The sequence below is a fragment of the Nicotiana attenuata genome, unplaced genomic scaffold (genome assembly GCF_001879085.1).
Source record: "Nicotiana attenuata strain UT unplaced genomic scaffold, NIATTr2, whole genome shotgun sequence".
Classification (NCBI taxonomy): domain Eukaryota; kingdom Viridiplantae; phylum Streptophyta; class Magnoliopsida; order Solanales; family Solanaceae; genus Nicotiana; species Nicotiana attenuata.
This window is the reverse complement of record NW_017670588.1, coordinates 484,773-550,909: the sequence shown is the minus strand read 5'-3', so window position 1 is coordinate 550,909 and position 66,137 is coordinate 484,773. Positions and strand designations below refer to the sequence as shown.

The 66,137-nt window shown below is 37.1% G+C and overlaps 5 protein-coding genes across 7 annotated transcripts; 3 read left to right on the top strand and 2 right to left on the bottom strand.

Annotated features, from left to right (window-relative positions):
* Positions 1 to 14,674: 14,674 nt before the first annotated feature.
* Positions 14,675 to 16,276, bottom strand: LOC109241301 (pentatricopeptide repeat-containing protein At2g22410, mitochondrial-like). Its single transcript, XM_019408025.1, has one exon. It carries the CDS (start codon positions 16,274 to 16,276, stop codon positions 14,675 to 14,677), a length of 1,602 nt encoding a protein of 533 aa, XP_019263570.1.
* Positions 16,277 to 26,886: 10,610 nt separating this feature from the next.
* Positions 26,887 to 41,214, top strand: LOC109241305 (DNA (cytosine-5)-methyltransferase CMT2). The gene is made up of 21 exons (XM_019408031.1): positions 26,887 to 27,519; positions 31,965 to 31,999; positions 32,115 to 32,217; positions 32,671 to 32,775; positions 32,888 to 33,007; positions 33,185 to 33,278; positions 34,099 to 34,289; positions 34,364 to 34,429; positions 34,514 to 34,762; positions 35,026 to 35,084; positions 35,432 to 35,498; positions 35,599 to 35,928; positions 36,167 to 36,235; positions 36,356 to 36,445; positions 36,545 to 36,632; positions 38,478 to 38,599; positions 38,672 to 38,773; positions 38,891 to 38,934; positions 39,040 to 39,109; positions 40,135 to 40,238; positions 40,822 to 41,214. The coding sequence occupies exons 1-21, from the start codon at positions 26,953 to 26,955 to the stop codon at positions 40,988 to 40,990; spliced, it is 2,844 nt and encodes a 947-aa protein (XP_019263576.1). The 5' UTR covers positions 26,887 to 26,952; the 3' UTR covers positions 40,991 to 41,214.
* Positions 41,215 to 42,199: 985 nt separating this feature from the next.
* LOC109241304 (protein ENHANCED DISEASE RESISTANCE 2-like) lies at positions 42,200 to 50,411 on the bottom strand. Of its 2 annotated transcripts, none has more exons than XM_019408029.1 (23): positions 50,281 to 50,411; positions 49,393 to 49,582; positions 48,667 to 48,741; positions 48,485 to 48,538; positions 48,203 to 48,268; positions 47,980 to 48,074; positions 47,657 to 47,724; positions 47,493 to 47,588; positions 47,343 to 47,383; positions 47,135 to 47,235; positions 46,790 to 46,885; positions 46,623 to 46,687; positions 46,448 to 46,519; positions 46,183 to 46,338; positions 45,036 to 45,256; positions 44,923 to 44,962; positions 44,690 to 44,844; positions 44,493 to 44,594; positions 44,155 to 44,199; positions 43,924 to 44,064; positions 42,997 to 43,092; positions 42,676 to 42,777; positions 42,200 to 42,536 (listed from the first exon to the last, which is right to left on the bottom strand). In XM_019408029.1, exons 2-23 carry the CDS (start codon positions 49,528 to 49,530, stop codon positions 42,423 to 42,425), a joined length of 2,139 nt encoding a protein of 712 aa, XP_019263574.1. In that variant the 5' UTR covers positions 49,531 to 49,582; positions 50,281 to 50,411; the 3' UTR covers positions 42,200 to 42,422. The 2 variants fall into 2 exon arrangements, with proteins under 2 accessions (XP_019263574.1, XP_019263575.1); XM_019408030.1 differs by having other exon boundaries at positions 47,493 to 47,582.
* Positions 50,412 to 55,319: 4,908 nt separating this feature from the next.
* Positions 55,320 to 62,892, top strand: LOC109241303 (receptor kinase-like protein Xa21). Of its 2 annotated transcripts, XM_019408028.1 has the most exons (7): positions 55,320 to 55,362; positions 55,468 to 55,527; positions 58,009 to 58,190; positions 59,361 to 59,576; positions 59,864 to 61,849; positions 61,938 to 62,307; positions 62,397 to 62,892. In XM_019408028.1, the coding sequence occupies exons 3-6, from the start codon at positions 58,037 to 58,039 to the stop codon at positions 62,282 to 62,284; spliced, it is 2,703 nt and encodes a 900-aa protein (XP_019263573.1). In that variant the 5' UTR covers positions 55,320 to 55,362; positions 55,468 to 55,527; positions 58,009 to 58,036; the 3' UTR covers positions 62,285 to 62,307; positions 62,397 to 62,892. The 2 variants fall into 2 exon arrangements, with proteins under 2 accessions (XP_019263573.1, XP_019263572.1); XM_019408027.1 differs by lacking the exon at positions 55,320 to 55,362 and having other exon boundaries at positions 55,369 to 55,527.
* Positions 57,350 to 58,029, top strand: LOC109241300 (probable LRR receptor-like serine/threonine-protein kinase At3g47570). Its single transcript, XM_019408024.1, has 2 exons — positions 57,350 to 57,904; positions 58,009 to 58,029. The coding sequence occupies exons 1-2, from the start codon at positions 57,350 to 57,352 to the stop codon at positions 58,027 to 58,029; spliced, it is 576 nt and encodes a 191-aa protein (XP_019263569.1).
* Positions 62,893 to 66,137: the final 3,245 nt, after the last annotated feature.

Sequence of the window (66,137 nt, the reverse complement as noted above, 5' to 3'; positions counted from 1 at the left end):
GTCCTTACTTACTTTTTACTTTTAACTAACTAGTAGTAGTTAGTTTACTTACTTAAATTAAATTAGGTCGTTTATTTTTTACTTTAGAAGAAAGTTCTCTATCCCAAAACGTGGAGTGGCGTGGGTCTTAAAGTCACTAGGAAAAAAATAGAAAGATTACAAGTGCAGTTTGAAGGGTGAGTATGCGCAAAAATATAAGACTAAAGACGCTTTACTAAAAAATAGACCAAGTCGTATACCGAGGGATCAATGGAGTGGTCTTGTCTCGTATTGGCTTTCTGATAAAGCTAAGGTATCAACCTTGAAAATTCTCCTAGTCTGCCCATTTTCATAGCGTTTTGATTTTAGGTATGCTCAATTTTTGATTAAAGTTTATAAGATATCATTTTAATATTTCAATGACAGAGACGTACCCTAGCAAATAGAAATAATAGGGCCAAGCAAACGATGCCTCACATAGGAGGATCAAAAAGTATTGCCACCTTGATGAATGAGCAGGTAAACCTTTTGATACTACAAACTATAATATTTTAAACGTTTTTTCTCATGCATACAACATATATGATATCATTTTTGTTGTATTAGGCTATAAACGAGATAGAGCCTACACGAGCAGAAATTCTCCTATTAACTCATAAAAAACGTAAGGATGGTAAGCCACTGGATGATGATTCTGTCAAGACAATCGTAAGATTTATTCTTTCTTTTATTTTATTTTTTGGTTTGATGACTCCGTCAAACAATATGCATTTTTTCCTATTCGTAAATTCCAAAGTGGATTTATTGCTTATTATATGGTCAGGAAATGATAAATGAAAGAATGAGCAATAGTGAGAGATCTACTGAGCAACCTCCTCGTAGTGTTGCTTGGGAAGGAGATGTGTATTCCCAGGTGTTGGGAAATGAAAAAAGTGGGTATGTTCGTGGTTTAGGACTTGGTCCAACTGCTTCTGTTCTATAGAGTAGTAGGTCTTCCTTAGGAAATATTGCTGCAGATGATTCTTCTAATGAGGTTATACAAAGGTTAGAACAGCAGATAATCGAGTTAAAGGAGAAACAAAATGAAGAAATGAATATTATGAAACAAAATCAGGAAAATATGCAATCAGAATTACTCCAAATGAGACAATTAATGCGCAAATATGCTCCTAATGCATCTATGCCTCAAAGTAGCAATGGCACCTTAGGTGAACGGGTAACTCCATTTCATAAACTTTAGATATTTTAAATGAAATGCTAATCATATCAAAGTATTATTATTTAACATGTTAATATTTATTAGATCCCCGACGCCAATAGTGGACATAAACGAGTACCACAAACATCAAGAATGCCTAGTGTTGCTGAAAATGCTCAACTTTCTCGTGGTACTACTCATCTTTGTCCTTCGTCGCTAAAGTTTGAGTTTTCCTCCTTCGATTTTTATTAATTTGTTATTGTATTTGGGCTTACCTTGGATTCTTCTTGCTTTTATATATTTACTTTTCTCACTGATGTTGATGTCGCAAAGGTTGTGATAATTTTTGATAGTTCTCTTTGCTCTCTTCCTGTCATTTTCCTCACATAAGCCTTTGATCATGAGTAGTGTTCTATCATTTGGGAAACTAATGATAAGAAGAGTCAGTGATTGGAGTCTAAATAGACCCTTATGGTTAGTCTTGTGATATTATAGCTGCTTCTCCCTATTTAAGTTGGTAGAGCATGCACTAGAACCTTAGTAGATCTGAGTGTTCGGAGTTTTGGAAGCTGGACCATGAAAAATGGATTCTGGAAGTGGCCAAAGTGTCGAGTGTCTAGTATCTGCAGGATGGTAAGTTCATATATTTGTATGTCAAGGGGGAAGAATCAGGGCTGTAGGAATGGATGGATGTTGAACCATTGAGAAATATGAAAAAGAGATTTCTGAAATAGTAGCATAGACAGTAACAGTAAGGCATCAAACAACAACGCTTTACTGTAGCAGAGTCACAAACCTTAGTGAACTAGAAGCTGGCTTTACATTTTCTACCAGTTTCTGTCGCTGAACTATCTGCGTTAAAGATTCCCCAAATCTAGCTTGTATGTGAAGTTCTAAAAGAGAGTGTCTGTTGATGGAAGTATGAGGTCTATTAATCTGACTGGATTTACACCAGTGATTATGTTGCCCATACTTAGCATCAATGATGTTCTTCCATAGTCTAGATTGCCTAGTTTTTTAACTTTCTTGGCTTTCCATCAGTGATTTTATAACTTTCTTGGACTGTTGCTACTGATCGCGCACTAGGATTATTGGACTTTTGCTACTGTTTTACACTGCCTGAAGATTGCCTAGTTTTATAACTTTCATCACGATCAATCTTTTGCCCTTTCTTCATAATATCCTCCAGAACTTGTTCATTCATCAAAGTCTCAAACGAGTTAGAGACAGTGACATTCTTTTCTGCACTAAGTTCCCTTTCTTTTTGTATCTCCCCTGCACTATTTGTTCCTCCGGCATCATTTTCATTGTTGTTATCATTTTCACTGAACTTCTCCCTTGTACCTTTAGGCTCCAGTAGGTCGATCACCAGTTGCCTTCATAGTAGCAGCAACTGGTTCTTCTCCTGCTTTGTCCAGTCCTAGCACTGCTACTGCTGATTTATCAGCTGGTTCAACAGCAGCTCGATCACCAGCTGTCTCCACACCCCTACCATCCTTAGTATTAGTTTGTAAAGGTGTATTCACATCCATATGAAGCCTTGCCAAAGCTGTAGCAGCAGGGACATCAGCTGCGCGTTTTACATCAGCATCAATAACACCAGGCTTTTTCTGAGGGACATCAGCTGCGCGTTTTACAGCATCAATTGACAGCCTAATTACCTCAATTTTGAGGAGTGTTTGAGCAGCAAAACCTGCACAGTTTGGACTGTGAATTCAGCATTGTTTCTACATCTATGAGCTGCTGAAACTGAAGCTTTGGACTAGCATTAGAGCAAATAAAATCGGTATTATTCCTGTTACTGATATCTGCACTATTTCAGCAATTTCTGCAGTTTTTGGTGACTGTTTTCAGCTGAAATTTTCTGCACTTTGTGGTTATTCTGCTTGATGGTGGTTGTTCTGTTAATAGCAATGTTTTTTCTGTTTATGAATCGTGACAGTGATGGAATTTTGAAGATGTTTTTTCCGCATTGTATTTTATCTTATGATACAATTATTTTATAATATCAGGTCATACAGTTTGATTCTCAAGAATTCAACTGGTGGAATATTTCATAATGATGAAAAGTTGCGAAAATCGTTTGAAGACCATCATTCGTCTGGATTAGTTATATAATGACATTAGCTATTTAGTTCAAACAATATAAGTTTAGTTATTGTGACATCAATTATTTTGATTGATGCTTCCTTTAATTTGTTAAGATTTAATGAGATATATTATATTTTTTTTTAAATTAATATTAATATATTTTCTTATTTGGGTCATATTTTGGATAAATGTAGTAACTATTATTAATGGTGGCTACAATATTGCTATTAGCGCTTGTGACTTTTAGCGCTAATTTAGTTGGATATACCAGCTATATAAATGGAAAATAAATGGGCAAATTAAGATGTTTTACAAGTGATATTGCAGCTGTTATAATTGCTGTAAAACAATTGTCGTTAAAGATATTGACTTTTAGCGGCAATTTAGTTAAACATATTAGCCACTAAAATGGCAAACTAATATGTTTTCAGAAGGGATACTATGGCCATTTTAATTGCCACAAAATAATTGCCGTTAAAGATGTGAACATTTAGCGGCAATTATTTTGAATTTAACGGCTATAAAATGGATGCTAAAGGAGAATAATTAGCCATTATGGATTGGATTTAGTAGCCATAATAATTGCCGTTAATGATGTGAACTTTTAGCGGCAAATATTTTGAATTTAGCAGCTATAAAAAATGATTGCTAAAGCAGTATAATTAGCCGTTATGAATTAGATTTAGCAGCCATTATAATTGCCGCAAACAATTGCCGTTAAAGATAATAATCTTTAGCGGCAATAAATAATACATTTTACCAGCTTTTATGACAATAGCCGCTAAAGGCTTTAGCGACCCCAACATCAGCGGCTAAACACCAATGGCCGGTAAAGATATAGCGGATATTGTTATTGCCGCTAAAACCGTTTTGTATTGCCGCTAAACACTCTTTTTGTTGTAGTGACAATGTCGATGAGTCTGGAGATGACACACCCTTCCCTGATGAGGGTGATGACGAGGAGGAAGTGGATACCGAACCTGAGCTGACGAGGGAGCATGCTCCTCCACCTCCCGTTAGACCAAGAGTGTACGAGTCCCACGTGCTGTTTCATGAGCGGAATATTCCCTACCTTGATAATTTGCCAAGTGTGCCGGACGTGGATGCCCTCACAAGGGATGATGACGAAATTCGGTCAGCAATGTGGGATGAGTCTAGACCAGCGGTGCTGGCAAAGGGCATGTATTTCTCCGATAAAGCTCGCCTAATCAGGGTTGTAAAAATCTACAGCGTAAGAGGGTGCCGTGAGATGACGATAAGGGAGTCAACTACGGAGGTGTACAAGAGACTCTACAGATATAGAGTTTGTAGTTAGTACATACTTAAACTACAGAGACTCTACGCTAAAAGGCTCTATATTTACTACGCTAAATGGCTCTATATTTTACTACGCTAAAAGGCTCTATATTTTACTACGCTATAAGGCTCTATATTTTACTATGCTAAAAGGCTTTATATTTTACTACGCTAAAAGGCCACTATTCTTTAAGCAAATAAATAATCTAAACTAAATAAAAACAACAAACATATGAACATAACATTCACGAAATTACATATAAAACAGTAAAAGATATTTGTGAACAATTTCATTGACAATAAAAATTATATCTCAACTTTTAACTATTTTTTTAAACACTAATAATTTAATCCGGGTAAAAATAACATACAAATTTAATCGCAAACATAACACAAATCAATGTGGAAACACATTCAAGAAAACAAATATGCATATGCTCTACGAGTTTCGACATAAACTAAATCGGAATACCTCGATTTATATTTTTTGAAATATCGGAAATTTCAAATTTTGAGCCCAAAAGAAGGAATCCACAACAATCGAAGGCTTGGGTTGTATGCGGGACCTACGCTCTTCACTTTTTGTGTGACGGGTGGGGCCCAAGGAATTCTTTTTTTTAATCGAAGGGGGGGACCGCTGCTGGAAGGTGGGGCTTTTTTTTAATTAGAACCAGTGGGTTCCGTCGGGGGAAGAAGATGAAGTTTATAATTTAATAGGAAAACGCAGTATATTTTCATTAACACTAAAAATTATTTCTCAACTTTTAACTATTTTTTTAAAACACTAATAATTTAATCCGGGTAAAAATAACATGCAAATTTAATCGCAAACATAACACAAATCAACGTGGAAACACATTCAAAAAAACAAATATGCATATGCTCTACGAGTTTCGACATAAACTAAATCGGAATACCTCGATTTATTTTTTTTGAAATATCGAAAATTTGAAATTTTGAGCCCGAAAGAAGGAATCCACAACAATCGAAGGCTTGGGTTGTATGCGGGACCTATGCTCTTCACTTTTTGTGTGACGGGGGGCCCAAGGAATTTATTTTTTTTAATCGGAGGGGGGGACCGCTGCTGGAAAATGGGGTTTTTTTTTAATTAGAACCAGTGGGTTCTGTCGTGGGGAAGAAGATGAAGTTTATAATTTAATAGAAAAACACAGTATAATACTACGTTTTCCTAAAACGTAGTACTATACTGCGTTTTCCTATAAAAAAAACAAATTATTAAATAAAACGTAGTATAATACTGCGTTTTATGTAGAAATATAACTTCTGCTTTTTTAACTGTATAAACGTATTTTATGTCCAAAAATCCATTATTTCAGTTTCGGACTCCCAAATATATATATGGGAGCTAGAACAAAGAATACTTTCATTAATTTTAGTAGTTGTCAATCTTTCAAGTCATCATTCTTAAAAATGCACAATTTGTTGTCTATACATAGTTGTGACGACCCAAAGGGTCATCACCTGTATTCCTACTCACTCTGTATTTCTGAGGCCGTGAAAACCTCACTTGGGGGTTGCCTCGAGTTTGTGTGCACAGTCCGGGCGCGTAGGCGGAACGTTTAAATATGAATTTGTGAGGAAAATAATAAAATTTTGATGTTTTAATTAATTAAGTTTGACTTTGGTCAACGTTTTGGGCAAACGGACCCGGACTCGTGATTCGACAGTCCCGGAGGGTCCGTAGGAAAATATGAGACTTGGGGGTGTGCCCGGAATCAAATTCCGAGGTTCCGAGTCCGAGGAATGAATTTTTACGTGAAATTGTTTTCTGAAAATAATTAAAGAATTGGAAAGTGTTATTTGTTTAGAAGACTGTGCTGTTGGGCTCGTATTTTGGTTCCGACGCCCGGCACAAGTCTTAAATATGAGTTAAGCAATTGCTGTGAAGTTTGGTTAGATTTGGACGTCATTTGACGTGTTTTGAGCTAGAAGCAGTAAAATTTGATGTTTCATGGAAATTGGAAGGAAATCATGGGTCTTGAGGCCTAATTCGATGTAGTTTTGGCAATTTGATCGCACGGATGAGTCCGTAGGATATTTTTGGAGTTATGTGCATGTTTGGGTTGGAGCCCCAAGGGCTCGGGTGAGTTTTGAGTGGGTCCCGGGAGGGTCTTAGACTTAAAAGTATCAGAAAATTTGCAGGTCCGGGTGTTGCAGGCCCCTAGCGCGGCCGCAGTCATTTCCGCGCGGTCCGCCCTGGAAGCCGCGCGGCCGCGGTGCATTTCTGCGCAGTCCGCGTGGCTAGGTTCAGAGGGCCAGTGAATTATAGGTCGACCAGCGCGGCCGCGCACCAAATCAGTGCGGTCCGCGCTGGGTAGGTTCAGAGAGTCATTTTTTCTTCCCTTCCTCGGCGCGGCCGCGGTGCATTTTTGTGCGGTCCGCGCCACCCTTCAGTAAAGTATATAAAGTCGGGATTTTCAATTTTTTTTCACTTTTTCAAAACCCAAAACATAAGTGGCAATTTTCCAAACGATTCTTCTTCTTCAAAACGATTGGTAAGTGATTTCTAACTGATTTTCTATACTCCTTAACATCCTTAAACATAATTTCAACTTCAAACCAAGGATTTTAATGGGGGAATTTGGGAATTTAGGGTAGAACTAGGGTTCCTAAATTTGGGGATTTTGGACCTCAATTTGAGGTCCGATTCTAAAATAACTTACATATTTGAGTTCATGGGGGAATAGGTAATCGGGTTTTGACCACGTGGGCCCGGGGGCATTTTGGGAAATTTTGAGTAAAACTTTGGGAAATTCACTTTTCATGCATCCAAGCTTATTAGATTAGCCTTTGTTGATACACTCAAGTAATCTGTGACTAGATTCGAGCGGTTTGGTGGTGAATTCGAAGGGTAAAGCTATACTAGAGGATTGAGTTGAGTTTGGAGCATTTGAGGTAAGTGTTTGATCTAACTTTGCATTGAAGGATTAGGAGTAGAGTGTTATTATTTGCTAATTGCTAAATGATCGAGTACGGTGTATAGGCATGGTGACGAGTATCTATACGCCGGTGTCTAGCATGACCGTGGGTCCTTGTTTGTACTTATCCTGATATTGTTATGACTCTTCCATGTTAATTGACAAATTCTATGCAATGTGAAGAGTATGAGGACTAGATATGAATTGTAAATTCTTTGGAGCGTTGGCTCGAACGATAATAAGATTATTGAGTAAGAAATGAAAGAAAGAGAAAGTGATATGATTAATCCCTGGCCGGGATGGTTTGAGTATATTCCCCCTTGCCGAGATGTGAAAGTGTTGTTGTTGCTCCCTTGTCGGGATTTAGCTTTTAATTGTGTAATTCCCTTGCCGGGACATTTCTTATTATTTGTTTATCCCCTCGCCCCGTTTGGTTGTGATTAGCGTTTGGGTGAGGAAGAGTGATAATGCACGAAGGGTCATTCCGTGCCATGCTTGATTATATTTGCACGAAGGGTCATTCCGTGCCATGTTCTGATTATATTTGCACGAAGGGTCATTCTGTGCCATGCTTGATTATATTTGCACGAAGGGTCATTCCGTGCCATGCTTTAATTATTTATGCACGGAGGGACATTCCGTGCTCTGATTTGATTATAATTGCACGAAGGATCATTCCGTGCCATGATATGAGAGTTATGTGAGGGAAAGCACGAAGGGTGATGCCGTGCACTTTATTTGATTGCTTTTGGTGAGAATGAGAGTAAAAGCACGAAGGTTGATGCCGTGCAACTGTTGATTTTCCTGCTCTCATTAACTATTGTTATTGCCCTGTTTCTTACTTAAATTGTCAATTTTATATCCGGACTGTACTCCCCCCATAGTATGCTCCCCTCCCTCTTAACTGTTTAACTTCTGTATTCTTTCCTTGTATTGCTTATATATATACATTGAACTGTACAGGTTGATTCGGTAGTCCTGTCTAGCCTCGTCACTACTTCGTCGGGGTTAGGCCAGGCACTTACCAGCACATGGGGTCGGTTGTGCTGATGCTACACTTCTGTGCTCTTTTGCACAGATCGCGGTACCGGAGCAGCTTTTGGACCACAGCAGTAGGATATTGATCGGGATCTGACTTCCGTCCAGGGACTTACGAGGTAGCCTAGCTGGCGTTCGCAGGCCGGAGTCCCTTTCTATGTTTTCAGTTTGTCTTCATTGTACCGAGACAGACATTTAGGCATTTTCTATTCAGACTTGTTTGTAGCACTCTTTAGTAGTTCGTGAGATAGCGACTCCAGTCTTAGGTAGAGAAATATTAAACTTCCGCATTTTGGGTTTTCAGTTATTATATTTTTTTTTTTAAAGACTTCCGCATTTATTTAAAGACTCGTTGTTTTATTATTGTTGTGTTGTCATCCGAAAATGTTTAAAATGTTTGGCTTGTCTAGCTCCGTTAGTAGGCGCCATCACGACTCCCGATGGTGGAAAATCCGGGTCGTGACAATAGTTAAATGTGAAAGAAAGAAAAATCCAACTGACACAGTGAATCATGTCTGTCAACGGTGCCAGATAGCCCTAAAGTGAGGGCTCTGATTCAGAAATAGATTTTTCTGAACTTTCAATCGATGACAATCATGATGTCTTCTTGACCAAGTCTTGGCACTACCAATTTGAGATCTCCAAGCGAAAAATATAAAAGAGAACTTTCACGAGAGCAGAAGGAATATTGGCTCTTATGTCCTTCTTTCATGTTCGCTTGAAACATACTCGTTGTTGCTTTCGTACTTGATGGCTTCTGAATATTATTGAAGTCATTTTTAAAAAGTGCAAAAATAGAATATGTTGTGGGAGACTACGTGGGAGTTCGGAAATAAGAATTGTCAATTTTCCAAAAAAATGTGAAAGAAAAATTTATGTAAAAATGCTATTTGAAAATTAGAGTTGTGTTTGGATATAAATATAATTTTGGGTTGTTTTTGAATTTTTGTGAGTGATCTGAGTGGAAATATTGAAAAACAACCTTTTGGAGTTTTTCAAATTTTCAAAAAATTCCAAAATTCATTTTCCAGTGAAAATTGAAAAAAATTTGGCCAAATACTGATTTCGAAAAAAAAAGTAAAAAAATTCTTATGTCCAAACGGGCTCTAATTTTAATCGTTTTCCACTTCTAGTGATCTTGACTTTGAACTCGTAATACTCTGATTCAGGTGGTGGGTTAACACCCCTAGTGGCAGTGGTGGATTCATAGTGTCAATTACGAATTCACATGAATTCAGTAGTTTTTTGCTCATATCCTATGTATTGTTATGGGTTGCTTTCCAGCCATGCCCCATGACTCCTTGGATGTGTCCCGTGGCGTCCTAGTAAGCCTCCCAACGCCTAGCGACACGGACCGCCCCGTAGCACTTGGCTGCGCCAAGTGACAAGCGCGCATGTGCCTCTGTCGCCCCACCGATATCCCTCGCCAGCGCCCAGCCGCAGGCAGATGCCAACAGTGCCACGCGCGCAGACAACTCCGCGTGCGCATACCATGATGCCAAAGACAAGGTTGCTGACAACGGACTTGTTTCTACCTTGTAGAAAACTAAGTCCTTTTTATTGTAAATATAGAGTAGTTTTATTTCATGTACTTCCATTATGTTCCTCTAGCTTAGTTAGGTCTACTCTTGTAACTCTGGTTTATTTTTTTTAAGCACTATTAGGGGGGATCAAGCAAACAATTCTCTGTACTGGTGTCTCACCCCCTCGACACCGTGTTGCTTTTTTGTAATAGCTTTCATTAATGCAATCAAGCTTTCTTTCATTCTCAATTCTCATTTCTGTTCTCTCAATTGCTCTTGACATTGGTTTTCCCGTATGGCACTAACAATCTCGTCTAGCGTACGAAGGGGACCTCAGTTGGCGGACAGTAACTGCACTGACATCAGTCGATTAGCCTTACGTCGCCCTTCTAAGGAATCTCAGGAAGGCGCCGCATAACAGTTGGTATCAGAGCCTAGGCTAGACATCGGACGAGGGAACACATTGCCATTACCACCATTTCTGACCATGGTGAATCACGTGGACCGCATTGCGTCCCTTGAAGAGACGGTTGACGTATTACGGCCCATCATGGATACGGTACTTGAACTAAGAACCAGCCTAGTGCAAAGGTAGGACGACCTGGACCACAGAATGCTCCAGGCCAAAGTTGACATAGAAAACATCAGTCACGACTCTGAGGGAGACCGGCAAACGGCAGCCACAGAGGCAGCCGAAATTTTTGGCAAATTCGAGGGCCTCTAACAGGAGCGTGCCGAGGATTTAGCCTACAGGGTACAAGAGGCAAACAGGGTGACTACCATGCAACAAACTATAGACAACTTGACAGGTCAACTCAATGTTGTCAATGTTGTTTTACAAGGCCTGCTTCAAGGAGGCGGAAACCAAATTGGGGGTGCTGTGAACCTCGCCCCCGTGACACAAAAACTGAAAATTCCTGAGCCAAAGCCATACAATGGAGCTAGGAGTGCCAAGGAAGTGGAAAACTTCATCTTTAACATCGAACAGTACTTCGATGTCGTTGGGGGCCTAGAAGAAGCTAAGAAGGTAGCAATTGCTGCCATGTATCTTCAGGGTGATGCTAAACTCTGGTGGCGGGTGAAGTACGAATCCATCAGGGCCGGTGAAGATGTTCTCGAGACATGGGCAGAACTGAAGGCGGTCATATGCCTATAGTTTTTCCCCGAAAATGTTGAATACAACGCAAGGAGAAAGCTATAGGAGCTCCGCCAGACCAAATCAGTGCGGGACTACGTGCGGGAATTCTCCACGCTCATGCTAAACATACGTGACATGGGGGACAAAGACAAACTCTTCACCTTCCTGGAAGGGTTGAAACCTTATGCCCGTATGGAGCTGCAAAGACAAAGGGTAGATATTTCTTTCATTCTCAATTCTCATTTATGTTCTCTCAATTGCTCTTGACATTGGTTTTCCCGTAAGGCGCTGACAATCTCGTCTAGCATACGGAGGGGACCTCAGTTGGCGGACAGTAACTACACTGACATCAGTTGCTTAGCCTTACGTCGCCCTTCCAAGGAATCTCAGGAATGCGCCGTGTAACCGTATATATGAAGAAATAAACTAAATATTTATATATATTTGATTATGAACTCAGTTATTAATATAGTATTATTAACTTGAGATCGTTGTAAGAACTCATAAATTCAAATTCTAAATTCAGCTTTGCCTCTGAATATTCTTCTATAATCGCTAGGATTATGGCGGTATATTTTTTTTTCAACAAAAGAGGAATCACAAGTTTTTGGTATTTAAGATTCTAAATTGAGATATTCTTTCGAAGGCTCAAAATAGTAAAAGCTTTAAAATAGGTATAAGATTTAGGATCTACTACAAGAACTCTATCCCTCTTGTTTAATTTTATAAATTATAAATATAAAGCAGTAATGGAAAGATTTAATCAACAAAAAAGAAATTAAAAAAATATCTCTCTTTCTCTTTCCTATTTCAAGATTTCTTTCCAAACCCCATTTCACTGGCAAACATCATTAAAACCTTGAACCTTTGTCTCACCACCAAATTAGGAAACTCAGCTTTAAGGACTTGATTCAGAACTAGATTTCCAATAAATATAAGGTATGTATCTTCTCTTTAATATGCAGGTGTGCAATGAAATTTAATTTCAATCAAACACTTTCGACGAAACTTTCTTAGCTTGTTAAATTTTCTCTCCTTCACCATGAAAGTTATTCACTAAGCAAAATCTTTAATTGATATGTCTAAATAAGGTTTATCAATGGTCATTCAATAATCTGTATAAATTTTGTTGAACAACTTTTAGAAATGTATCTTAATTACTAACCTCTAATTAACATGAGGAATTGATAACAAAAGGCAAGACTAACTACATATCTACATCATTTATTTGAATTACCTGAAAAGATCAGGAGAACCTTAGCGTAACGGTAAGAATTATCGCGTATGACAAAGTCACAGTTCGAACTATAGACTACTTACAATAGAATCTATATGGTCCGTCCCTTATCAAAATTCACCTCCAGTGATAATGGTACTAGTTCACACGTTACGGGTAGATTCCTCTTACTTAAGAAATGGAAGGGGACACTTCACCAATCACCACATGATGGATCAAGTATGAGAAAAATGGCGGAGGTAGAAGCCCCATGCCAGTACAGCCGAACCTAGATACTTTTGCTCAAATAATGTATTTGTGTTAAGAAATTCATTAACAAATATTAAATTTAGAACTCAGTTATCATATTGAAATCTTGAGTCCGCCTCTGGTGAGAGCCTATGACTTATAGGAGTTGTATAAGCAATCCGACAAATATAAGACTTGTATGCATCATGTTCATAGGAGTTGGCCTTTATTTTAATTTTTTGTGCAGGATAATTCATGCACTGATTTGATATAATGCATGCAATGCACAATTCCCATTGATTTGATATATGAAAACAAGGAACCCGAACATTTATTTATGCAAATGAATTCAGTATTTTTTTTCCTCCTAAAATATTTTTCTTTTACATTTTGATATTTCAGGAGGAAAACAGGAAAAGGAAAAGGAATATATACCATGAAAGGAGCAGCAGTTATAGTTACTATCACCTCAACAACAACAATCATGACAATGTTGTTGTTCTTCTTGATCGATGTCTCAACTGTAGCAGCAGGATTCCCAGACACAAAGACTGTTGTAGTAACCAACAACCACACAAATTACCTAAGCATCCGATGCTTCTCCTTCGACGACGATGGTGAAGTTAGGCATCTGAATAAAATGGGAAGTTTCAACATCAGTGTAGAAATCAGGAAATTCTTCCCTTCTTCCACCATGTACAATTGCTCCACAAACATGGGAACTTTCGTCGCTTTTCGATCCGACTACGAATGCATTAGTCATTCAACACCTTGTGAATGGAGGTTTGATGAGGAGTTCACATATCTCTACAATCCCAAGGATGAAGAGTGGGTTATTCATGAATATAATCCCAATTATGAGTCCCTTAAAAGAGGAGGAGTCATCAAAGGGTATTACGTTAACTAACATTACAGAAACATACAAGCTTAAATGGAACAACATAGACAGTGAAGATTCAGATAGTCGACTCCAACTTGCTTCGACCATCAGAATCCACGACTAAAGAATGTACCTAGAGAATGTCTTATAGATAGGGTAGGGAGAAAAATAAAGTTGGTTATGACATGTAAGATAACTAGAATATTTAGTGAAAGATTGTAGACAATTGTAGCTAAAGCTGAGGAAGGGGAGCTTTGGCGTAACTGGTAAAGTTGTTGCGATGTGACCAGGAGGTCACAGGTTCGAGCCGTGGAAATAGCTTCTTGCAGAAATGCAGGGTAAGGCTGCGTACGATAGACTCTTGTGGTCCGGCCCTTCTCCGGACCCCGCGCATAGCGGGAGCTTAGTGCACCGGGCTGCCCTTTTTTGTAGCTGAAGCTGAGGTCCCTTTAGGAATTCAACTTGGGACACTGCAAAGCTTCATGGATAGCTTCGCTTCCTCGTAAGCAAGCTATGTTTAGTATGCAATAGTTGTATCCTATCATGTATTCATCAAGTGATAAATAAATTTATCGATTAATCCACATTTTGGTAGCCACATACAGAATTGGTACAAAGCCTTAACCAAGATGTGGCAATTAATTGATACCAAAAGCTGATTTGGGACTCCCTTTCCATCAGTCATTGTTAGGAATGCCTTCTAAAACCATGAATATAATTGTGAAAAAGGAGCAAAGAAGTACCACAATGTCAACATCTCGTTGGAGTATGTGGTTATATCTCGGCCTCCCTTCTTGATGTGTCATAGTTGTGTTTTGAGTTCAAAGATTTAAGATGAATAAGACTAACTAGGCACAGAAGTGAATCCATACTTAAGCTTTCTACCACTTCTTGGGCGCAGTGAAACACGTGTTTTATCTTCGTCTAGACAGCAGAAATATTGTCTTTCCATGTTCTGATTCCTTCCAACGACTCAACTTAGGACGATTCTTCCTTTAAACATGCAGCAATCTCAATAGACCAGCTCTGTGACATGTCTTAGTATTTACCAGCTTATAACTCACAAGTTACGGCCAGAGGATTTCAAACTTAGTATTTGGATCACAGTGCATTTGTTATGGTTGTTCTTAAGAGAATTCATCAGCAGGTTGCGCATCAGAAACATACTCTTCCAATTTAGAGAGCAACATAATCTCATTGAGCGTTCTATATATTGCCTGAGATTGGGGGTGTGAGTCATCAGCAACCACAAATTCGTAAAAATTACCATCGACCTCTATCAAACTATATCCTGGATTCTTCTTGACGCCTTTAGCTCTCATCAAAGTTCTAACCATTCTAACATCAGCCCATTTCCTCTCATCTGCGCACAGACTTGCAAGAAGCACATAAATACCACTATCTTGAGGATCTAATTCTATAAGTTTCTCCGCAGCGACCTTGGCCAGCTCAACATTTCCGTGCATCCGACAACCATTAAGCAGAGCACCCCAAACAGCTTTATCGGGTTCCATTGGCATTTGTTTTATAAGATTATAAGCTTCTTTCAGATGCCCAGATCTACTCAGTAAATCAACCATGCAAGCGTAGTGTATCACCTCGGCCAACAATCCATTTAATTCCATGCTCCTAAAGTATTCCCAGCCTTGATTGACCAATCCACCATGAGCGCATGCCGATAAAACACCCACAAATGTGATGCTATCGGGCTTGAATCCCATACATTTCATTTGTTCAAAAAGAGTGAGGGCCTTCTCAGCGAGCCCATGAGAAGCACATCCTACGATTACTGAATTCCAAGAGACCAAATCTCTTTCTGGCATTTCGTGAAAGAGCTCTCGAGCAACATCCATGCTTCCACATTTGCCGTACATGTCTATTAATGCGTTTGCCAAGATCACACTGTATTTAACCCGTTTTTGCTTAATATAGTAATCATGAATTCGTCGAGCAAAATCCAAAGAACCAGATTGAGCACAAGCAGAGAGCACAGAAACCAAAGTGCTCTCTATGGGAACCAAACCTTGTTTCTCCATTTCATGAAAGAGTTCAAGGGCCTCCCAAGGTCTATTATTTTGCGAGTAGCACGCAATCAGCGCAGTCCAAGAAACTATATTTCTCTCAGGCATATCACTAAAACACATTTTTGCCATGTCTACCTCCCCATTTTTGGCATAGCCGTGGATCATACTTGTCCAAGAAAAGACATCCTTTATTTCCATCTTATCGAAAATCTCTTTAGCCATAGGCAAACAACCACACTTCACATACATATCCAATACAGCATTCATCAAATTAAGACTGCATTTCACACCTCTTTTCTCCACGAGTTCATGAACCGATTTCCCCAAAGTCAAATCCCCCTTCAACGAACACGCAGAAAACACCGTTATCATCGTAACATCATTAAACTCAACACCATTTGAACACATCAACTCAAACAACCCCAATGCCTCGTCAACCATATTCCTCTTCACATACCCATCAATCAAGCTAGTCCAGGTAACCACATCCCTCACAGGACTTTCATCAAATATCTTCTGTGCATCGACAACTTTCCCACTCTCTCCATAAAAATGAATCAAACCATTCCTCACAATCAAATCATTCAAGAATCCAACTTTCCAAATCCTACAATGCACTGAACCACCCACCCCCTCCAAAACCCTACACCCTTTCAACAGAAAAACATAACTTCTTTTATCCATTTCAACATTTTCCCTTACCATTCTCCTAAAAAACCAAAACCCCTTTTCAAAGAGCTGATTTTTAACATAACCCCTAATCATAGTATTCCAAATATACACATTGGGTTCAAGAACTTGAGAAAACAAAGCATTTGCATAGTGTATATCACCATTAATATCCAAAGCACAAAAGGATATGAGTCTACTGATTGGGAAAATGTGAGAGATTATGCCAGTGTGTATCATTTTGGCTTGAAGTTGCTTTAGTTGTGACATTGAAGTGCAAGATTCTATGAGGATAAGAGTTGGGTGAGTGATCACAAGATTTGGGTTTTGGTTTGAGTTCCATTTTGGTTGTGAGGAAAATAATAGCTTGTGAAAATGAGGGAAAGACTGGATTTTTTTTATGCATGGAAAGTGTGGGAATTTCATAAGAATAAGGAAAGAGGTGAGTGTTGTTCATCGATTCTGCAACAGCTCTTTTATGAGTGCTCAACAAACTGTTTTTGGCTGGTCAAATTTTTAGGGGGCAAGAACCAAATGTGTACCTCACTCTTTTGCATAGTTGAAAGGACTTAAGGACTAATTCGGGCTTATTCTCGTAAGCATTTTATCACACTACTGCTAATTCTTGTACTATCACATTGGAATGGTACTACACTGATATTTACTGTACTGTAATTGAAGTGGTAACTAACCGTTGTAAAAATCAATGCATATTTATATTAGGGCCGTTCAAAATCGAACCGTAATCATTACTCAAACCGTAAAAATGGCTTATTGGTATTGGCTAATCGGATTAGCACTTAGTAAACGGATTGAAATTATATAATTAACAGTTATCGATTCGGGGGCGGATTATTCAATTTCTATACCAGATAAATTGTATTGATAATTCACAGAAATTGGTTCGTAATGGGTAATAATATCAATATAAATTTATCTCGTGTTTTGTTTGAGGTATTAGCTAAAACTGGTATTATTTTATACCAAAATTTTGGTATAATTTATCTCATATAGAAGGTGAGATAAATTATCACTATTATAATCCTAATTTTAATGTGAGGATTATAATCATGGGATATTTTGATTTTGAACCAAATAACCCCTCGTCTAGTTATTGGGATAAAGATAATCTCGATATAAATTCAGGATAATTTTTGTCCCATATTTTATCGTGGGTATTAGCTAATACAGGATAATTTTTATATCAAAATTTTGATATTATATATCCCATATAGGAAGTGAAATTATAATCCCGGATATTCCTGCTCTGAACTAAAAGGAGTGGATTTCGTAAGGAAAGACTTCGTTTACTTCCTGCAAATTGCTTATGTAAGAACTAGTAGAAACTTCTTTAGTTTCTAACTTCATTCAAATAATCGGTTTGGGATCAAGAATCAGACTTTTTTCTTTTATTGCTTCTTTTATCGGCATGAGCCACCTCTTCTTTTTTCTGGAAAGTGGGCACCCTATCCTTTAAATTTAATTTAAGACAATTAATTTTGAAATTTTGGGTTTTAAATTCTAGTCGGTAACCAAAAAACTTTTATTTTACCCAAAAAAAAATGAATATTGGATTTAAATCTGGTGCAAATAATTGTCACGATCCGGAATTTTCATCATCGGGATCGTGATGGCGCCTAACATTTCACTTGCTGGGCAAGCCAACGTTAGAATAATTTACTTCTTTTAGCAGCTTAAACGATAACATTAATAACGAACTGTAATAGCATATATGTTCTAAGTACAAATGCGGAAGCTACACAGCCAACGTCTATTACAATTCCCCGAACCTGGTGTCACAAGTGCACGAGCTGCTAGAATAGTACATATAAAGGTTTGAAATAAGTACAAAGGTGTCTGAATAAAGTTGTACAGCTAAAAGAAAAGAGGATGGGAACTCCAGGAGCTGCGGGCACTGAACAGCCGTACCTCAAGTCTCTTCCGATCCGAGCTCGCTAGTAACTACCGCTGGGACCGTCTCCAAAATCTGCACAATGTGCAGAATGCAGTATCAATACAACCGACCCCATGTACTGGTAAGTGCCGAGCCTAACCTCGACGAAGTAGTGACGAGGCTAAGGCGGGTCACCTGCGCTAAAACAGAATAATCGAAATACGGTACAGAATTAAACAGCCAACAGGAAATGATAACCACGGCCTCGAAAATAAACCAGTGTCGTCCAAAATTAGCATTCTCTACCAGCTCAAATAAAAATACCGGAAAACAATGCAGCTCAAGAAATAGAAACATATAGGTTGTTGCGGCGCGCAACCCCGATCCCACCAAATAACATATAATCCTCCCTTATTCCACCATAACAATATCAATAACAGTAAATTATATGTGTGTGTGTGTGTGCGCGCGCGCGCGCGCGCGTTTATTGCGGTGCGCAACCCAGTCCCACCATATATCAATATCAATATCATAATTCACTCTTATTTCACCATATCAATCCACCCTTATTCCACATGTTGCGGCGTGCAACCCGATCCCACCGTACATACATATTCACCCTTATTTCACCATATCAATCCTCCCTTATTACACCTGTTGTGGCGTGCAACCCGATCCCACAATATCAGTGCCAAACAGTAAATGTACACAGTCAATTCAACAGGCTAAATCACAAGGCCTTTACGATAAATAAATACCAAACTGAACCAAGAAAAGGAACCTTGTTCAATATAGAATCTACACAAATAATACTACACAACGAGACCAAAACAGCAATTTACAGATAGAAGGTACAAACAAGTCAAATTAAGCAAATAGTAGGGATTAGGAAAACTATGAAAAGAGCTAACATGATTAACAGAAGAAAACGTTGATTAACACGTAACAATCAAGCATGGGAAGCATTTAGAGCATATAACAATTAAGATAGGAGGGAAAACAATTAAGGAAAAGCGATAAATCAAGGAAAAACAGATAATTCATTGGCGTATAAGCACTCGTCACCTTGCATATACGCCACTCACATGGGATTCACATAACACAAAGTCTGAGGGTTCCTAATTCCCTCAAGTCAAGGTTAGACACAACATTTAACTCGCTCCAAAAGCCACTCAATGCTCAATCACAATTTTGCCTTTCAAACACGCCTCCGAACCAACAATATCTAGCAAATTAGCAACCAAACATTTCAAAATAGCCTTAGGAATCACCCACGATCGATAAGAATTCAATTTAGGCAATTATTGAAAAGTCAACAAAAGTCAACACCCGGGCCCGCTTGGTCCAACCCCGAAATTCAGACCAAAAGCCGATCACACATTCACCCCCGAGCCCGGATATGTAATTGGTTTTGGAATCCGACCTCAATTTGAGGTATAAATCCCCAACTATACCAAAATCCCTAGTTCTACCCAAAACCCCAATTTCCACCATGAAAACCCTAGATTTTAGGTTGAAATCTCGTCAAATAAAATAAAAGATGGAAAGAAATTAGTTTAGAATCACTTACCAATGATTTGGGGAAGAAAAGCTCTTTGGAAAATCGCCTCTTATGGTTTAGGTTTTGAAAATTTAAAAAATGGGAGAAAAATCCCGTCTAAGTCACTTTTACCAGCTACAGATGTCGCTAATGTGACCTAGGCTTCGCAAATGCGAAGCCCACAAATGCGAGAAATCCATATCATTTGCGAAGATTCTCCTATTTCTGCCATCTTTGCATGCAAAGAAAAGTTCGCAAATGCAAACTAAGCTGGCCGCAAATGCGATCCAATGATCGCAAATGTGAAGACTGCCTCCCCCATCCCAATTCGCAAATGCGAATGCTGGCCTTCCCAGCCACTCTTCGCACGTGCGATGAGTGGATCGCAAATGCAAAACCCAACAGTGGTCGCAAATGCGACTTGACCTCGCATTTGCGAGGTCTGAGGCTTGCAACAAAAATCTGATGCACAGCAGTGTTCTAAGTCCTATTTTCACTCTGTAGCCTATCCGAAACTCACCCGAGCCCTCGGGGCTCAAAACCAAACATGCACAAGTCTTAAAACATCATATGAATTTGCTCACTCGATCAAATCGCCAAAATAACACCTAGAACTATAAATTTAGCACCAAATCGAATGAAATTCTCAATAACACTTTGAAATTTTTATTTTCGCAACCGGATATCCGAATCACGTCAAACCAACTTCGTTTCTCACCAAATTTTACAGACAAGCCATAAATATTATATTGAACTAGTACCGGGCTCCAGAACCAAAATATGAACCCCATACCAACAAGAGCAAACATCAATACTTTTCTTAAAAACCAATAATTTTTTTTGAGATTTCAATTTTTAACAAAAATTTATAACTCGGGCTAGGGACTCCGAATCCGATTTCGGGCAAACGCCAAGGTCCCATATTTCGATACGGACTCACTGGGACTATTAAAGCACAAATCCGGACCCGTTTACCAAAAATGTTGATCGAAGTCAACTCAAATGAAGTTTTAAATCAAAAATCCTTATTTTTATCAACTTTCAACACAAAAGCTTTGCGGAAATACGCTCGGACTGCGCACGCAATTCGAAGAGGGATAAAATGAGGTTTTTAAGGCCTCGAAATACAGAGGTTAGTTTTAAATCATAAGATGACCTATCGGGTCATCACAATAATCTACCCCCTAAACTTTGCTTTAAAAATTAAATTTCCCCCTCAACTTTGAACAATAGATATTACCATCCTTATTTCTCATTTGACTTTTTAAAAAAGTATATTTTACCCTTTATATTATCATCATTTCTCTCAATCTTTTTTCTTTTTATTTTCTTAAATATCATAAAAAATTAAATTTATAAAACTCTATGTTATGAACTTACCTATCTAATAATTAATCTCATATTTAATATTTAAAAAAAAAGAATTAAGCATATAATTTAATGATGTTGAATAATGAAAATATAGCGGATAAAAAAAAATAAAATCTTCAAAACTATTAAAATTGGAGATATATTATGTAATATCAACTGCGCCTCAATCCAAAACAAGTTGGGATCGACAATATAAATTTTAATTCCTTTCATTTAGCTCAACTAATATCATCATCGTTATCAAAATAAAATAATTGTGTAATATATATATATATTTCACTTTATTTGTGCCCTATCGTTAGCTAAATCTACAATGATTTCAAGGCTTTATAGATTTTCCGAGATAACTTCCTTCCATGTAATTTTAGGTCTTTCATGTCCCTTTTTAACACTTTCCCTCATCATAGTTTCACACATACGGACATGTGCATTGTAGGACTATGTAGGACATGACAAAATTATCTCAAAGTGACCTTCTTTTGTTATCCTTAATGGCGAAATACATAAACGACCCCTTCAAGTTATCCTCAACGATCAGATAAACACCTTAACTGAGCCCGTTTTTAACTAGACCCCTAAAGCCTTCATAAAGTAAGTCAACTAAACACCCGACCTTGTCAGTCCACCTCGCGTGAAACACACTCGCGGATTTACATCAAATGAACAAATGGGAAAATGCCACGTGTAATTTTAATTAAAAAATTTGCCACCTAATATTTAATCCAAAAAGAAAAATGATAACTAAAAGAAGAAAGAAAACAAGAATTCCTAGAACCACCGCATGTCCTCCTTCTCCTCTCCCATTTCCTCTTTTTCTCCTTCACCATTTTTATTTTCACACCCTTTTTCTTTCTTTTTTTTTTTTACCATCTCCTTCAGATCCCTTTCCTTCATTGAGCATTAACCAAAATCGGGTTTTGCTCAAATGGTCAAAACCGCCGCCCAGCAGTCCTGCCATTTTCTTCCATCAGCCCCAACATTGGGGTTTTATTTTCTTCCATCAGCCCCAACATTGGGGTTTTACTCAAAAACCAGAATCTACAACAACCCAAGACCTTTTATCCATCTTCCTTCCCCGCCACTCCTCTCTCATTGCTGACTACATCTTCTTTATTCTTCTCCTAATCACCGCTACTTTCACCATATCCCCCGCCGACGTCGCTAATGACCACAACATCCCTCGTGCCCAACTTCTTCTCTACATGAGCAATTTAGCTACTTTTTTATAAAGTCACATTGGTCTCTCAAAAGATGGTTGAGTGCCTTTTCGCCGGTGGACGGTGAGTTGTTTGCTGGGTGGTACAGTGGCCGGAGTGACACTTTGGGTTGGCTGTTTGATGGACCGTCAGTGTGGGGGTTGGGGTAAATATTAGTTAGTCATTTAAGTCATTCACGCGCTGAAATTGGATTAAGAAACACACAATATGCCATGTCAACATGATGTGTTTAGTTGACTTACTTTATGAAAGCTTGAGGGAGTAATTATTTTTTGCCTACATTGTCCTTGGAGTAAATATTGTTGGAATATGTGTTATGAGTGTTTATGTGAGATAGTAAAGGTTAATATGGTCAATTCCATTGCTAACTAATGCTAAAAGGTGAATTTCTTAATTCGTGTGAAAACATCCAAAAAATCACTTATTTTGGACCGGAGGGGATAACAAACAACGTAAAATGAAAGTATTACACATAAAGAAAGAATAAAACAAAAAGGAAAAATGAAAAGCAATGTGGGAGGGTGCAAAAGAAATTTTGACTTATAAAAAGGATGAATTAGATTCCCAAAGGAGGAATTTAAACGTGCCATATGTCCAGTTACAGGCCAATTACCGTAAACTGCTTCTGAATCTGAATCTGACCAAAAAGTTAAAATTCTGAATTTGCTATTCAAAAATTTTTGAAACCAAATTTTGGACTAGATTTCGTAATCCAGTTTTGAGTCAGAGCACAGTGTTAATTGAATTTTGAACTTTTAACTTTCCCCCACGCGCTCCTTCAGAAATTTTATATCACTCTGACAAATGCTTACACATTGTGGGGAAGGAGGAAAAGGCACTGTTTATAAGGCAAAATGTGATTGGTTTAGGGCACTTGTCCTTCTCCACTTTACAGTTCACTTTTTTTTTAAAAAAAATAAATATATTTCTTGTTTGGTTTAAGGATAACGTATATTAAGTGGGTGTTTGGACATAAGAATCGTAAAATTCAAAAAATGATTTTTATTAAAAAGTGAAATTAATATTTGAAAGTTAGAACTGGGTTTGAACATGAATATAATTTTGGGCTGTTTTTGAACTTTTGTGAGTGATTTGAAGTGAAAATTTTAAAAATAGCCTTTTGAAGTTTTTCAAATTTTCTAAAATCTCCGAAATTAATCTTCAAGTGAAAATTGAAAATTTTATGGCCAAACGCTGATTGAGAAGAAAAGTAAATTTTTTTGTAAAAAAGTGAAATTTTTTGTATGGCCAAACAACTCCTAAGTAGGTTTTTGGACATAAGAATTGTAATTTCAAAAAAGTGATTTTTTTAAAGTGAAATGATATTAGAAAATTAGAGTTGTGTTTGAATATAAATACAATTTTGGGCTATTTTTGAATTATGTGAGAGATCTGAAATGAAAAATTTGAAAAATAACTTTTTGGAGTTTTTAAAATTTTTAAAATGCATTTTCAAGTAAAAATAAAAATTTTTATGTCCAAACATAATTTCAAAAAAAGTAAAAAGAATTCGAAAATAATGACATTTGTTTATGGCCAAACGGCCCTAATAAAATCAAAATAAAATGAGTGATTATTTTATCCCGTTATGATTGAATCTCGTAACTATTTTATCACATTGCTGATGTCCTTCTTAAAGGCTCTTCTCCTAAAGTCATTTAAAATTATATTCCTTACGCAAATAAAAATTTATCCAAGTATATTTGATGTAAATCAAAACACATAATTTATATGGAAAAGGGTCAAAACTGCCCCTAGACTCTTCGCTTAAGTTTAAAAGTACCCTCCGTCCACCTATTTTATAAAAATTGCCCTTACCGTTAAAAATCTGGCTCATTCATGCCCCTAACGTCAACTTTTCGGCCTACTCATACCCTAAAAATTAACAGCTCTATTTTGATTAAGAAAAAAATTTATTATTTATTATGTGTTAATTTCCTATTGGCTTAAATTAAAACCTCACCCCATATCCACTTATTAGCCTACTCCGTCTTAGATTTTCACCCTTCAACGCCCACGGATCTCCCTCTCCATCTCAAATTTTTCGGCCTTAATTTAATTTTTATTTTAACATTTTTTATTAAATCAATTTTCTGAGTGAAATCAGGTACTCTTTGAAATTAATGCTTCATTGTAAGATTTTATGGTTTAATAGGTTATTTTTCTGTCAATAGTAATAATCATTGAGCATTTGCAATATTTTTTGTTGTATATTTCCTGACAACTCTACATCCAATTTTGATTATACCAATGATTTATCTGGTCTCTGCTCTGACCTCGACCTTTTTCTTCTTCATTGGCTCACCATAGTCTGAACATCCGACCATGTCCATAAATTAAGCTATTGTACGAGGATGCTCTTCAGGTTATATCAACACCGTCAAATTTAAAAAAGAGACGGTTAAATCAAGAGAAATATTTGAGATCATATGCCTGAGAATATGAGAAAATACGACTTATTGGTGAATGTGACTGTAATAAATACTTGATTGAGCTTATTGTATGAAGCAGTAAAGTGTAGTAAGAAAAATTGATAGATGAATGATATTTCTGTGATGGAAAAAATAGGAGTATTGATGTGTACATTTAATATACAAAGAAATAGGAAGAGGAAGGTGGTTAACTATACAAGAGAGTTTTGTTTGCTTAGGGGAAAAAATGGGTGTATGAGAGTTCTAGTTAGTGGAATAATTTTGAAAAGAAAGAGGAGAAAGAAACGGAGGAAAAGGGTCTTAGAAGGTGGGTAAGTTTATTTTAACTTAGGCGAGTCTTAAGTTAGGCCAATGGGACGATGACACATGGAAATTAATTAAGTTTTTTTTGCCTAACAGGGTCTTTGAAAGTTGTATGACATAAAGTATTGGTGACAAAAAATTTTGGTTGTCTGAAAATAAAACTTTAATGACGTTTGTAGTGATTATTCAAATAGAGTGCAAGGTCAAAAAAAGGATGAGAAGAACAAGAAAAATATGAACGCTAACACGCTAGAAGGGGGAGGGTGGAGGAGGTGGGGGAGGGAGATTTTTTGAGATGGGGGGTATTATTGTACCAACTTCAATAGTCTAGGGGCAGTTTTGACCTTTTCTTCGTTATGACACGTGGAAATTAATTAATTTTTTTTATCTAACATGGCCGTTAGTCGTAAGGGCATTCTTGAGCCGAAAAGATAATGGTGAGGGCAATTTTTTCAAAGTAGGTGGACGGAGGGCATTATTGTACCAACTCCAATAGTCTAGGGACAGTTTTGACCCTTTTCCGTAAATTATATCATATCATGTCTATCTTATTTTTAGTCCAATAAATCGAATACCTATGCGTACAAGTACATCTACTAAATAATTTGTCATTATTAATTCTCGCATTATAATTTCCATATAACTTGTTAACAAACCAATCTAACGCCTAACTGAATACATTTTCCGATGAACATAGTGTGATAGTTACACACAAATACAAACAAACATGCATTTGGTATTCTACACCAAATCAAATAAATGTAAAATATATGTCCTTCATACACATATTTATCATTTATTCCAGTAACATGGTTAAGTATTATACTCTTATGTATTTTAATTTTAATTCTTAATCTAAGATTAAATAATTTAATTTTGGCATAAGCATCGAATGCAAGTAAATATTTATCTTACAATCAATAGGGTTAATTTCATATATGGTTCTTGGACTTTACCATTATAATAAACTCAAAAGATTATTTTTGGTCACATTAAGGTAATTAACTTTATTCATTAGTGGGAGTGATTTTATTATCCATTTTAAACTATAAAGATAATTTCACAAATTTTTCTTGAGTTTTTATAACTTTTTATACATGAATCTCCCTTCTTTGATATTTAATGTAACAAAAGCAAAGGCATGTTTAGAATTTAAAGTATATGAATTCAAATTTCAAACACATGTAATCTAATTTAATAGATTCACCATTTATTATTTATACTTATCTAGTAACTTTTTTAATTATACAAAGTCTAAATCAAAACTATTGAATCAAATTAATCAATAACTTATACAATAATTTCGTCTTGAACAATTCTTTTTTCTTATCTGGTATTTGGTAATCGTTTTGTGGTCCGACTAATTGAGGAAAAAAATCCTAAATTCGGCTAGCGTTTGGACATAAAAAATGTAATTTTTCAAAAAAAGAAGTATTTGGAGTTAAGTTGATAAATGATATCTGAAATTTGAAATTATGTTTCGACATACATTCCACTTGAAAAAATGTTGTAGTTTTGTGAATGAGGAAAAAGTTTTTCTGAAAATTTTGAAAAATGATCAAAACCACTTTTTGATTTTTGAAAAACCTATTTTCGAATTTTTTTCAAGAACTTACAAAAAATTGGAACAAACACATTTTTGATTTTTCTTTTTTTGGGAAGAAAGAATTTTTTTATGGACAAACGGGACGCTTTATCTACTAATGTAAAACTTTTCGGTGCAATCCAAATTTAGTCGGGTCCGAATACCGAATACGGATCGTGAAACCAAAAAAAGATCCCCGCTCCCATTTTGATGTCTCGTTACCGTTACATACCCCCATACTTCCACTTTCACCCCCAAAACTTATTTTATTTACCTATATAACCTTAACAGTACTCCTTTTTGGCTAAATCCATAGTAGATTAAACAATTTGACCTATTTCCTCTGCAACACAACCCTTTCTTCTTAGCAATGCCAATAATGGCTGCTACTGAAGAGAACAATTCTACACCCACTTTTACCAGAAATTTTCCAGATGAAAAAGAATCATCATTTTCATCACCAAATCCAGATGCACTGGCGTCCAGGGGAAGTGTTTTAGTAAATGGAGCTGAATTAGAGCTAGCCCTGTCGCCGGAGCCACAAGAAAGCGCGTCAGGTACACGCGCCACCAGTAAATATGGTACAAGGAGAGAATTGAAGGCCTTGCTGACGCTGGAGAGTAATGGTTCAGTGAATGTAGGTGAAAAGTCCCGAGGATCTCGGAGAAAAGATACTGTTTCAGCTGAATCGCCAAAAACATCGGAGAAACTTTTGGCGGAGAGTAATTCGGTGGGAGAGAGGACTTTAAGGTCAAGAAAAATAGAAGGTTTTGTTAATAATGATAGTAATAATAAAGGATCTGATAAAAAGAGGAAAAATTCATCAGATTCAGTGGGAAAAAATGGGAGGAAACAGAAAAGCAATGTCTGTTTTATTGGCGAGCCAATAGCTGCAGAGGAAGCTCAAGAGAGGTGGCAATGGCGTTACGACTTGAAGGTTGGTATACTTGTACATATTTTTGTTTTACTTTATTTTACTCATAGGCTCGAAATTCCATCAAATTCTATTTGATTTACTTGTTTCTAAACTTATTATTTGTACTTATTTAGTGAATTTCTTAACACATATGTAGGGTATAAGCTAGAACTACTAGTTCGAATGAAGCCATACTTCTACACTACATCTGCCCCTGATTTTAATTTACTTTCATTTACTGAGGTAGTGTGGTATTTAGGCAAGTATGGGTGTATCTCGACTAATCCACGGGTATATCTCCACTAATCCACCGCAAGTTCACCATCATAGATATTGGATAAATCTGCCCGTGGATTAAATTTGCTCATGAATAGCTCAATTAATTGTGGCTTCAGGCTGTTAATCCTATAAGCAACTACTGAGCCATCTCACTGAGGATGATCTTAGTATATAGTGTTTTTTCTTAATTTCTTTTTTATTACACCGGGGAGGGGAAGGCGAAGGTGAAGGAGAGGGGAGGAGAATGGAGCAACGAAAATCAAACTCACGTATGTGTGGAAGACTTGCCCCGATACCACTTTGATATAACCCTTGGCGGTGGTACATAGTGTTGGTTTTAGCTTTTCTTTTAGTCTCTTTGTTTTTCCTTTCTTATGGGTGAGTTAGATTTCTCATGGAGATGCTCTTATCACTTATCGGTACTTTAACCACTTTGTGGGACCAAGCTGGAACCCGTTTACGTTAGCACAAGGAATTGAGACCAAAATGCCCTTTAAGTATCTAATTTTAATGAGATGGCAGAGGATATCTTAGTGGACAAAATTTGTTACCATTTAAAAAAAAAAGGTTTTAGTGAAAGCAAAAATGAGTACATTGCTAACATACTTCAGGAAGGTAGTATGTTAGCAAAACTAGATATATATACATCACCTGCTCTCTTCCTCCCCCATTCTTTTTCCCTTTTCTTTCTCCTGGTTTGCCATGGATGGATGAATCTCAAACCACCTAGCAGTAAGTTCTGAAGTTTGACCGGTTGATTGAAACTCAAACAATAATTGCCGTAACTTTTTCCAGTAGTGGGAGGATTAAATAGTTGTAGTTTGATAATTGGATCCAGGAATCTATTCTAGTAGAATGGATTGGAGCGATCCACTTCGATAATGGTTAGTAAATTCCAAGATTTACTCAGCAATTATTCGAATATGCGAACAGTTGGCCTCATTTGATTATGAAATGACGAGAGGAACAACCAGTGCATCCAAAGCATTTTTTGCGGTAGTAATTTTCCTCTTATTTGTTATAAAAAATTGGAGGAAAATAGGACCAGTTTAATGAGTTTCTTTGGGAAGATATAAGATAAATTTAATGTATTGCCCTGCATGAGATATGGACTAGTTTATGCGAATATAGAGAAGAAGAAGAAGAAATGCAGTGGTTCCTTCTTCACTGAGGCCCGAGGGAGAGGATGGAAACGCAAGAGAGAGGAAAGAGGACCTGGGATTTAGATCTTGAAGTAAAAGGACAAAAAAGTCATCACCACTAATGAACATAATAGATGAATGTAAGGTGTGTATGTGTGTGTGTATATATATATAGGTTAGCATTGTACCCATTTTCTCATTCTCCAAACCCTTACAAGCACATTATAATCTCTTTAATAATGAGGATATTTTCATCTTTCCCCCAACATTTTAATACTCCTTGGCTACTTCCCATTCCAATTTTCTTGCCTCTTTCTCTGGCGAGCTGTGAACCCCTCCCCATTTCATTTGCCGGTGAGATCTTTCTCTCCATTGCTCTCTCAGGGTAACAATAAAATCGTTTAGCTCCTCTATCCTTTTTCTTTGTTTTTTTTTTGGTTTCTGATAAATTTTTTTGTGCTAGTTTTGCCAAATCCCAGTTTGGTTTCATCCACCGGACTTCTGACCTCACCTTGTTTTCACTTGAAGAAATTTTATTCATCATTTTTCCAAAAGCAAAGAAGGACATTGAGAATTAAAAGAAAAAGAAAACAATTTCCCAGAACATCTGTCAATGATTCTCCTACAATCTTTACTCACGTGTCTATAGAAAAAAATTACAGCAACATTCATGATGGGTTTCTTTAGTGTTAACTTAGACAATTTCTTTTAACTCGTTATCAATGACAATTGTTGTAAATTGAAGTTTTTTTTGAATGATGGAGGGAGCAATGGGGATCTCGTGCTGAAGAACGAGGAAGAGGTGGACTAATTGGAGAGAAAACTAGAGTTGGGTTTAGTTATTCAGAGGGAAAGACATTGGGTAGTTTGGTAGCGAGGTGACTGAATTTTTATCCGAAATCTCAAGCAAATTTTGAGGTGGTTACATGCATTATAAATTTTAAAAAAAGAAGCCTCAGAGGAGCACACGCTATATATGTAGATATTTTTGTCAAAGTAAAATGGGGTCTATGACTCACTGTGACCAAACTTCTTGAAACTATCACCTCATAGCTTTTTTCAATTGCCTTCAACAACAACAAAATACTCAGTGATATCCCACAAGTGGGGCCTGGGAAGCTGTGGTGTACGCATACCTTATCTCTACCTTTGTGGATTAGCGAGACTGTCCCGATAGACCCTCGACTCAAGAAAAGTGTTTTCTAGAATAGGTTTGGCAATACAAGAGTACAAAAGCTATGATGAAAATACTGTTGAACAGAAAAGTAATGACAGGAAGAAAAAAATAGTAAAGCTAACCAAAGTAAAAAAAGACACATCATTAGTCATAAAATTGAAGAGTATGATAAAGATATCATAATAACAATAATACTGGTAAGGAGAAGAGGGAGCAGTGAAGGTGCTCTAAACTAGAATCATGCTCCCTTACATAAAGGAGAGAAATCGCTCGACTACCTACTAACCTTCTACCCTAATCGCCTGACTTACTACTAATCTTCTACCTTAATCCTTGGCCTCTGTGTTCTCCCATCTAAGGTCATGTTCTCAGTAAGCTGAAGATGTGTCACGTCCTGTCTAATCACCTCTTTCCAATTCTTCCTTGGTTTACCTGTACATCTCTTTAGACCTATCACTGCCAACCTCTCGCACCTCCTCACTCAGATATTTGCGCTTCTCCTCTTCATATGCCTGAACAATCTCAGCCTCGCTTCCCGCATCTTGTCCACCACTGAGACCACTCCTATTATTTGTAAAAAGGTGCTCTCCGTTCCTTAAGGGATACATCTATTCTTTGTGAAAAATATATTATCCAAACCTTAAAGGATACAAGGAAAGGTGCCAAGGTTCTCTCACGGCAGAGCTTGCACAACACGAGGCTTCGTGAGCGAGGTCCCTAGGCAAGCCGCACAAGGCAGAAAAGTCCAAGGCCCGCGCTAAGAAAAGATCGACACTGAAATTTCAATCAAACTTGTTGATAACACAAATAAAATATCCTCAAACCAAACCAATAAGAATGTTTAAACTTGTTGTGAGAACATTTTAATGCTTAATCTATTGAATACACCAGCTAAATGCCTAAATCACAAAAGTGTGCTAGCTAGAAAAGGGAAAAGTGGGATAAAAGATAATCTAAATAAACACAAGATATTTAATTGGGTTATTCCACTTTCAGAACTATCTTCATAAATTCGTAGATGAAATAACTTGCTTGTGGTGATCTATTTTGTGGTTGGGCTTCCGAATACCAATATATGCACATAGTTTGGCCTTCGCTTGCATATGTAAAAAGAAGGATAGGTGGACCTCTTGAACCTCAAGGTTTTGGTCTAGTTTTATAATAGTGAAACACGAGGCGTATTGGTTAAGTGCATGTCATGAGTCAAAAGCTTGCTACTTAATGGTGAAGGGTAGAGTAGTAGGTCCATTATCCATTGAGTTTCGAACCATATGCCACTGACACTCAGAGATTTCTTGGTGGACCTCTCAATCCTGGTTCTTTATATGATGAAGTGCATAGAAACTTCACCGGAAAGTATAAGATTATGTAGAATGCATAAGTAGTTGGCTTTAGGATTTCATAAGCCAAAGAAGTCGAATGATCACCGGATTCTTCTATTAGCTCATGTAAGCTAAATATTATTTATTCGTCATGTTTAATTGATTATGTTGTGCTCTCAAGGGATTAGCTGGACTACTTTGAAAATCTAACCAACTTTTAGTACGCAGAAGGATAGGTCCACCTTTCAATCCTGGTTCTTTATAGGAAGGATGTGCCTAGAAATTTTAGTGCAAAGGATAAGATTATATAGGATGCATAAGTGGTTGGCTCTAGGACTTGCCAGAGAAGCTGAATAATTACTGGAACCTTCTACCATCTCCTATAAGCTAACTATCATTTGTTTGCCAATTTAATTTATTGTGTCGTGTTCTCAGAGATTTAGCTGAGCTATTTTGGATATCTAAGCAATAACTTAGTTCTTTGTCTGGCATACACGTTATTAAACTTTACTCTTTCTGAATATACATGTACATTGGCAATTGCAGGGTCGAAAAACGAAGCGTCAAGCTGGGAAATTAAAGTGAGTGATACCATATGAACTTGTCCTTTCCGGTGGTAAAATGTTGCCCTTTTCTACCTTTTGTGGTCTGTAGCACGTCTTCACTCCTTAATGTTATGCTTTCTCATTATTGTAGCGCTGGTGAAGAAGATGAAATCATATTAAATGTGGAATGCCATTATGCTCAAGCTAAGGTTGCTGGTTTCACTTTCAATATCGGAGATTGTGCATATGTGAAGGTAGTTATTAGCTATCTCTCCATATATCTTTTTCCTTTTGTGAGATTTTCATTGTGACCTATATTTTAGATTATGGTGGTGCTGATAAGAATTGGTTGAATTCTATGACCATCTAAAAGCTTAAACCGTTGGAGAAGGAACACTTCTATTTATTTGTTTTAGGTTTGTAACATGGCCCTTCACATGTAAGCCTATTCTTTTTTTTTTTTTTTTTTTGCTAAGCACATGAAAATATTTTTTCGATGGGTACAATGAGACTTGGTCCAGAACTCTTGCCTACTCTGCCACTATGTTGAATTGTGTAACTATCTCATCTAAAAGTAAAACCTATTAGAGTGGAGACATGTGTTTTCCTGTTTAGGTTTACAACAACATCAAAGCTTTCTTTGTAACCACTTTGATAACATTAGGCATGCTCAATATCTTTAGTAAGTTGATGAGCAATTCCTTCAGGGTGAAGGTAAGAAAAACCATATTGGCAGGATCTTGGAGTTTTTCAAGACAACAGAGGGTGAAGATTATTTCAGGGTACAATGGTTTTTCAGAGCTGAAGATACGGTTTGTATTTTTGTATTTTTGATAAGAGTGTTTTCTTTCACTTAGTGTATTGTATTTGAAGCCTATTTTCTGATTTATTTGTTTGGACATTCTCTCTGCATAATTCTTTCAGGTGTTGAAAGGTGCTGCTTCTTTCCATGACACAAAGCGCATATTCTACTCTACTTTAGAGAATGATAATCCACTAGACTGCATTGTTTCTAAAGTCAATGTGGTGGAATTACCAGCCAGCGTATGCTCCATCCTGATATTCTTTTCCTGTTGTTAAAATTGCTTAAGATTACTCTTGTTAGTTCCATTGTTCACTATTGACTACTGTGCTGTTTCTTTTGTTTTTCTGCTCTTTCCTCTTAATATTTGTGGTTGAGGATTGCTCCTTGAATCTTTTGCAATTTTGTTACTACTGCAGAATGGTTTGAATACAAAGGATGTTCCACCTGCTCACTTTTATTACGACATGGAATACTGTGTTGACTATTCCACATTCCGTACATTGGATAATGGTAAGTTATATTGATACAGATAATCTTGTACTGTCCTATGTGCTCAAACAACGTGAGAAAACACCTGATGACGTATACCTTCTGTAATAAGTCTTACTAAAATAGGCACCATTTGATGCTCACGACTTCCATTTGCAGTGTTTTTCAGGAACATGACCGTTCTATCAATTATTTGCTTTAAATTTAACTTCCATAAGGAAATTTCTATTGACATTAAGGATGAGATGCGAGCTGCATAAGTGTCACTTTCTTCTGAGAATGATGAGTAAGAATGTATTAGATCACAATAAGTCAGATTGAGACGTTGTGTATATTTGGTCTTGTTTTTTTATATATTAGAAATGACATAAAATATCGAGAATGATAGCAGTAGTTGATCCAGAGTATGGATTCGCATTAGTTGATGCCACGTGGTGGCAAGTGAAATCAGGTAGACTCTTTATAATTAAGGGTTAATGGCATTGCTACTATTGTGCAAAAGGAGCTTTCCAAAGTGTCCATGAATGTCAAGTTTTTCTTGCTTAAGATGTTGGAGTTGTATCTTGAATGTGAAGTTACCTTTTGTAGCTTACTTGTTAGTGACATCAAAATTTTCTAACATCCTACTTTCCGTCTGTATCAATGGCTTGTATCTTTATGATCCACCAATACAAGTTCAAATATTGTAGTTTTTGGTTAGCAGTTCATATGGTACCATGCTGTTATTATAAATGGACTTCTTGCAGCAGTTTGTAGCACAGCTTGTAATCGTACCTAACCCGTATCTATTTTTTCTCTACCAATTTTGATTAAAACTTTGCTTTTCTTTTGGACTATCCAGTCAAGAGCTTGGTTATCCCTTCGTTAGTTGATGCTTCATATAAGCCTATCACTACATATCCTCTGGAGGTATTGCCAAGTTGTGAACCTATGACAGCGAAGTTGTCATTATTGGATCTATACGCTGGTTGTGGTGGCATGTCTATGGGGTTGTGCCTTGGTACCAAACTCTCTGGTCTTAAACTTGTGACGGTAATTAATAGAATTCTTATTCATATCTAATATCTTTTAAGTTATGCGTCTGAAATTTCTCTTTTTTATTCTAGAAATGGGCAGTTGATTTTAATAGGTCTGCCTGTGATAGCCTGAAACTGAATCATCCTCAGACACATGTAAGCTTTTATTTTGTGTCAGTCATGAGAGAGGTTATCATTGTGTTTGAGCTAATATTCAATCATAGTTAACATTTTTCTTAGGTTAGGAATGAAGCTGTTGAGGATTTTCTAGAGCTACTGAAAAGATGGGAGAAGCTAATTAAAACTTATGGCTGTAGTAACTTCAAAACAAGCTCAAATTGTGAGCTAGACGATGCAGATGAAGGTGAAAACAATGATAATTTCCAGGCTGGTTCTAAGGCATCTTCTGGAGAATACGAGGTATTAAGATTGGTTGACGTATGTTACGGGGATCCGAACAACAAAGGAAAATCTGGACTGCATTTTAAGGTATAAACTTTTCTTTCATATATTGTTGGTTTTCATAGTTTAATCCTAGAAAACCTTGAGTTGTTTAAAGAGAAGCGGATCCGAATTGAAGTTAATGTGTTAGGTGATTATCGGAAGCCATGAGATTTAACTGCTGGAGGAGTGAAGTTTAATTCTTGACTTTCTCTATTGTTTATTTTGACTGTTTTAGACTACAAGCTTGTTTGTTGATCTTAGCTTTGATATCGCTGGTGATGCTTTCTTCTTGTGGGGTACTCTTATAGGTGCGGTGGAAAGGTTATGGTCCAAGTGAAGATACTTGGGAGCCAATTGAGAACTTGGAGTAAGTACTTGCTAAATATTGTTTCTTCCATACTTTACTAGTATCTTTCATTTTTGGCTGCTCGAAAAATTTGGTTAGTTAATGTAGAAGCACTGTTTCTCTTTCTGAATATCCAAGCTCTCAACACTCTCCTTTATCATATTTGGTTTTGGAAGAATCTTAGAAGTACTATCAGCTTCGAAATATAAGAAACAGATCAGTTGATTTTCACACTGAATGTTCCCAAAAGTTGAAATAAGAAAAAAAAGGAGTTTCTGAGGTTAAGAAAATTCAGAAGATCTTTACATTTTGTTATACATTTTCATCACATCCTCAATTTCATGTGCACTTCACTTATTTTTTCTCAGAAATTGCCAAGACAGCATAAAAGAATTTGTTAGAAGGGGGCAACAATTGAAAATTCTGCCTCTACCAGTAAGTTACTTCCTCAATTGCATTTGCAATGATTTCCACTAAATGGCATTGGAATCATTATCCCTGTTTAATTTCCCGTCCTGATTAAATATATTTGCAGGGTGATGTTGATATGATATGTGGGGGTCCTCCTTGCCAGGGCATTAGTGGATACAATCGCCACAGAAATGTTGACGACCCATTGTCTGATGAGAAAAATCGTCAAATTATTATTTTTATGGATGTCGTGGAATTCTTACGGCCTAAATATGTGTTGATGGAAAATGTGGCTGACATACTGAGGTTTGATAAAGCATCTCTTGGAAGATATGCTTTAAGTCGTTTGGTACATATGAGATACCAAGCAAGATTGGGAACTATGGCAGCTGGTTGTTATGGTCTCCCACAATTTCGATTGCGAGTTTTCTTTTGGGGTGCACTTCCGAGTGAGGTGAGTATATTCAGTAAACATATAAAAAAATGGTACATTAGCCTATTGTCATCAGAATTACTGAACAAAAGGAATAGTTATTTCTAAAGGAATGGTTATTTCTTCTCTAAAAGAACAGTAAAGATCTTAAACTGGATTTGGTAGAAAATTCTCAATTCATGTTGATATACTAGGCGATAGTTGGTGATTACATCCATGCGATGTTCAAGTAATCTCAATTATTCTTTCTCTTGTTCAGAAATTGCCCCCATTTCCACTTCCTTCACACGACGTGATTGTTAAATATTGGCCCTCGCCTGAATTTGAGGTATCCTTTACATTTTCACTGCCTTTATTGCCTGAGAACTTGTGTTATTCTTTCTACTTTCTGTAAGTCGGGCTTTTCATATTGATGCTGCATTTATTACATTTGATTTCCTTCTTGCAGCGGAATACTGTTGCTTATGATGAAGGACAACCACGCGGTGACCTTGAGGAAGCCCTTGTTCTTCGTGATGCTATATCTGATCTTCCAGCTGTATGATTGTTGTGTTTATTAGAGATCCTTTTTCATTTTAATAGATGTATCTATATAGAAGTTTCTTTTTACTGGAATAATAGATGTACTCTTTTATAGGTTACATGGCATGAAACTCGTGAAGAAATGCCATATGAGATGCCCGCGGAATCGGAGTTCCAGAAATACATAAGATTACCTAAACATGGTAATTTCTTTCAAACATTAGTGCTAAAGCCTTTTTTGTTGGACTCGGGCTATTTTCTCTTGTTATTCTGTTTGTATTGATTTCTAATCAAAAGCTACAATTGCAATCTTGTGATCTGGTCTGAAAATTCTAGAAATAGAGTGACAAATGTTTACTTTGGTTAAGAGAAACTGTTCCGATCAGTAACAAGACCGAGCTGATTTCGTACCTTAAGCAAGTTCTAATGCATGCCTTGGTAATAACGACTCGTACCACCTAACGGATAAAGGCCTTTATTACCTGAGAAATGCGAAGGAAGAAGAATCATGTACAAAAAATTTAAAGTTCAACCATTTGGGATATGTTAACTTGCTGCAACTAATTTGAATAGCTGTTGTTCTTCATATTACTTGCTCTCTAATTTTTTTCTAAGAACTTTTATTTGATTGTATTGGCTTCTAAATCAATTTCTTCTTATGTGTGTGTTTGTGTATGTATATTGCTCTTTCTGTCAAAGACTCAGCAATTTAAATTAACATTCCTCTGATGAGTAATTTGAAAACTGGGGGTGGCTAATTTTGGTTGGAAGTGTGAGGAAATGAGTCAAACTGTTAGAACAAAGACTTAAGGAATGGTCGAGAGAGAATTAAATATTAAGGCTTTGATGTGAATATGCAATGTTGAGACTCAGCATTTTAAATTAACGTTCCTCTGATGTGTAATTTGAAAACTGGGGGTGGCTAATTTTGGTTGGAAGTGTGAGGAAATGATTCGAACTGTTAGAACAAAGACTTAAGGAATGATCTAGAGAGAATTAAATATTAAGGCTTTGGGCACATGATGTGAATATGATATGTGGGTACGGTGAAATTTTAGAAGTTGAAAAATTTAGCATCAAATTTTAGTATCTAAAGCAGTTGTCGATCTAGAACACACACAAACTAACAACATATTAGCTTTGTGGCCCTCGCAATTTATGGGAGTGGTGTCCAATATGAGTTTCTTAGTACTCTACTTTCTATCTTGTTAAAAAGGGTGACTTCTTAAAGTTGGACAATTGCTTAAATACTTGGATAATCATATTATCTACATTTTATGGTGTAACAATGGTGCTTTAGGTACACTGCACACATTAGTAAAATTTGCTACTTTACATGCCAAAATCTAAATGCTAACACCATACTCTAGTATGATATGAGGAATTTGATGCTACAAATTTCTCAAGGAATGTTCAGTTGAAATTTGAGGGGCAAGGACAATCCAGAACACTTTTGTCCCGAAAAATTGAACTGAAAAATTGAAATTCTGGACGCACTGGCGAATTCCTAAATAGAAGCACTTTATAGTGGCTACTTGGTGTCATTTCTACAAAAACATTTGAAATGCTTCCTGATTCACATTCCACATATCTCATGGTGTATGATAGAAGTTATGTTCAAATAACTGTAATCCGAAACTAAGAGAATTGATTAATATATTTTTTATGTAACATGTTATAGTTTAAATAAACGTCCAACGAATTATACCATAAGATGGTACATGGTCTACTTACCTTTTTTTTTCATCCTTTGACCTCTTCACTTGGCATGAAAAGACTTGCTCAAAAACTTCGAACAAATAAACTGATAGTCCCTCTCTCCCAGTTTATCTGACACTTTGGCTTCAAGATGTTTGTTTCTCTGATAGTATAAAAAAAATACTATATAACCATTGTTGTTAGTAGATTTCATAATATAGTTTCTCAAATTTTAGTCTAATACTTAAAATTACTGGAATGAATTCAGTTTCATAATTTATTCATGCTAGTGTCTATGAGCTGAATGCTTATCCTTTACATGTGGAAATGATTCCTTCTTACACCTTCAGAGATAGTGGGGTGTTCATCAACTAGAGATACGGAAACAAAAGGTCCTGTTTTGTCTGATCATCGGCCTTGCCAACTTACAGAAGACGATTACTTAAGAGTTTGTCTAGTCCCACATAAAAAGGTTTGACGTTTGTTGTGTTACTGAAAATAAGTTTTTCAGATGTTTGCCCCTTGTAACATATTTCCATTGTAGGGAGCGAACTTCAGGGACCTCCCTGGTGTAATTGTGGGAAAGGATAATGTGGCTCGTCGTGATACAGAAGATCCAAAGGTGCTACCAAATGGAAAGCCCATGGTAGGCTATTTGTTACTATTGTTCTGTTAAAAAGTACTGACTTTATTATGATGAATTTGTAACTTATCATAATAACGTGTCATTCATGCTAATAGGAATCATTCTTGTGAAATGTAGGTTCCTGATTGTGCCTTCAATTTTGAACATGGAAAGTCTAAAAGGTAATGCATGTTTCCTTAGAAGCTTGTTATACAGATACTTTGTTGTTATATCTCCTTTTATTGATAATATCCAATATATATACTAAATCCTTTTTGAATTTGTAGGCCATATGCAAGATTGTGGTGGGATGAAACAGTGGCAACTTTAGTGACATTTCCTAATCATCGTGCCCAGGTACTTTGTGGTGTTATTACAACAAAAAATCCAGTGTATTCCCACAGGTGGGATCTGGGGAGAGTAGTGTGTGCGCAAACCTTACCTCTACCTAGTTAAGGTGGAGAGGCTGTTTCTAATAGCCCCTCGGCTCAGAGAAGGTGAGAAGAAGAACAAGAGAAAGAAGGAGAAGGAGAAGGAGAAGGAGAAGGAGAAGGGGAAGGGGAAGGGGAAGGGGAAGGGGAAGGGGAAGGGGGAGAGGGAGAGGGAGAGGGAGAGGGAGAGGGAGACGGAGAGGGAGACGGAGACGGAGACGGAGACGGAGACGGAGACGGAGACGGAGAAGGAGAAGGAGAAGGAGAAGGAGAAGAGGAAAATCAAGAGAGAAGAAAAAAAAGAATAAGTAGTACCAAATAGTAACAACAAGGAAATACGATAACGGAAGCGAACTAAACAACATGACGTAATATAAATCTAAGAATATGAAGGGACATGATTGTTACTAATACTACAAGTAAGAAAAAGAGAAACTATTAACTACTTACAACCCTTCTACCCTCTCGACCTCCACACCTTCCTATCAAGGGTCATGTCCTTAGTAAGGTGGAGCAGCGCCATGTCCTGCCTAATCATCTCTCCCCGGTACTTTTTTGGCCTACCTCGACCTCTTCTCAAGTCCGCCATGGTCAACCTCTCGCACCTCCTAACAGGAGCATCAATGTTTCTCCTCTTAACATGCCTGAACCATCTCAGCCTCGACTCCCGCATCTTGTCCTCCACGGAGGCCACTCCCACATTGTCCCGAATTACTTCATTCTTAATTTTATCTCTCCTGGTAAAACCAATCATCCATCTCAACATCCTCATCTCAGCTACTCTCATCTTCTGCACATGTGAGTTCTTGACTGGCCAACACCCAGCTCCATACAACATAGTTAGTCGGACCACCACTCTATAAAATTTACCCTTAAGTCTAGATGTTATTTTTACAATAAAATATGCAATATAGAACTTGTAGGCTTTTCTAAGCTTTCTATATTTTTCAGGCGGTCTTACACCCAGAGCAGGATCGTGTTCTTACTATACGAGAGTATGCAAGATTGCAAGGTTTTCCAGATTTCTATAGGTTTTCTGGCACTCCCAAGGAAAGGTATCTTGTTTTCTGATGAAAGTAATTTTATTAGCTTGTCAATTTCAGTAACTAATTAAAAGATCTTAAGGCAATGAAAAGAAAACATATATAAATGCAGCCTTCGTCTCTATGAGAGAAATGTCTCTGTGATTTTTATTATATTTGAAACCAATTTTTTTTAGTTGTGTTACATAATCTTTCTCCTTTCACTACAAGACCAAAATACAAGAGAATGATGTTCAAATTGGAAAAGCAGCTACGTGGAAGGGGTGTTGCGAATTATTACTAAATTGTTAATGCACTAACCTTAAATTGTGGAATGAACTTAATTCATTGTTGTAATTTATCACATTTATTGGATCTCATTGAAGTAATTGCAGCCAAGATCTTCTCTTATACGTACATCTCAAAAGTGGTAAATAGTTAACAATATTTACCATTAAAAATGAAAAAGTGGTAAAGAGTTAACCTTTAGCAAATGATTCCTCCCAACACATTTTGGTTTGATGTCATTCACATTATATGAGTCAAACTACTCAAGTTGTTCCTTATATCTTTTACTTTACAAGTAGTTCTTCATAGTGTTTTTCATTTGGTGTAGATATTGCCAAGTTGGGAATGCTGTAGCAGTTCCTGTTGGGCGAGCGCTCGGGTATGCACTTGGACTTGCCTTCCAGAGGCTAACTGGAGATGAGCCTCTTATTAAATTGCCACCAAATTTCTCATTCTTAAAGCCTCCAATTGATGACATTGTTGTCTTGCAAAATTGAGTGCACATTCATCATATTCTTTCTTCATTCGCGAATTCAGAGCTACTATTGATCCATGAGCAAATCATTCTATTACTTGTAATTTGAACTGTCATTCATCGGAGTGAATACAAATAGCTGGTCCCAACTAGAATGGGATTGGGATTAGACTCTTAGTTGATTGACTGATTATTGATCAATGAACTACCAAAACCTCTTTATATGATCGTGTTTTCTTATCTTTATAACTTCTCCTTTTATAAACAGCTCATTTTTTGATATTTGCAGTCTTAGTTATTTTTTATCCCAAATGTCTCGAAATACATCTAATAATCTAATTTGGGATTGAAGTCCTAAAATTCCTGTTGTTATAGAAAACAGGAATAGGCTATTTGCCCCATACAAAATTTTCTGGTTACAGATTATGTTTGGTTTCAGTAAAGATTGAAAGGTAACTGCCACAGTCAATGAGGTGTAAAGATATTGTTATTTTGCAAGCTAATAGGCTATTTGGCCAAACTTCTCCAAGGCCAAAAGTATGTTTTTTTCCCGTGTTTGACCAAGCTTTTAGAAGTAAAAAAAAGTGCATTTGAAGTAGTAGTAGTTTTGGAGAAGCAGAAAAAAGTAGCTTCTCTGCAAAAGTACTTTTGAAAAAAATACACTTGAATGCACTTTTTAAAAGTTTGGTCAAACATTAATTGTTGTTCAAAAGTATTTTTTCAATTAATTAGCCAAATACACACTGCTTTTCACCAGAAGTACTTTAGAAAAAAAAACACTTTTCAAAGTATGTTGATTTTAGAAGCTTGACAAACAGGCTATAAGCAAGTCAGGAAGAACCGGACCACATTGGGTCTATTGTACGCAGTCTCGCCTTTCATTTAGGCAAGTGGCTATTTTGAGGGCTTGAACCCGTTACTTCTTGGTCACACAAAGGCAACTTTTACCGTTGCGCCGAGGAGCTCCAAAGATATGGTGGTTTTTTGTCTTAACTTAATGAATAATGATTGTAGTAGGATCCTTTGACACTATATCAAGCAATGACAATCCACTAAAAAAAAATGCAAACTCTTGCCTTGCCCCGCCCTGTCCTACCCCATTTGCCATTCCTATTTACTGAAACCAAACATAATCTGTAGTAGGGCGGGGTAGGGCAAGCCTTGAGCCGCTAAGATTTTAATCCGAGGAGCAAAATGAAAGCCAACTTAAGGTTATCAATACACGAAGGAAGAGAAAAGAATAATAAATTTTATCAGAAAATTGAAAGACCTTATAAATACCAGTCTTTACATTTACTATACAAAACTTGGCTCCATATAATTTTCTCAGAGCTTAAACAGTACTCAAATGAGAGTAAAGAAATGAAAAAATTATGAATGAAATACCTGTAAGTAAATTATACATATCTTCAAAACTCACCTTCTGCAAAATTGATAAACAGTCATGATATGACCTATTCTGTTGATGTATCAGACTCCAGCTTTGGTACAACAGCAGATGACAGTTCTATATGACAAACACGCGCTGCGCCTATAAGCGCCTCCGGCAACTCATCAGGGGTGTTGCCCTAACAGAAAATTTCCAAAGACGTCAATGATTGTGGCAACATACAAGAGTTTAACTTTTATACGCTGACAATTTATAAGAATCTTTATACTATCAGATCAGCTAAAAGATAACATGTCGTAATTACTCTATCCGCTTACCTGTACAACAAAAGCCATGTCAACTACTAGTGTCGTGATTACGCCAATGACAAGCCCCATTACTCCATTTGCCACAGTGGAAGAACCAACATCAACATCAATCTGCAGAATGCAAGCAACATATGAAATCAAATCTGACTCCATAGCTTTTAGTGTTGGAGAAACTGAAGTTTTATGATAATGCGTAGAGACGAGCTTAAATGGAATGACAGTGAGGATTCATATAGCTGAGCTCTACTTGCTCGGGATTGAGACTTAGTAGTTGTTTGTATTGTGTCTCTATGTGCTATGCTCAAAAGGAAAAAGGGTAGGAGTCTTCACCTCCAAATACTTGGGACCGCGTATATAGTTGCAATCAACTGCTTTCCCCAGTAAACAAGGGGAACTTCCAACACTCTGACGTACAATCCACGATCCCTGCAAGATGCATGCTAACAGTAAATTTCTACACAAATGCAAACAGCCAAGAGAGTTTCAGAAGAAGATGGACGACGAGTATAGCAGATGGTTAGAATTAATCAGATGATAACTTTAACATCTATATAAAAGAAAGCTAAACCTCTCAAATATTACCCACAAATCTCAGCTTATTCATCCTTTTTAACAGAATATAAGAGGTGAGATGCAGGGGCAGAGCTAGAGTATTAGGTATGGGTTCGGATGAACCCGGTAGCTTTTGTGTTAGATCATGTGTTTGTGTTGGGAAATCCATTAAATAGGTATAAGTATTTACTTGTGAACCCAGTAATTAAGACGAGCTATGAGTTTGGTGGCAAATTTAGAACTCATAAACTTCAAATCCTGGCTCGTCCCGTGGCGACATGAATGAAGTAGAATCAAACTTGTTATGGCAAAGAGCTGCAAATAACATGACTATGGGATGATTATACGATAGTGATAACAATGCTGCAGTAAGGAACTCGAATTTTTGGAAATGTAACTACTCAAGATACCATCTTGCCGCCTTACATAGGATTTGTTGTTAAATCACAACATATAGCTAGTTTAATGAAACCAAATGATTTTTGTTTCTGCTTTCCTTGAGCCGAGGGTCTATGGAAACAGCCTCTGTACCTTCACAAGATAGGTTAAGGTCTGAATACATACTACCCTCTTCCAGACCCCATTTGTGGGATTACACTGGGTATGTCGTCGTTATTTGGTGTTTGTCTATTAACACTACTGTCATCTCATTAACAATCTACAAACAGAAGCATTCTTCCAGATAGTTTAAAGAAATAAAAATACCTTTGGAACTGATGGGATTAGCTTCATTCTACTATTCCGGAACTCATCATCGCCATCAACAAATCGTTGTAAGAGCGAACCAGGTATTAACTTTTTCATGACAAAATAGAAAATCATGCTGTAGTGTGTTGATCCAGGTACCTTCAGAAACCAAATTTTGTCTGCTTATTTCTTTCTGTAGGACTTGAAACATTGAATCAAGAAATGGAAAGCAGGGGAGAAATAACTTACTTGCAAATTTATAACCAAAGAAAAGAGTCCTTTTTCTGAAGCAACCTAAAAAAAAAGTAGATGTATAAAGATAAGTGAAAACATGGACACCCTTTAATCACTACAAACAGCATGCCACGTTCATGCACGGTCCGGGGAAGGGCCACACGCCAAGGGGTGTGATGTAGACAGCCTACCTTGACGCAAGCGCCAATGGCTGATTCCACGGATCGAACTCGTGGTCTATAGGTCACACGGAGGCAACTTTATCGTTGCTCCAAGGCTCTCCGTCAAACCTAGAAACTAGTAATATCTAAATGGTTTGACATTTCCTTGAAACTACTCAAATTTATTACTACCTGTGCTGCACAACCAGGGCGTCTAGCGACATGGTCCATTCGTTTCGTATCTTTGAACCAGTCAACTGCGACGAGATCCATGAGAGGTTTACCAGCTGGAACCTTCATAGACAATTCGCAAAGATGATATTAGAGCGAATGACATAGACCGTTGGACCTAAAACCAAGAACTTATCAAGGAAACAATAGATAAGGACCTTTGTTTTGTCACTGCAAAAATTCTTGCCACGAAGTCTGAAGTTCTTTCCATCAGATATTGTCCAGCAGTCGCGACCATTGTCATTCTCATCTCGTCGAAGATTACCCGAAAAAGTGGACAAATCAATTTGGTCCAGAGGTTCTTCTTCAAGTGCTTCAGAAGTACAAAAAGATTTTCACTAAAGAATTCGCGAAACACCTTTTACTAATAAATATATGTTCAGACACCTACCAGTTTTAATCGTGTCTTGGTCAAGGCCGGGTGATGATACCTACAAGGAGTCCAAGCACATGCTCAGAACGCGGCACTGACAATAATATGAAAAAGTATCTAATATTTCATACCTCTTGATCAGTGCCTTGAAAATCTTCGTCTTCATCAGAGTACTCATCCATCATCGATGCATTTCTATTTGCAGCGCGTATTTGGTCTAAAGATGGAGTACGATGATGAGACTGTTTTTGGCTCTTCTTGGAAGAGATAGATGGTGAGGTCATATTAACCATAACTGGTATTCTTGGAGCAGCAGCCCTCTCATCAGTTTGAGAAAAGTATTCACGAAGTCCTATCGTAGGATTATATAAACATAAGTTCCACATTGAGCTTTGATCGATGAATCATTGTGAAAGACAACATTATGTTGGCAATTCAAGTCACTAAGGGGTCGTTTGGTTTGAAGACAAGGTATGATGGGATTAGTTATGTTGATTAGTTATCCTGGTATTATTTCTTACTGATTGTTTGGTATATTGTATTAATCCTTGGATTGTCAATTTTACTACTTTGAGGGTGTTTGGCTAAGCTTATAAGCTGGTCAAACTGACTTATAAGCACTTTTTGGCTTATTTACGCGTTTGGTAAAACTAAAAGTGCTTATAAGTTAAGTGCTTATAAGCCAAAAATAAGCCAAAAGCCATAAGTTGGTCTCCCCCAACTTATCAAATTTCAGCTTATAAGCACTTTAGGTTTGACCAAAATATTTACTATTCTATCCTTTAAATACTTCTTTTTAAAAACAAAACTCTTTGTATACCCAATTTTTTAGCTGCTTATTATTAATTTCAGCACTTTTATCCAAACACGTAACTGCTTATTTTTTAAATCAGCTTCAGCACTTAAAAGTGCTTTTCAGTACCTATGCTTATCAGCTACTCTAAATCAGCTAAGCCAAACGGGCTCTTTGTCCTGAATTACTATTCCACCATCTGGCAGGTATAAGTTAACCCGATATTATTTTTGATCCCGGGGTAACTTATCCCATAGTAGTAATCAAACAAGGGATAAGGTGATACTAAATTTTTATCCCAGGACTATTTTTGCTTATCCATCATACTAAACGACCCCTAAGGGGACAAAAATCTGACCCATTGCTCAAGAGAAGGCAAGTCTTATGAAAATTATGGCCTTAAACAAATCCTGACGTTTCTGTGACTATAAATCATGTCATTAAGGGTAAAATGAGAAGTTTAAAGTTGAATACCAAAAGCGTACCTGCAACACTATTTAACATCTGAAATAGACAATGTTGCTGAAACGATGCGATGAAGCCTACACCCCACCCTTTCAGATCTATCTGCATAAGATGCTGCACTTGAGTTCTTGGCCTTCCATTACGCGGTTTTAGGGGTGAAATATTGAATCCACCACCTATGAGCATAAACGATCGGTTAGTTATACGAACCAATTACAATAATAGCATGAAAATTTATGCATTGTAAATGCAGACAGTATAGCCATAAAGGAAAACAGAAGTTACTTTCGATATGAGCTCGAACATATCCAGGTAATGGACCACAATTCTTATGCTCCCGAGAACGAAATAACACAACTGCACCATCATATGATAAACCAAGTAGAATTGTAAATATACAAAGAGAAAAGATGAAGTGACAGAAGTAAACAGGAATCTGTGGTTATACACTTATACTTACCATAACTTCCATCATCATTTCGACGCCAATAACGTACATAACAAAGATCACGAGGCCAAATAAACCTGCATTGCATACAATGACACACAACCTAAATCATCTAACAAACTCACTCATATTTAGGTATTTATAACAAAGAAAGTTTGTGACAAGGAAAAAAATATTACCTTGGGAACCAGTCGAGTTGAAGTCTGTGATAGAGTATTGCTGTGTGTCCATCTACCTCCTCAACTAAACTACCATATTGGAAGCTACAATCCCACCTGTTAAGCCAAAATGAAAGTTTCCCATGCAATCAGATCAGAGCACTTGTGATGGAAAAGTAAAGGCGGAGCTAGCCTTGAAGATACGAGTTCTGCCGAACCAAGTAACTTTGGTTCAAACTCTGCATTTATCTTACGAAAATCTTTTAGTAATTCCGAACCTAGTAACTTGAAAGGGATAGAATTCTGAACCCATAAGTTTCAAATCCTAGCTCCGCCTATAAATGCGCTAACGTGGACAAAACTTACTCAAAACGTGTAGCGTCCATGCTCATTACAAGTTCAAATATTTCTTCACAAGTAGCCTCCACGACGCCAACTGCTTTCATTGCTCTACTACAGCCCTTTGGCTACAAGAAGATCAAGAAAGTTTATTATACAAATACCCTAAAACACCCTACTTGTTTTAAATTAGGCAATACTTATGCCAGAAAAGAACACAGGAATGAGCTCATACTAGTAAATCAACATTGAGAAGCTCCTCAAAAATGCGAAGCCCTGCAGCCACCCGTTAACGGAGAAACATTGTCAATACTACAGGAAGATGTCTGCAGTTGCATATTCTACAGCTTATGGGAAAATGATGAAATAAAAAAATTAGACTGACCGTTTTGGCAGTAAAGTAAGCGCCTATACTTCGGGTTTGCTAAATCTGACTCTGATTCCTTTGTCCAGTCGACCACAGATTCAGGTGGACCTGCCACTAAAATGACACATTAAGTACAGCTTGAAACATGTCGAAGAAAATAAGCACAAGGTAAATTTACCAACCATTTCCCATTGTTGTTCCGCGGATCAAGTTTGGTTGAGAATCTTCTTCATCTTCAGCAGCACTAAACCTACAAAATAGGAAAAAGCATTACAATTTGTGAAAACTGGAGTAGCTAAGTCAAATGCTTGTAGCTTTTTCAGAGTTAAAAATCATGTACCAGTAGCAGCGTAGCCAGGATTTTTATCAAGGGGTATCAAAATTCAAATAAGTAAATACAACGAATAAGTTAAGGGGATTAAACACATAGTATATATACATAAAAAGAATTTTTTTTTACCGGTATGGATATTGTAATTTCAAGTTGACAAAGCACAATACTTACGGACTTTCATGATCTGAAGCAGTTCTCCCAGTACTATCCGTCCCTGATTTGAAATCATTGTACTTGCTACGATTACCACCTTGTGCCTCTTGATGCTGCATTGCAGTTAACATGTTATTACCTCCATTTGTATCTAGGCACGAGGAGATGGTGATCGAAATATATATACATACGTTGGAAGAAGAAAATAACAACGGAGACTTTTAACAGACAAGAAAACAACCTGATCAATCACAGACTCGATTTTTTCTTTCCAACTAAGTGAGTCCTGAATGTTGAAAGCTGCCATCTGGAAGCACGTTTCGATTAACATGAGTAAATTTTCTCCCACAACACAGAAACTCAGAGTAGCTAGTCAGCCATTTGTAGTCTATAAGCAAAAAATATTAAGGCAATTCTAGTCTAAGCAATAGAAAAGAATACATTTGAAACTTGAGAATACACACTCAAGTGGTTAAACAATTTTTTTGGGGAAAGAGGAGATAAGAAACAGAAGATCGCGCACCGTGATTTGATCATACTTCTCTTTCATGTTATAAACTGATAAGACATAAACCATCTGCAAAAGGCAAGAGTATATAACATCAATTTCCTCAGCATAACAAAATAAAAAACTAATACTCTAAAGAAAAATACTACTTACTGATCATAGGATAACAAATACAAACAACAGTTAGAACAACTCACTTGTCCATGATGAGTCTTTAAGCCTCGGTCCTCCACGCGAAAATTGCCATCAATTTGAAGTGTCTTAATTGGAGCCTAAAAATAATATATATGGTAACATCAGAAATTCAAAGACCTCAGAAAACTAACCAATATATCATCAGTCTTACACAATGACAACCAATAGTACCAAATGACTGTTTCTTGACCATTTCAAATCCAACACTAAGCTTAGATAATATACATAAAGAACAATAATACTATATAATTGCCACTTCTATTTTTTTCTTCTTCTACCAAAGGTCAAGAGTTGACTTCAAAAGTCACGTACTCCCTCCTTTCCAATTTATTGGCGGCGTCTGATTGAACACAAAGTTTAAAGGGAAAAAAATGAAGAATTTTGTCACAAAAAGAAATGTAGATAAAAACCAAAAGTACCCTAGAAAACTACTTGCTTTTTATGCCATGGGAACTAAAACAAGTCACGCCAATATAAAAATGTGTCAATCTTTTTCAGACAAACAGAAAGAAGTGTCAAATGAATTAGGAGTTAACATCACATAGTACCATGTCCAAAATGAAAGTCAAATAAAATCATATGCTAAAAAAGAAAGAATTTTCAAAACTTTTCTATTAGTAATTTCTTTATTTTTCTATTTCATTGGAGGATTAAGGAAGGGGGATAGTAAGAATTGAACTCGCACTTGGACGGTGAATAAAAAAGAGTTAAAATTCAGGAAAACTCACAGCATTGCCCTGAGGCTTCGTCTTGTAGTAGGCCAACAAACGAGTCTCGAGAACGAAATATCGCATATGGAGGAATGATTTTCCTATCTTCCTCCTCCCATACCTCACCATCCATCCCTCATGCACCACCTTCGACATTGCTCCTACCTTTTTAATATATGTTGCTCATCCTCTCAATTCACCAAGTATACTGCATCAATATGAATATCCATCCATGTTTTTCTCATCAAATAAAGTCTAATTCTATTGACAGTAGGAAAATGAGGCTATTGATTCTTCACATGTACAAAATTATGCTCGTTCGTTTCAAAAGCTCTCCTATTTCTCTCCATCCATATTATCCAGTACCAACATACAAATCCTTTTGATCAAGTAATTAAGCGTAATATTCTTTATATGAGAAAGCTCCCATATATAAGAAGTGTAGAAAAAGTCGAGAATGTACGTAAAGATATAATTTTATATGAAAAATACCCGTTCTAATAACCTCATGGGCGCACCAAAAAGACAATTAAAAGAGGTGGCTATTCCCTAGATGTACAAAATTATGCTCGTTCGCTTCAAAAGCTCTCCTGTTATGAACATACAGGTTAAATTTTTTACTTCTTTCTTTCATTTTATGTGACGTACTTTCCTTATTAGTCCATTCCAATAAGAATAACACATTTCTATAGTTAAAAATAATTTAACTTCAAACTTTCCATTTTACTCTTAAACAGAAGCTTTTAGGCTCACAAATATTAGGACCCCGCAAAGCTTATTACCCTTTAAGCTTGTAACATCACAAGTTTCAAACGTCTTTTTCTTAAAGAAAAACTCCGTGCTAAGTCAAAAAACTTTCAATAAACTCATCAGTAAATCTAAAAAAACTCAGAGTTGAATACTTACTTCTACCAACTTGACGAACACAACGCGACTATTCAACCATCTTTTCAAAAGAAAACTCGATCTTTGCATGCATGTCGTCGTTACAAATCACATGCATGTGTTAATATATATATATATATATATATATATATATATATATATATATAATATAAGAGTGTAATGTGATGAATATATGTATGTATAGGTAGAAAAGGAGGAGGTGCAAGGGTAAAAGGGTGAGAATGGCTTCAAGTGAAAGGTGTATACAAGTTAGAACCGTAGAAAGAGAGGGTCCTATGATTTGTACCATTAAAATACCGGGAAAATGATCGGTGAATAATAAGAAAACAACTATAGCCACCGGATTCAAAACTAGTTCGTTTGTCCTTTATTTATTTCAATCAATAATTGTCCAAAAGTCCTTTCTTAAATAATAAAAAATTTCTTTTCTTAAAAAAAATGACATTTCTTGGGTTTCTTCCAAATTTCAATACATTAGTATTTCTTCTGCCTCAATTTATGTGACACATAAATTAAAGGTTTTTTTTATATATAATTTTTATATATTTCGAATTGGTAATTATATAATTTATAGTATTTTTAAGTATGTAAACTTATTTCAAAAAGTTTAAAGATTCTTTACCTGAAATCATACCAAAATTTAAATAGTTTGACCTTCCTACTTGTATGGGTCAGAATTCGACCCCACGATAATTAACGAAGCCAATCTCGTCTTAAGCTAATTTATGATCAATTAGTGGTACGACCACTCAGAATTAACGATATTCAACCCGCATCTGATTCGATCAGCAAGGCCATGGCCCATCCGCCACCATGAAGGCGAAATCCCAACGTGGTCACGGCCACTTATTGNAGCTCCTCATCCTTCCGGCGGAGCTGCTCCTCGAGAGCACTCGTTCTGCCAAGTGTTTGCTGCATCTGAAGCTCCCGCCTCGCCAGCTCTTCGACCAAGGCCCGGCTACGGGGATCATTCCTCAAGCGCACGCGCAACTCTCGGCACTGATCTCGGTAGCGGCGATACTTCTCCAGCGCCCGCAAAAATATCCACGAGCGGACCTTGGCTCGACGGATTCTCTCCACCTCCAACAGATAAGACTGCAAAGCAAAGACAACGATTAAGATAAAGAACAAACTAAGGCAAAGAAGAAGCGAACCGACGTAATAGTACATACCCTCAAGCCCATCACGGCTACTTCATTTATCAATCCGACATCCGTAACGCCCCTCAACGGCGCATTCTCGGCCTCCGAGCATAGCAGCTCGAACTGCGGCACCAAGCTTTCCCGTTGGAGCAATAAGTTCAACTCCGTGGGAACCTCGATGAAGCGAGATCGCCCCCTTCGTGCACCGCTGAATTGGTGGAGCCTTCCTGGAACATACGGACGTCGTAGGGGTCCAAGTCGGATTCAGACTCGTACTCACCCTCTACAGCATCTCTTCCTCCTTCAGCCGCCGGCGAGGTGGAATCTCCCGCCGCAGCCGCCAAAGGGGTGCTTAACTCACCAACATTACCAGCCGCTGAGGAACTACCTCCCGTCTCAGCGACTGGAACCACCGACTGAGTCGCCGAAGCGATGGCACCCTCATAGCCTAAGCCAGCCAGGGCAACCCCTATTGACTGTTCACCCTCAAGAGCGGGCGCCGCGATCGCACCCCTCTCCGCATCCGTTGGAGGGGAGTCCAGATTGATTACCACAGGAGGAGCCGGCGTGACCACAACCCTACGCCTTATCAAGGGCCTCTCCTCCTCCCCGTCTGATGACGATTCCGCCCTAGGGCGGACAACCCCCGATGGCCCCTCATCCCGAAGCGCGGCCCATGCCGGAGAAGGAACCGCTGAAGATTCAACTGATGCCGCCCTCGATATTGAGCGCGACATAGGCGCCGCAGTAAGTCGAGCTACTGCACCCGGTCGACGGAAGGCCAACTGAGGGGCTCTGACGCGGTGTGCCCTCCCTGATCACAGAAAAACAAAGTTGAGGAATAGTGTCGAAACAAAGCGGAACAGAAGAAGAAGTCGATTTTTCTTACCTGCCACAGGACTACGGCCATGCCTCTCCCAGAAAGATGCCCATGTGCGTATCCCCACCGTATGGGGGAGCACGGCCTCGACCCATCCGCGAATCCCAGCTAACAGAGCCGGCGGAGATTTTTCGGCTACAAAATTGACACGAGTTAATGCTTACGAGCACAAGACGTAAGGAGGGGTAAAAAAAAGAGGATTCAATGGCAAAGGAACTTACGTGCATGATTCCAAGCCTCTGGGAATCCAGTAGAGCACGCCACTAAATGTTCAGTCCTGATGTAGAAGAAGCGCTCTAAAGGGCGAGGTTCAACCTCATCATCCAGCTTTGCAGTCAGGCCCCTCGTCCCGCGAGGGCACGCTCGAATCATGGTACCACGAACCCTCTGGGGAGCGTAGAGGCTAAGCACATGCTGCAGCGTGATCTCCCTACCAGCCAATTCTGCGTATTTGATGAGCATTGCTAACAACTTGTAAGAGAAGGAGTAAGCTGACCCGGGCATACCCCGTAATAACGACAGAAATCAACCACCAGCATTGGGAGCGGGAGCTTAAACCCCAACTTGAAGGGGTAGGCGTAAAAGATGCAGTATCCCCTACGGTCGGTGTGAACCCTCTCCTCGCTTCTAGCGAGAATGACGTCAGCATAGCCGGGGATGACCCCCTGTCCCCATAGTCGGGACATCCCAATCTCCCCCATTAATGGGGCTTCATCCACCTGATCCTCCCCACCATCGGCGGTGAAATCAGTCATCGGACCTCCGGGCAGAGGTACTATCTCGTCAACCGACGGAGCTTCACCGGTCTCCACCAGTTCTGCATCGCCCATTGCCGGAAATGGTCCCTCGGTCACCGGTGAGTTAACCGGAAGATCCGTCGAAAGAACGTTTTGGGAAGAAATGCCTGCCATTGATGATACAATAACGAGAAAGAAACAAGGTTTGGGGGACGAAGACGAAGGTGAAACAGCAGTAAGAAAAGCTTCTTCAGAATCTCTCTCAGACAAGCAATAAGAATATGAAAAATGAATGCCTCAGCCTTTATTTATAGGCAACGCAAGTGGCCTTCATGCACCCCAACAGCCACCATTAACTACATGACCAACCGCACACAGGTTCGATTCCATAGGAATGTGCGTCGTTACGACAGGCTCCATAAAGCAGCCTTGCAATCACCCATCGGCGTCTCGCCCTCGAAATGGTTATAACGACCTATGAATGCCGAGAAGATGCTCCTTGCGCCCTAGAAATTTTTTGACATCGCCAAACACGTATCAAGCGTGCCCTCACTCCCCTCGGCCGCGCAACATACGACCCGTCCGCCATGGTCGACGGGTATGCACCCAAAACAAACGCAAGGACAGAGCACAATGAAGCTCGACCTCACTCGAGGTGAGTTAAACGGTCAAGCGCCTTCGCCAAGGAGGAGAGTTCGACCTCGATCGAACGATGACTTGATAGCACAATAACAATATACTAATACTCTACAAGGCTAAGGGCCATCGCCAAAGAGAATTCGGCCTCGACCGAAGCAACAGTCGACCTCCCTATCCGAGTTTCTCAAATTACAGTCGATGGAGTCCGCTCATCGAGCTCGGCCAAGGCCCGGCCTCAATAAGCGGAGGGACTAACTGTATGGGTCAGAATTCGACCTTACGATAATTAACGAAGCCAATCTCGTCTTAAGCTAATTTATGATCAATTAGTGGTACGACCACTCAGAATTAACGATATTCAACCTGCATCTGATTCGATCAGCAAGGCCATGGCCCATCCGCCACCATGAAGGCGAAATCCCAACGTGGTCACGGCCACTTATTGCCAGCTCACGAAGTTCACAGCTATAAATACCAAGAGAGGGAACCCTAGAATGGGGGGCTTCTTCTTCACCACTAAAGGGAGAGAGACAATTGTCAACGATACCCAAATTATGGGCAAGAGGAACACCATTGTAAGGCTCTGAACCTCTTCATGGAGAGGCAGACCAAACCAATATTATCAATAAAGGCTTCTAATGTTTCTCCCCCTAATCCTGAGTACTTATCTTCGTTTCTTTCATTTGGTCCAACGGATTATTACGGTTTGCTATGATTTTCCCGTGATTTATTCGTATTGTTTTATACTCATAAGGTATTAATAACTTTTGAGCAAACACTACACCTAATCTGTCACATAAAATGAAACTTAAGGAGATAAATACCTTATTTATGTCAATGACCAAATAGATCACTTATTTTATTAAAAGTGTGTCACATGCATACGTCATACTGACATGGCAAAATACTGCTTTTCCCTCAAATGTGGGCATTGAGGTGTTAAAATTATGTTTGTTTTTCATTTTGTTAATTAACATCACTCCAACATTGTCTATACTGAAATTAATTATGTTGGCTAAATTTTGTTATGTTCGGATTAGTTATTCTAGTATTATCTTATTGACTTTTTGTATGTTGTATTAATTCAGAATTATTAATTTTATGATAATTTATGAGTGATATTAAAATTTGTAACGAAAATAAATAACTTTAATTGTCATACTTTTATATAAGAAATAGTCTTAATTTATTGATTTTGTGAGTTTTAATTTAGAAAGAGTTTAATTCTAGTTAATTATAATTTTTAACGGCTCTCTCATATATTTGCCAAAATATGTGCCAGGTTTGATCCTGTGATATATGTACGGGAGAAATTTAAAAATAGCCAAATTTATAAGTGGTCATTCAAAAATAGTCACAGTTTCAAAAATAATCGAAATTTAGCCACTTTTCATGTAAAATAAATCTGAACGAAAACACTGTTCAAAATTCAGAAAAATACTGCAGCATAATATACTGGAGTTATATTGGAACTCCGGACTAATATAATGGAATTCCGGTATAATATACCGATCCAGCATGCATAATATACTGGAATATACCGGTCCAGCAAATTATACTGGTGCACCAACTACAGTATATTATTATGCTGGACCGGCCTTTGTTGCAGCCAAACAGTAACTTATTTTTAATGACTTCCCAAACGGCTATTTTAACTAGTGTACCAGGAGACAATCTGTGTCAGGTAGTGTCAAATTTTTTCTACTTATTCGATTCCTTGTGGTATTAATACATGTATGTAGTAAAAAATTCGAAGCAATTCCTGAACGTGCTCATATGGATTTCATAGGAATGCAAAGGTTCTTCAAGAACCCCAATTTCTCCGAAGCTAGGGTTTTTCTACTACAAGGTAATGCAATTCTATTACTTCCTCTTCAATTATGGAGTTCAAATGATGTTATTAAGTGTATTTGGGTAATGCAAATGTGATTAGAACATAGTATTAGATGTAAACCAAAAAATGGATCTTGTGAAAGATATGATGAATAATAACTTAAAGCTAAGGAATAATTCCGGTAATTGTTTAATAGCTCTAATGGATCGTGAATACCATGTTTGAGGTAATAAAAGGACTTTAATTATGGGAGTAATCGGGCACCGATTTTGCGATTTGCTGTAAAAATTTCAAAACTTCATTTTTGGTCCTTAGAAAGCTGGGTTGAAGGAATTTTGGTGTATAAGGATTCTTGTTGATAAACTCTTTGTCCATGATTACAAAAAATGAGAACTAGTACAAGCATAACTAATGCAAATAATGCTAAAAAAAGGGCAACCCGGTGCACAAAGTATTCCGCATTCACGCAGGGTCCGAGGAAGGGCCGCATCCCAAGCGGGGGTGTGATGTAGGCAGCCTACATCATGTTATCCTTAATCCTCAATTAAATTTACTATGAGGGTGTCTTCTGAGAAGTAAGCTTGGTGAATGACCTTCTATTAGGGATTTCTATTTGCAACTTATCTAAAGATTAAAAATTATTGACTTATTTAGTTATTTTAGCCTCTCTATTCCTTTTGGAATTTCACCAAATAGATTGTTCTTCATGAGATATCCAGAAACTCCAAGCTTATCATCAATAGCTAACCAAATGATTTCCAGATTGGACCTTTCAATCTGTTATTTGCTAACCAATTCGTAGCGAAAGCTGGTTTCTTGAAAGATCTAATTAAAAAATTTGATGACCCTCTAACTTCCAAACTCTAATGTACCAGCAAAAACACTTGAAGACATGTATAAATATAAAAAGAAGTTTTCAAATGATTTCATGAACTTGATGGCGATATCGATGTGAAGGGGAGCCTTGGAAGCAACAGTAAAGTTGTTTCCTATGACCTACAGGTCACAGGTTTGATCCGATGTTTGCATCAGGGTAGGCTGCCTACGTCACATCTTCTTGGCACCCTTTCGTAAATGCGGGATACTTGTGCACTGGGCTGCCTTTTTTTTTATTATGGTGATATTGATGTCAATTTGTTTGAATCTAGCAATAGACTTCCACGGTTATAGGGCATCACATTTTGTGGAGATTAGAGGCTCACAATTGATGCAGGAAGAAAGCCATTTAAACTGATATATGAATGTAGTACCCAATATCTCCAAATCTTTGAAATCTTCCCAATTATAAGGAAGTAATGATAATTTCTTGATCAAGAATCACTGTACAGGTTGTATTCGGTTCCTTCTCTATAAGTAGCAGATTTTGTTCAATAATTATGGGTTCAAAGTCCTTTTTAGTTACTTAACTATCAATTTATTACTTTAATCAGTTCTAGTGCATACAATGAAGTTCCTAATTAAATAGTAATAGCTACTATAAGTTATTGGATGTTAACATGGCTGAAGAGGAGGTGAAGATGCTTTTTCATGTGTTAGCATTTATTACCAGATCTTGAACGTCTTTTCAATCTTTTTTTTTCCTAACATGAAACTTGCATAACGAAGTTGATAATTAATGCTTGTATTATATTCTTAATTAGTTTCAATAATGTAGAACTGTTAGCATTAATATCTTCTCAATAGTAATAATTTAATCAGTTTCAATAAAGATAGATCATATATTGCTGCAAAGATCCAACCAACAAATGCATTTCCCTTCATAGACTCAATGGAGAAAACATTCTTGTTAGCATTTTTATTGATATCTCTTCACATTATAGCAACTTCATGCTTAGCCATGAATATAAGCACAGATCAATCTTCTCTTCTTGCCTTGAAATCCCACATAACTTCAGACCCTTATCACATTCTCTCAACAAACTGGTCTTCTAATTCTACCTCAATTTGTAACTGGATTGGAATCACTTGTGGCTCGCGCCATCAACGAGTTACTGTGCTGAATATTTCAGGCATGGGCTTGACTGGTACCTTCCCACCACAACTTGGCAACCTTTCTTTTCTTGTTTCACTTGATCTAAGCTACAACAATTTCCAAGGTGAACTTCCACCAGAGTTCACTCGTTTGCGAAGATTAAGAGCCATTGATCTTAGTTTTAACTTCTTGTCTGGTCAAATTCCTCAGTTATTGGGTGATTTAGAAGATCTTCGGATGCTCTCTCTGGAAAACAATAGTTTCAGTGGGTTTATTCCTTCTTCTATCTCTAAGATGAAGAATCTTGAATTCTTGAATTTGAAGTACAACAATCTGGAAGGAAATATTCCTATAGAAATAGCAACTCTTCAGAGATTGAAACAGTTTTCCTTGGGATACAATAAACTCAATGGATCCAATGTGCTTTCCATGTCCAATATCTCAAGTACACTAGAAATTTTGGATCTCAGAAATGCTGGTTTAATTGGTGATTTCCCTTCTGATTTATGTCGTCGCCTTCCCAGATTACAAAGGCTTGGACTTAGCTCCAACATGTTAAGCGGAGAGCTACCAAGAAGCATATCTGAATGCTCAGAACTTCAAGTCCTATTGTTGTTTCAAAATAACATTGTTGGAACAATTCCAAGAGAAGTAGGTAACTTACTGCTGCTGCAATATTTGGATCTTGGACAAAACAGGTTAGAAGGTAAGTGTTGTTACCATTTTTCTTGGGAGTTCAACTTATATAGTTAGACCTCTCTATATAACAGCCATTCACTATAAAAGCCAAATTTTTCTCTGAACCAATTTTTATTTTATGTTACAATATACGTCCTCTATAACAGCACTTCACTATAATAGTTAAAAAATATCAGAACAAATGAGGTTGTTATAGAGAGGTTTGACAGTATACACTAACAATATAAACAATTTTATAACCTGTTTGGCCAAGCTTCTTAGCTTGGAGACTGTAGCTAATTTTGTTAATTTTTCAAATAAATGCTTATTTTAGAAAGTTGAGGTGTTTGGTTAAACTTTATAAATTTTGCATTTATATTAATTAAAAATTATAATATTCTTTGCAATTTTATAATCTTTCATTCATAGTGGACACTTAAAATTGTTTATCTAATTAAATACTATTAATCGTAAAGGTCGAACTGTTCGCACAAGAAAATAAAATCAGTACAAGCAACTCATGGATTAATCACCTCATTCCATGAGGTCAAGTTCGAATTGGTCTATTATGACAACCAATATGTTGCTTAACTCTATGGATATATAAAAAGTCTAATATATTTACAACAACAACAACAACAACAACAACAACAACAACAACCCAGTGTAATCCCACAAGTGGGGTCTGGGGGTTAGTGTGTACGCAGACCTTACCCCTACCCCGGGGTAGAGAGGTTGTTTCCGAATAGAAGCTCGGCACAAAAAGATGAAATGCGACAATAGAAAACAACAAGGTCTAATATATTTATATGTATCAAATTTTCTCTTTCTTTGATGTATTAAATTATTTTAAGACATTTGAAAATTTTATTTAGTTAATCTAATGAATGAGGATTTATCAGTATCAAGAACTCAATTTAACCAACAAACGATTGAAATTTAATCATTAAATTTAGCTTTGTCTGAAGTAGTACTAGCTTTAAAATTCCATTTCAAGAACAATGTTTAGTAAAATATGTAAGAATTACTATACTTATTATTTGAAGAGATATTAATATATTTTCACTTATGTTGGCCAACTGCTAATATAGTATTATTATATATGGTTTTGTTTGATTTTCCATGAGTGTTATTGTATAGAAGTTAAATTAAGTATATGATTTTGTTTAAGTGATATTTATGTTTAAAAATTTGACAGGCACAATTCCAAATGAGATTGGTCATCTTCATAACTTGAAGGAATTGACGATTGAACAAAATGCATTAACAGGCTCAATCCCTGAAACCATATTCAACATTTCATCACTTGAAGTTTTATCAATGTGGAACAACCAGCTTGAAGGACCTCTGCCAAAAAAAGTTGGAAATTTGTCTATGCTTAACATACTTGATCTTGCAAATAATACCTTGACAGGTATGGAAAAATATTTAAACCACGTCCATTTAAGATTTTTAGTTTTTTGGATACTTCTGCTTATAAAAGGGCAAAAGGAACAGCGCGGTGCACAAAGCACCCGCGTCATGCAGGGTCCGGGGAAAGGACGCACCCCAAGGGGGTGTGATGTAGGCACCGTACCTTGATGCAAGCATCAAAGACTGATTCTACGCCTTGAACCCGTGACCTATAGGACACACGGAGACAACTTGACCGTTGCTCCTAGGCTCCCCTTTCTGCTTATCCTAATATTTATTTTGTTGCAGGTGTAATTCCAGATGAAGTTGGTAATCTTCAAGAGTTGGTTGGCCTTACATTGTATCTCAATAACTTTAGTGGATCTATCCCTATTGGTATCTTCAATATCTCAACCCTTAGAGCTATTTCAATCACAAATAACCACATTTCAGGTAAAATTCCTTCCACTATAGGCAAAGGGTTACCTAATGTTGAAGGAATTTATCTATTTGAAAACAACATTAATGGTGTTTTACCTAGTTCCATCTCAAATTTGTCCAAGCTTGCTGTTCTCGAACTCGGTGGAAATGAACTTACGGGTTCAATTCCTGAGTCTTTAGGAAATTTAAGACAACTTGTAAGTCTCAACTTGTATGGTAACTCCTTCAAAAGTGACTTGAGCTTTATTACGCCTTTGGCCAATTCAAAACACTTGTATAGATTAATATTGTCTTTCAATCCCCTAAATACAATGCTTCCGAAATCCATTGGCAATCTTTCTTCTCTTCAAATGTTTGAGGCAATAGGTTGTAACCTCATGGGCCATCTTCCAAATGAAATCGGAAAATTGAGAAACTTATCTTCTTTGTTCCTGGAAGATAATGACTTGACTGGCGTTGTCCCAACGGCAATAACTTCTTTGAAAAATCTTCAACGGCTTTCACTTGGTGCAAACAGATTGAGTGGTTCTTTCCCAAATGGTTTGTGTGAGCTATCCAACTTGGGTTTGCTAAACCTTTCACAAAATCAAATGTGGGGAAGTATTCCGAGTTGCTTAGGGAATGTGACTTCTCTGAGGGAGATTTATCTTGATTCCAATAACTTCACTTCTAACATACCTTCAAGTCTATGGAACCTCAAAGATACTTTGAAGTTGAACTTGTCTTCTAATTTCTTCAATGGGTCTCTACCACTAGAAATTGGAAATCTCAAGGATGCAATACTTTTGGATCTTTCCTGGAACCATATCTCAGGCAATATTCCTAGTACAGTGGGAGGTCTACAAAAATTGATTCAATTGTCATTGGCTCATAGCAGAATTGAAGGATCTCTTCCTGCCACTATCGGGAAACTCATAACTTTGGAAGTATTGGATCTTTCATATAACAATATATCTGGTGTGATCCCAAAGTCATTAGAGGCACTTAAGCAACTAGGCTCCTTTAATGTCTCATTCAACAGGTTACACGGGGAAATTCCGAATGGAGGACCGTTTGTTGATCTCCCTTACCTGTCTCTCATGTCGAATGAAGGATTGTGTGGTAACCTTCAAAAGCATGTCCCAGCTTGTCCTTCTAATTCAAAAAATCATCCTAATTCAAAGAAAAGAAGACTGATATGGATTATAGCTGCCTCGTCAGTTATCTCTGTAATAGGGCTTACTTCAGCAATAGTTTTCATGTTGATGAGGCGTCGGGGTAAAACAGTCAATGCTGAAGATGAGTGGTTGCCCGAGGTAGCACCACAAAGAATTTCTTACTACGAACTTCAAAGAGCAATTCAGGGCTTTGATGGAAATACCCTGCTAGGTAGTGGAAGTTTTGGCTCTGTTTATAAAGGGACATTGGCAGATGGAATGATAGTAGCTGTTAAAGTTTTCAATGTGCAGATGGAAGGTACATTTCAAACATTTGATAGAGAATGTGAAATCTTGCGTAATCTTCGTCACAGAAATCTCACTAAGATCATTAGCAGCTGTTGTAACTTGGATTTTAAAGCATTGATACTTGAGTACATGCCAAATGAGAGTTTAGACAAGTTGCTATATTCTCGAGATTATTGTTTAAATATAATGCAAAGATTGAATATCATGGTCGATGTTGCATCTGCTCTGGAATATCTCCATCATGGTTACTCAGTACCGATTATTCACTGTGATCTGAAGCCTAGCAATGTCTTACTTGACAACGACATGGTTGGACACCTGAGTGACTTTGGCATTGCGAAACTTTTAACTAAGGAAGAATCTATTGCTCACACTACAACTTTTGCAACAGTTGGTTACATTGCTCCAGGTGAATTCCTTATTTAACTTTGTAACCATTAAGGTTATGGATTGGTGAGTTATAATTTAATTGCTGACAGTATAGTTTTTCTTTTTAGAGTATGGTTCGGAAGGCCTTATATCCAAGAGGTCTGATGTTTATAGTTATGGTATTATGCTGCTGGAAACTTTTACAAAGAAGAAACCTAATGATGAAATGTTCACTGGAGATTTGAATTTGAGAAGCTGCGTGCATAATTCGCTTCCTGATGAGTTGGATCAAGTCATAGATACTGACTTACTAACATTGGATGAACAAAACTTAAGTCAAAAGCTACAATGTCTGACATCTATCATGGAGTTAGCCATGAATTGCACAGCTAATATTCCAGGTGAAAGGATGAACATGATTGATGTTGTAGCAGCATTGCAAAAGATCAAACAAAAGCTTGCTTCCTATTATTGAACGACCAAACGACGTAACATCAGGTACTTTCCATATTTCTGTGGGAAAAAAAGGCTATAAAAGTTCAGTAGCATTTAACCATCAGTAATTGTTTCCTCCAATGTCATTGCAGGAGATTGTGTGACTATTTGAAGTTAGAAGGATGGAAGCTACAACTTTGTAGAGTATTCTACAAACATCACAGCTATGTTTGTAGAGTTGTCCAGGTGGCCAACATTGTGTCCAAAAATATTAGTAGCATTACATTCCGTAGTTTTTCTACCAAATGTAGTTCCTAAGATGTCTACCCATACTGCATCATTAGCAAACACCGGAGGAACTGCCAAAACCGTTGGTTTGTCAAAAGGCTTCATCTTTGCTCTTCTTTAGCTAGGAGATCTGCCACCCGGTTCTGCTCTACTCTGTAGCTATGGCTGATGACTAGGTTCTCAGTCAAACCATCAATAACCTGCATTCAGAAATAATAGGTTTATAAGGCAAGTGTCCTGATTCCGGCATATAATAAATTCCATTGAATCAGTGTTAATGTGTAGTGGAGTCGAGTTGAGTTCCACTGCAATCTCAAGACCCTGAAACAAAGTATTTAATTCAGCCAGGTTATTCATGAAGCCTACTACCCAATCACCTTTATTCTGAAAAGAGATTAGTTCCTTTAGATACTTTAGAAACAAAGTATCTAAAGTCACGATTAGTTCCTTCGTTTGGTATGCGGACTAAATTACCTCGGGATTATATAATCCCTGGATTAATTTATTCCACCCGGGAGCTGGGATAATATAATCCCAAATATGATGGTATAAGGTGGGATATCCTGTATTAAGATTGGGATAAAATTTATACCATGTTTGGTTGGTGGTAATAATTTACAGGATTTTATGTGTCAACCAAACATGGTGAGAGAATAAATGTATGTCGTCAACCGAACATGGTGAGAGAATAAATGTATGTCGTCAACCAAACATGGTATAAATTTAATCTCACACCTTATCCCACCTTGTCCCGCATACCAAACGGTCGTCAACCAAACATGGTGAGAGAATAAATGTATGTCGTCAACCAAACACGGTATAAATTTAATCTCATACCTTATCCCACCTTATCCCGCATACCAAACGACCCCTAAGAATATACGAATAACATGAGTAAAACTACGTCAATAGCTACTGACAAATGTATATTCAGTAAGAAAATTAAGACTAATATATAAATTATGAGCTCATGTAAAACTCATAAATTTAAAATCCTGGCTCCGCTCTTGATTGAGATGAGCCTCTCTATAATGTATTAACACAAAAGCTAGCTCGTGAGACAAGGATAATTCCGAGACGAGGATAATTCAAAACTTTATAAAGAGACAAAAAATACATCGCTCATATAATGCACGCACTTAACTAATGGTTCTTATTGTCATATAGTTTACTTCACATTATAAATAAATATGCAATACATTGGCTCATTGATATATTGAACCATTCAAAACATTCTTATGGTATCATATCACCCTTCTTCCTTTGTTGATAAAATCATTCCAATTTAATTTTCACTTCATCTTCATATATTCCTTCATTGTGACACTGACTTTGAATTCTCATGCATTGTAGCTGCTTTATGTTACATGTACCTTATTGTTCCTTTCTCATCTCAGTCTTTCACGTGAAAGCTGTGGCGTAGCAAGAAATATCGCTAAGTCATTTGAAAGTACTTAATTGCTTGAGCAACTTTTTATAACCGTCATTTGAAAAAACGTTTTAGAGAAAAAATGTTAGACCAGAAAAATAACGTGTTTTGATTATTGTATTTTATTTTTGTAAGTGGTTTTTTCAATTGAATACGTTTTTATTTGCTCAAAAAATCCTTCAAGTCATTTCTTCATAAATATTTTTTCGGAAAACTTTAACTGATAAAGTTTTTTGAATTTTATTTTAAGCGGAGTGCAAGGACAGGCAAGATAAGTTAATCGAAGGGTTATTATAACCACAAAAAAATAAAATATAAAACTCAAGAAAATTAATAAATTAAAACTTATATGCACTAAATTTTTTAAAATATTGTACTTAATTATATCACATATAATATAGTTATAGATAATTTTTTATAATAAGTATTAATTAATAAACTGATAAAAATTATAATTAATCTATTACCACAAATAAAAAATTTAAATTCTATGATAGCGTAATAATTTTTATACTAACTTTTGTTAAGGGGACGTTTGGTTTGCTGTATAGGATAAAATACTCATGTTATAAATTATACATTTTTTATTTCTTTGTTTGGTTACTGTTTTTTTTCCTGATATAAGTAATTCTTGTATAGGCTTATGCATGAGCTATAATATTATTTTATACCACCTCCATGTGGGAAAAACAAAATATGGATTACTTATACATAGAGATAATCAAATTGACAAAATCACCCTTCTCTTGAAATCTTTTCTCTAGTACCCTTGGGCGTTTGTCTTTCTTTAAGGACCGTGGTTATAATTTATATCTATATCTATACTATATTATCTATCTATCTATACTATATTAAAAGCACGAAGCCCCTATCGAAATATTATTCGTCTTTTTTACCCCTCATAAGTATATTTTATGTTGGATAAAATTGTAATTACAAATACTAATAAACAAAAATTGAAAGAAAAATAAAAAAGTGCCGTTTTATTGCCTTTCTTTTTGTTGAGTGCAACTTTTCTTTATTAAAGTTTAAGATTCTGCAACTAATTAGGATTCATTATAGGGTTAGAATTCGTTGGCAATTACTTCCTTCGGTCCAAATAAGTGATTTTTTGTCCTTTTCTTGTGGTCCAAAATAAGTGATTTTTTCAGATTTCAAGAATGAATTAATTATTTTTTTCCTACATTGTCCTTGAAGTAAATGGTGTTGGAATATGTGTTAGGAGTGTTTATGTGAGATAGTAAAGGTTAATATGGTCAATTCTATTGCTAATTAATGCTAAAAGGTTGGATTTCTTAATTTGTGTGAAAATATCCAAAGAATCACTTATTTTGGACCGGAGGGAGTAGATTTTATTGACGTCTCTTTTATTTATTTAGGTTTAGGTTCTTTTCTATGTTTAGATTTAGGATTCTGATCACGCCCAACTATGCCTTATAAAAAGGACTCTACGGACGTTGCAAATATAACCCGAGTATTACGCCCAGGGTCGAATCCACAGAGAGTTAACCTATCAACCACTATCTTCAGACCCACTAATTCTTCAGAACCAGCTTCCCAAATATTCAAATCTCAGTTGAGTGTTCTTTAACGACTAGCTTGCAGGTAACTAAATAGTTGTAAACTAAATTAATAAGGTTGTAAACAATTATGAGGAAAAGCTAAGGCAATGATTTCCCCTATTGATGGAATCCCTTCTGTTTATGCTCATACAAATTTACCAACACCTCTCTATCAATCATGAACGCTAATCTTACTGCAAATCTCTCCCGAGTAATCACAGTAATTTACTATTGCACTCTCCCGAGATACACTAGCTTACTTTATTTAGCACGATTCACTTTAGATTACACCCAAGGCTTCGTTATCCCTAATCCCGCCTTTAAACCCGCAATTATAGATTCCTCTAATAATCTAGGAGTGGTGTTGTTCAACAATACCCTAAATATGCACTCTTTTCCAAGTTATGCACACTAAATAGGCACAGCTAATTGAGGATCCTGTCAATTAACTACAACAAACACGAAGTTGAACAAATAGAGATTGAACTAGCAATTTGTATTCACATAAACAAGAAGTTCATCACCCAATAGGTTCCATCAAAACCTTAGACAAGGAATTTAGCTACTCATGGCTATGGGAAAATAAACTAAGATTGAATTCATCATAAAGATCA

Coding starts and splice junctions, on each gene's coding strand:
- LOC109241301 (XM_019408025.1), bottom strand. CDS start 16,276: ATGGTAAGGGAAAATGTTGAAATGGATAAAAGAAGTTATGTTTTTCTG.
- LOC109241305 (XM_019408031.1), top strand. CDS start 26,953: ATGCCAATAATGGCTGCTACTGAAGAGAACAATTCTACACCCACTTTT. Junction 33,008..33,184: donor TGGTGGAATTACCAGCCAGC/GTATGCTCCATC, acceptor TTACTACTGCAG/AATGGTTTGAATACAAAGGA. Junction 36,446..36,544: donor CTATATCTGATCTTCCAGCT/GTATGATTGTTG, acceptor ACTCTTTTATAG/GTTACATGGCATGAAACTCG.
- LOC109241304 (XM_019408029.1), bottom strand. CDS start 49,530: ATGTCGAAGGTGGTGCATGAGGGATGGATGGTGAGGTATGGGAGGAGG. Junction 48,539..48,666: donor TAAAGACTCATCATGGACAA/GTGAGTTGTTCT, acceptor TGCCTTTTGCAG/ATGGTTTATGTCTTATCAGT. Junction 42,537..42,675: donor ACATGGCTTTTGTTGTACAG/GTAAGCGGATAG, acceptor ATTTTCTGTTAG/GGCAACACCCCTGATGAGTT.
- LOC109241300 (XM_019408024.1), top strand. CDS start 57,350: ATGAATATAAGCACAGATCAATCTTCTCTTCTTGCCTTGAAATCCCAC. Junction 57,905..58,008: donor ATAAACTCAATGGATCCAAT/GTGCTTTCCATG, acceptor TCGCCTTCCCAG/ATTACAAAGGCTTGGACTTA.
- LOC109241303 (XM_019408028.1), top strand. CDS start 58,037: ATGTTAAGCGGAGAGCTACCAAGAAGCATATCTGAATGCTCAGAACTT. Junction 58,191..59,360: donor TGGACAAAACAGGTTAGAAG/GTAAGTGTTGTT, acceptor AAAATTTGACAG/GCACAATTCCAAATGAGATT. Junction 61,850..61,937: donor AGTTGGTTACATTGCTCCAG/GTGAATTCCTTA, acceptor TTTTCTTTTTAG/AGTATGGTTCGGAAGGCCTT.